Source organism: Arachis stenosperma, chromosome 9 (genome assembly GCF_014773155.1).
Source record: "Arachis stenosperma cultivar V10309 chromosome 9, arast.V10309.gnm1.PFL2, whole genome shotgun sequence".
NCBI classification, from domain to species: domain Eukaryota; kingdom Viridiplantae; phylum Streptophyta; class Magnoliopsida; order Fabales; family Fabaceae; genus Arachis; species Arachis stenosperma.
This window is the reverse complement of record NC_080385.1, coordinates 36,625,691-36,697,779: the sequence shown is the minus strand read 5'-3', so window position 1 is coordinate 36,697,779 and position 72,089 is coordinate 36,625,691. Positions and strand designations below refer to the sequence as shown.

General features: G+C 35.7%; 3 protein-coding genes and 2 pseudogenes across 3 annotated transcripts; 3 read left to right on the top strand and 2 right to left on the bottom strand.

Annotated features, from left to right (window-relative positions):
* Positions 1-3,780, top strand: part of LOC130949394 (alcohol dehydrogenase 1-like) — a 6,141-nt pseudogene extending 2,361 nt beyond the window's left edge.
* Positions 3,781-34,151: 30,371 nt separating this feature from the next.
* LOC130948077 (small ribosomal subunit protein S13, mitochondrial-like) lies at positions 34,152-35,408 on the top strand. The gene is made up of 3 exons (XM_057876782.1): positions 34,152-34,470; positions 34,602-34,835; positions 34,931-35,408. The coding sequence occupies exons 1-3, from the start codon at positions 34,414-34,416 to the stop codon at positions 35,081-35,083; spliced, it is 444 nt and encodes a 147-aa protein (XP_057732765.1). The 5' UTR covers positions 34,152-34,413; the 3' UTR covers positions 35,084-35,408.
* Positions 35,409-37,586: 2,178 nt separating this feature from the next.
* Positions 37,587-39,849, top strand: LOC130948070 (uncharacterized). Its single transcript, XM_057876774.1, has 5 exons — positions 37,587-38,000; positions 38,149-38,224; positions 38,337-38,381; positions 39,122-39,219; positions 39,420-39,849. The coding sequence occupies exons 2-5, from the start codon at positions 38,171-38,173 to the stop codon at positions 39,505-39,507; spliced, it is 285 nt and encodes a 94-aa protein (XP_057732757.1). The 5' UTR covers positions 37,587-38,000; positions 38,149-38,170; the 3' UTR covers positions 39,508-39,849.
* A 1,696-nt stretch (positions 39,850-41,545) lies between these two features.
* Positions 41,546-44,032, bottom strand: LOC130949393 (boron transporter 1-like; annotated as a pseudogene).
* A 603-nt stretch (positions 44,033-44,635) lies between these two features.
* LOC130949391 (uncharacterized) lies at positions 44,636-52,672 on the bottom strand. The gene is made up of 2 exons (XM_057878127.1): positions 51,850-52,672; positions 44,636-45,105 (listed from the first exon to the last, which is right to left on the bottom strand). The coding sequence occupies exons 1-2, from the start codon at positions 52,670-52,672 to the stop codon at positions 44,636-44,638; spliced, it is 1,293 nt and encodes a 430-aa protein (XP_057734110.1).
* Positions 52,673-72,089: the final 19,417 nt, after the last annotated feature.

Sequence of the window (72,089 nt, the reverse complement as noted above, 5' to 3'; positions counted from 1 at the left end):
AGCAGGTAGCATGGTCTTCCTACTACTCTTTGCAGTTTCATTACCAAAGAGGCCTCTAGCATAATGAAAGTCAGGAAGCTGTAGACCAACCTTTTTCCTTTCTTCCTGGTTAGGAACCAGTTTTTTCAAACAACTATATAGACCAATCTTAATGTCAGCATCATCAACCATGAAATTTGGTTCATAGTGATAATGAGGATTAAGATAATACGCAGCTGCATGCAATGGTCCCATGCAATTGACTTTCCCACCTTCCATCAATAATTTCCCATATAGGTTCATAACTAAAATAACAATGCAAATGAATAAAATAAGAAAATTAAATAATAACTGAATATAAGAAGAAAACATGGTAACATGATACATTGATAATCAAATATTAAAGCTTTCATTAGTCAAAACTCAGATTACCTCTTTTTAACACAACCGAAGTTAGTCTTGATTGTTTCTTTGGCGTTTCTCATGCCTTCAAGAGATGAAACCCATGGCTGGTTTTTCATCTGAATCAACCAAGCGAAGGACTGTAATGAGAGGAGCAGCAGCCTTGAGGCATATGACAATATTCTTCCATAGCCTACTATCCAAGGCCATGTTTTGAACTCTTATTGCTTTAGGCGTTGATGCAACCTTAGTTGTCTTCCAATCAGCAGAAGTAAACATAGTCATCAACGGTCCTTTATTATCATGAAGACAAGTGAGAGTCAAATATGCAGTGGCGAATCTTGTGGCACCTGGCCGAACCAAGTCCTTTCCCTTTGTAAAATTCCGCAACATGCTAATGAGCATACTCCGAGAGTAGATAAAAGTGGTGAGTTTTTTTCCCTTTTTTATGGTTGTTTCATGCACCTTTAGCTTCTTTTCAAAATCCTCCAATATCAAATCTATACAGTGTGCAGCACATGGTGTCCAAACAACTTTTTCTAGTCTCCATCATTCTTTCTCCAACAGCCTTAATTAGCAGCATTATCTGTAACAATTTGGACTACATTCTCTTCACCAACAAATTCTACGGCATCTTCTAGCATTTTGACAACTTTATCCGTTGTTTTCGAGATGTCAGAAGTGTCCAATGAATAAAGAAAAACTGTTCCTTTAGGGCTGTTCACCAAAAATTACATACTACGCCTTTTTTTATCAGTCCATCCATCCGACATGATTGAACAACCAGTTCTCTTCCACTCTGCTTTAAATTCAGTAAGTTCATCAACATTGTTCACTGCTTTCTTTAATTGGGTTTCTCTTAACTCATGGTAAGAAGGAGGTTTATAGCCAATTCCATATCTACCAACCATCTCACAAAACTTTAAAAATTCGGATTCTTAATAACATTGAAAGGAATAGCACTTGTATAGAAAAATATGGCACATTGTTGATCACATTGTTGTTCCTTTAGATCCTTCTTCATCATTTGATTTATTGTTGATTGAACTTGAGCCCCTTTTCCTTTTGTGACAAAGTTGCGAATATCTTTCCCCTTTTGTTGAGAATTGTCCTTTCCTTTCTGTTTGTTCAGGATAATCCTCATCATCACCAAATCTTCTCTTCTTCAATGATGCTTCTTTAGCCTCCACACAGACTTTCAACATCACAGCCTTCACTTCTCCAGGTACTGAAGCACAAGGCTCTGAATCCTCTTTAGTACCGGCAAGATGATGCTTGAATCTGTAAATCCCTCCGCTTATAGTCTTTGAGCAATAATTACACTTCACTTTTTTACCATTGCCTTGAACATCAATCCCATGTTTCCATCCTATATCTTCTATTTCCAGTTGCATTTTTTTCCTAGAAACAGCAGGTGTAGGTCTAGGAATACAGGAAGCGAAGACCCTGTCCCTGAACACATTCTCAGACATTTTGTATTATCCCTAAAAATCACAACCCAAACAACAAATTCAGATTCAGATTATCCACTAACTAAACTCAGATTCAGATTATCCACTAACTAAATTCATAACTAACACTAGTTTCAGCTACACTTACAACAATAATGTTTAAAAGATGAAAAATTTTTAGCATCATAAGACTTAATCAATAATCATCAGTTCATCACTCCAAATGCAATACAGCAAGCAATTTCATTTAAACAAATTTTTCATTGTCATATGAACCCCCTTTGAGGTCATCAATATGATCAAGCACAAACAAATTAAAACAATGGCAACCAGAGTTAACCACCAATACTCCAATACTCACTTTATCACACAAGACACAACAGATACATTTTCATTTAAACTAACAATTCAGACTTCAGACTTTCAATTAACTAACACAGTAGTCAGTACACTAACTAACAATTCAGACTTCAGAGTTTCAATTCAGTGAATTCACTAATTCAGACTTCAGATTTCAGTAAACTAAAGACTAAACATAACTACATAACAGAAGCAGAAAACAAAAGAAAAAATATATATAGCAGAAGTACTATCCACACATTTTAACCATGATTGAAGCATGAAGCATGAAGTACAGATTACAAAAGCAGGCAAGCAGCATCAGTTTTTTTTCACACATTAATTTTTTTTTCAACAGATCAAACGCAGATCAGGGCCTTAATAAATTTGCAGAATTGAATAATTGCAACCAAAATTGTTAGCATTTGAATTAGTTTAACAAAATTACCTTGGAGATGGGCAGACTTTATCACTTGAAGCAGATCGGCAGTGCTTCAGTGAAGAAAAACAGAACAAGGCTGACGAGGGCAGAACAGGGGAGGGGAGGCAAACGGCGTGGTGGACTGGTGGTGGGCTCTAGCGCTGTGCGACTCTGCCTGGTGGTGGCCTGGTGGGCTCTACGAGATTGCGACTCTGCGTGGTGGTCTTCACTGGGCTCTGCGACGCTGCGTGAGTGGGGAGTCACTAGGGTTTCGAACTTTAGTTCACTCCTTCATTAGTGGGTGTGGGTGGGTTTAGGTTGCGGGTTTGGGTTAGCACCGGTTCTGTAGGTTTTTTTTCTGGGCCAAAACGACGCCGTTTTGGCAAAAATGGGCAACGAAATTAAACTCGCTGACTCTCTAGCAAACTCGCGAGTTTGCACGATTTTATCCGAGTCTAGCCGAGTCAACCCGAGTCTACCCAGAAACGAGTTTATGTCTGAGTCAACTCGATTCCACTACCTAAACTCGTAAACTCGTACGAGTTTACGAGTTAATTCGCGAGTTTGACAACCATGGCGACTCTTGTTCTTTTTTCAATCCAAATTTTAGGCTGTTGAAGGGGCAAGGATTTCTGGTGCATCAAGAATCATTGGGGTTGATTTAGTTTTTAGCCAATTCGAATTAGGTATAATGTCATTCTCTCTGAATCAAATGTAGATGATTAATCATAGAATAAATTGAGTAAGTTTCCCAAATCTACAAATTGTATTCACTTACTAATGGTATTTTCTCATTTTACTATTGCTGGCAGCTAAGAAGTTTGGGGTTAATGAATTTGTGAACCCAAAAGATCATAACAAAGATGTACAAGATGTTAGTTCTTTCTAATTTTTTCTCCAAAATTATTTATACTTTCATGTAAGAAAGACTAAGATGTTAATATTGCTCAACAGGTAATTGCTGAAATGACCAATGGAGGCGTGGATCGTTCTATTGAATGTACTGGCAGCATCCAAGCTATGATATCAGCATTTGAATGTATCCATGATGTAATTGAATCAAAACTTGTTCTTTTTTTAGAACCTGTAGTATCATCACTAGGAAAGAGATCAACATTGGGGTCAGTAAAAAACAGTGACGGAATAGAAGGAATGGACTCAAAAGAGAAAAAACTAGAGAACATGTGATGCTCCCAGAAGACAACATGACGAGATATACAAATACATCGAGAGATAGAATCCCAACAATGATAACCCTTGTGTTCAGAGCCATAACCAAGAAAACAACACATACGAGCCCGAGGTTCAAGTTTATTATGTTCATGAGGCTGAAGAAAGACAAAACAGACACAACCAAAAACACGAAGAGAGCTGTAATTAGGAGAAGTATGATAAAGAAACTCAAGAGGTGTAGTGTTACCAAGGACAGAAGAAGGGAGTCTATTGATAACATGAACAGCAATGAGAACAGCTTCACCCCAAGTACGCTCAGGACAAGAAGAGGAAATAAGTATTGCACGAACAGAGTCAAGAATATGACGATGTTTATGCTCATTTCTGCCATTTTGTTGAGAGGTACCAGGACAAGAAAACTCAGACAAAATAACATGTTCAGCAAAAAAATTTAAAAGTTTGGAGACACGATATTCCATAGCATTATCACATCTGAAGATTTTAATGACATTTGAAAATTGAGTTCGAATCTTAGTGGCAAAGTTAATATAAATCTGAGGCAGCTCATGATAATTAGTCATCAAATAAACCCAAGTAAATCATGAATAATCATCAATAAAGACTACAAAGTATCGAGCCCCGCCCATAGAAGCAGTGGGAGCAGGGTCCAAAACATCAAAATGAATAAGATCAAAAGGAGAGCAAGTAAGAGAGGAACTACTATAAAAGGATAAGGCAGGTTGTTTTGCACTCTGACAAGAGATGAAATCAAAAGACTCATTTTGAACTTGACTTAAAACTCCCGTAGACATAAGAAGACACAATTTTTCTAAGGAGCTATGGGCAAGACGGCGGTGTTACAAGTGAAGAGTAGATGGAGAGAAAACAACACAGAGATTTGGTGTAGAGGGAACATAAAGGTTCTCAAGCTCAAACAATCTTCTGACCTTACAACCAGTCCCGACAATCTTTCCCGTCCGACAATCCTGCACACAATTAGAAATAGAAAAATTGATATCAAAACCGAGCTCAACAAGTTGACTGACAGAGATAAGATTACAATTTAATTTTGGAATAAAATAAACATCAGGAAGATGAATATTAGATTGTGAAATAAAGCCCTGATGTATGGCATGCAAAAGGGAACCATTAGCAGTGTTGACAAAACGTGCATTTGTAGTGGTAGACAACGACAAGAAAAGATGACACAAAGGAGACATATGATTAAAATAACCAGAATCAAAATACCATTTAAAATTACCTAGAGGGGTGGAAAGAGCAGCAAAGATATTACCAGAAAAGAGAGAGAAATTGCTTAAGGAAAGATTCAATGTCTGATGGAAAGATAGAAGGTAGGTTGAGAGAGGTAGAATTGGTGGATTCAGTAGCAGCAGCAGTAGTAGAAGCAGGCACATTTGGAAATTTGTTAGGGTGAGTTTGATACTTGTTCTGATCTGAACGTGGTAGTCTAATAGGACAGGTAGTAATCAAGTGACCCGAGAGCTTACAATAATGGCAGAACAGTTTCGGACAATTGGGGCCAATGTGACCTTTCTGTTTGCATTTACGACATTCAATAGAGGGACAGTCGAAGAAGGAGTGCCCAGGACGGTTATAGTTTCGACAGAATTTACCCTTTCTGTCGGTGGTAGCAAAGACAGTTTCACTCTTAGAGTGAGTCAATCCCAAGCGCATTTCTTCATACTTAAGATGAGGAAGAGCATCTTCAAGACTAGACAAGGGACTCTGCTGAAGAAGAGAAGCCCTAACCGGCTCATAGTCATTAGTAAGTGCCATAAGAAACTGTATAAGACATGTCTGGTTCCAATAATCCTGATATGCCTTAGCATCAGTGCAATCTTTAAGAACAGGTTCACAAGAGGTCAATTGATCCCAAATAACTTCCATTTGAGCAAGAAAATAAAAAACCACTTGGCCACGTTCTTGCTTAACGCTAAGAAGCTCCTTTAGCAGTTGGTACTGATGAGAGAGGTCAGAAATAATGTAACGCTTTGCCAAATGATCCCATACATCTTTAGTAGTTTTAAAACGCCCAAACTGTAAATGAATACCAGGAGTAGAAGTGTTGCAGAACCAAGTGATAATCTGGTGATTTTTACTATCCCAATCTTTCAATCTCTCTGCAAAGTCCTTTTCAACATCCTCCTTGGATTTGGGGGTCCCATCTTTGAATTTGTCAGTCACAGTTGGCTTAATAGGACAAACAATATCACCAGTCACATATCGCCATAATTTTTGTCCTTTAAGAAATTCTTGCATAGCTTCAACCCAATGAGCATAGTTGGAGCCATTAAGGATAACAGGAATAGGCTGAAAAATATATGGTTTCTCCATAATAACAGAAACAAAGGCAAAAAAGAAAAGAAACTGCAAATTTGGAGCAGAAAATAAGAAAATAGAGGACAGAATCGAAAAGAGCTCACCAAAAAACCTTAGGGAAGGTCCCACTGTCTGCCACATCAGCAAGAAATGACATGTGGCAACGTCTGATAGAAGGAAGAGAACGCGTCAACGCTGACAAAGCAAGGAGGTGGCACGCGGTTTGCGAAGCGGGTTAAGTCGGGTGCACGGATCGAGCTGTGGATTCGTGCAGCTTCTGGCGTGATGCAGAGCTGTTGATCTGGGGTGCTGATTCGACGACGCTGGAGGCATCTGGAAGGAGGAAACTTCAAATGGACAGGGGGACGTTAGGTGGCACGTCCAGCAGAGTCTGGCGGAGTTCAGCGGCGACTCTAGAGTCGTTGAAAACTTCATGACCAGACGAAGGTGATGGTAGAGGCAATAACAAACCAAGGCATCGGGAAAGGGTCGAAAAATAAAGACAAAGTACTGTTAGAGGAGACAAAACACAAGAGCTAGAAACTAATTGTCATTTGAAAAAAAAAATAACATATGCTCTTGATACCATGTTAGAAATAAGAGAGTAATATGAAGAAAGTCTTTTTTGTGTATTATTCAGTGTGAGAAAAAGTACAATGTACAAGGGGTATATATAGGTACTAGAAGAATCAATGTAATAAAAGTATAGAATCCTACAAAGGGCATGATCTATATATTCATAATAATAATAATAATAATTTAATACTGGATGTAATCATTACAAAGGTCATGATCTTCAACTTTTAATTATTAATGATGATTGAACCGGTGAACAAGCTGGGAACTAGTCGGTTGAACTGAATCGTGACCAGGCCGGTTTTTTGAATAGGGAACCAAACGTCGCCGTTTCAAGCTGCTGCACTTATTGTCACTCACTTACCCCTAACTCCATCGTCCCGTGCTAGATCCAGATTCCAGAATGTCTCTCTCACACTCAGTCCAAGGCTGGGCTCCTCTCAATCTCATCGAGCTCTTGGTCGTCCCTCACCTCCGTCCAGCCACCGCCTCGTGCCGCCGCCGTTGTTCCTTCGAACAGCCACCATCTGCTCACTCATTTCCCCTCCATCGTGCAGCAACCATCATAACCTTCCTTCCCTTCCATCGCGCAGCCACCGTATGAACGTCAAAGCCTCCGTCGCGCAGCCACGCTGCCGCTGACATAGCTCTGTTCCTCTGCAACCATTGTCCCGTTCGAAGGTGCTCCATTACTCCTTGTCTTGGTCACTCGATGTCTCTTTCTCCCTCTTACATGCTTTGTTGAAGGCTTCTTCTAGCATCTAGGTAATTTTTTTTATTAACTATGATTGAATAATTATTTAATTCTGTGAACGGTGAAGTCACTGAAGTGTGAACTCTGATATAATGATATGTGATTTTTCTATGAACTGTGAAGTGTAAACTGATTCAACTGATGTTACTAAACTAAACTATGAACTTTGTTGAATAATTGTGAATAATTATTGTTAGTTAGGTTGTGAAGTGTGAACTACTGAATTTTGTTGTTTGGATGTTGTTTGTTGACAACATAGTTGTAAAAATCAGACCAAATTAGTTGGTTCGATTGGAAAACTAGTAAACTAGTCACCTGGTCGGTCCGATTGGTCGTTTTAACCGGATAAGAAATAGAACTGGAGAAAACCAGTTTAAACCATCCGATTTTGAAAAAAAAAAACTAGAGAACCGGCGGTTTTGTGTAATCGGCCGGTTCGAAAAAAAATTTTCCCTTTTCCAAAACGAAGTCGTTTTGTTTTTTTTTTAAAGAAGAAAACACTCGAACTAGCCCCCTTCCCCCCTAACCCCAATCCCCTAAATGGTCAAACGGCAGTAACCCTCCTTTAAGTCTTTCTCACCTCATCTGCTCATCACACCGTATTTGAAGAAGGATTTGGATCCTCTAAATTTTGAATTTTACTTTAGAAGGTAAAGTGTGATCACTCACCTTTGAATAGTTTCTCTCTCATATATTTTTTTGGTCCCACTTATCAAATAAATGGTGAGAGATCACACTTTACCTTCTAATGTGAGAATTTAAAATTTAGAGAATCCAAATTCGTTGAAGAAAACCTCACCTCACATCAACTCACCGCCGGCCTGTCGTCTTCTTCATCTTGCCGGAGAGGGTGCGTCTCCAATGACGTCTCAACCTCACCTCACCGTCACGTTTTGGGTCGCAAGCCGCCCTCTTCGTCACGGCTCCTTGCTCCGCGTCATCGTCGCCGCGTCCTCTGTGTCCTCTCTCGGACTATCGGACAGGTTGGTGGTCTCCTCACTTCTTTGGGTTCTACATTATCTCTAATTTTTTTACTTTTCTGTTTATGATATATTTGTTCATTCTTGATTATGAAATTCTATTTATTTGTGTTATATTTGTGTTACATTTTTAGTTATTTCATTGTCTTGTTTCCCTGATATTTGTTTATGGTAACATTTTAAGTATTTCTGAATCTTCTGCCATTGCAGTTTCTACTTGTTTCATTGGCTGGGAGGGGCACATTCATCTATGGGACTTACAAGTTCTTCACTAGAGGCAAGGGTAACAAAGAAGAGGTACATAATTTTACCTTCTTTTGAAGTCCGAATTCAATTTTGTGACTACTTCTTACACTATGAATTTGTAGGGAAATTTATCTTCTTCTCATGATTTTACTTGATAAAGTTTTTATGGTTGGTTGATACATTTAAATCTATAAAAACTTAATGAGAAATTATTTATCCTTCTAATTTATAAACAAAGAAACTAATGAGTGCTTTTTATGTTCTCACTCTTTATTTAGAAATCAGGAGAATATTTAGGAAGATGTTCAGGAAGATATATCATTACTGAATTGTAATTGGCATTGTTTCTAATTTTGGGTTCTCTTTCTTAAATTCATAAAATTACCAACCTAGTTTATGATGTTCCGAATTTCAGTTAGATATGCTAAATGTGACTGGCATGATTAGGCTAAATGCATATTCTACCATTCATATATCATTCACAAATTTTATTTTCGAATTTTCTGTGTATCATATCAACTTGCGTAGGACTCATCTTGTCATGTCTTGCTGCAGAAAGTTGGAGAAGCGCCAAACAAGGCTTGAGGTTGTTACTCCATAGAAGCGATATACCAATTGCTTAATAAGTTGCCATACTTAGATTTAGTTATAGGTATTGTGTTATTTACTGTTATGGTATTTCTATTACCATACAGATTATCATAAAAGGTTTTAGCATTTTGTAGATTAGAAGCTTGGCTACTAGGTTTGAATTTTAACTTTGATTAAACTCTTTCATAACATGATATTCGTCAACCATATTGTATGCCCTTTGGTACATACTGGTACATATGAGACGAATTCTTGTAAGTTGAAATTGATCTACCTTTGATATTATTTGTGATACATAACTAAACATATGCATTATATGTTTAAATAAACATTTTATTATAATGAAAAAGGGAAGCTATTTTTATATTTTTTACGTAGAACCGGTTTTACCGGTTCAACCAGTAATTTATCGGTTGACCCAGTAAGCCAATAAACCAATAAAATGACCGGTTTGATTACTGATGAGCGGATAATTTATACGCTTTTTGGCATTGTTTTTAGTATGTTTTTAGTATGATTTAGTTAGTTTTTAGTATATTTTTTATTAGTTTTAGCTAAAATTCACTTTTCTGGACTTTACTATGAGTTTGTGTGTTTTTCTGTAATTTCAGGTATTTTCTGGCTGAAATTGAGGGATCTGAGCAAAAATCTGATTTAGAGGCTGAAAAGGACTGCAGATGCTGTTGGATTCTGACCTCCCTGCACTCGAAGTGGATTTTCTTGAGCTACAGAAGCCCAATTGGCGCGCTCTCAACGGCGTTGGAAAGTAGACATCCTGGGCTTTCCAGCAATGTATAATAGTTCATACTTTGCCCGAGATTTGATGGCCCAAATCGGCGTTGCAAATCAGCCTCAGAATTTCCAGCGTTTAACGCTGGAACTGGCATAAAAATTGGAGTTAAACGCCCAAACTGGCATGAAAGCTGGCGTTTAACTCCAAAAAAGGTCTCTACACATGAAAGCTTCAATGCTCAGCCCAAGCACACACTAAGTGGGCCCGGAAGTGGATTTTTACGTCATTTACTCATTTCTGTATACCCTAGGTTACTAGTTCACTATTAATAGGATCTTTTGACATTGTATCTGTACCTCATGACACTTTACACGTTTCTCATTGTATCTTCTACGGCATGAGTCTCTAAACCCCATGGTTGGGGGTGAGGAGCTCTGCTGTGTCTTGATGGATTAATGCAATTAAAACTGTTTCTTATTCAATCATGCTTGCTTCGTTCTAAGATATCACTTGTTCTTAACCCGGATGAATGTGATGATCCGTGACACTCATCATATTCTCAACTATGAACGCGTGCCTGACAACCACCTCTGTTCTACCTTAGATTGAGTACATATCTCTTGGATTCCTTAATCAGAATCTTCGTGGTATAAGCTAGAATTGATGGCGGCATTCAAGAGAATCCGGAAGGTCTAAACCTTGTCTGTGGTATTCTGAGTAGGATTCAATGATTGAATGACTGTGACGAGCTTCAAACTCGTGATTGTGGGGCGTTAGTGACAGACGCAAAAGAATCACTGGATTCTATTCCGACATGATCGAGAACCGACAGCTGGATAGCCGTGCCGTGACAGGGTGCGTTGAACATTTCCACTGAGAGGATGGGAGGTAGCCATTGACAACGGTGAAACCCTACATACAGCTTGCCATGGAAGGAGCCTTGCGTGTTTGAAGAAGAAGACAGTAGGAAAGCAGAGGTTCAGAAGACAGAGCATCTCCAAAACCTCAACATATTCTCCATCACTGCAATTCAAGTAATTATTTCATGTTCTTTTGCTTTTTACAATCAATCCTGATAATCTTTGATATCCTGACTAAGAGTTACAAGGTAACCATAGCTTGCTTCAAGCCGACAATCTCCGTGGGATCGACCCTTACTCACGTAAGGTATTACTTGGACGACCCAGTGCACTTGCTGGTTAGTTGTGCGGGATTGCAAAGTGTGATTGCAATTTCGTGCACCAAGTTTTTGGCGCCGTTGCCGGGGATTGTTCGAGTTTGGACAACTGACGGCTTATCTTGTTGCTTAGATTAGGACTGTTTTATTTTTGTTGGTTTAGAGTCTTTTATTTGAGTCTAGTTTCATATTTTAAGTTTGGTGTCAATTGCATGCCTTTGTTCTCTTTTAATTTTTCGAATTTGCATGTTTTTAGTCCTTTTTGATCCTTAAAAATTCTAAGTTTGGTGTCCTCTTTGTGTTTTTCCTTTAAAGTTTCGAAAAATTGTGTTTGATCTTCTAAAAATTTTAAGTTTGGTGTCATTTTGTTGTTTTTCTCTTTCTTCATTTCAAAAATCAAATCTTTTTCATAAAAATTTTTCAATCATATCTTTCTAATTGCTAATCTCAAAATCTTTTTAATTAACTAATTGATTCAGTTTTCAATTTGCTTTGATCTTATTTTCTTTTAATTTTCGAATTTTTATTTTATTTTCCTTTTGTTTTATTTTATTTTATTTTTTTCGGTTAATTCAAAAAAAAAATTTATCTACTTGCAATCCATATCATTCCCTTTATCCATCATGGACCTAAGTGGGATTGATCAGTCCAGAAGGACTCTGGGGTCATATGCTAACCCCATTACAGCTGCATATGGGAGTAGCATCTGTACACCTCCCATCAAAGCAAGCAGCTTTGAGCTAAACCCTCAACTCATTATCATAGTGCAGCAAAATTGCCAGTATTCTGGTCTTCCTCAGGAAGAGCCTACTGAGTTTCTGGCACAGTTCTTACAAATTGCTAACACAGTACATGATAAAGAGGTGGATCAGGATGTCTACAGACTATTACTGTTTCCATTTGCTGTAAAAGATCAAGCTAAGAGGTGGTTGAATAACCAACCTACAGCAAGCATAAAGACATGGAAATAGTTATCAGACAAATTCCTGAATCACTTTTACCCTCCAAAGAGGATGACACAGCTAAGGCTGGACATCCAAGGCTTTAAACAAGAGGATAATGAATCCCTTTACAATGCCTGGGAGAGCTATAGAGGTATGCTAAGAAAATGCCCCTCTGAAATGTTTTCAGAGTGGGTACAGTTAGACATCTTCTACTATGGGCTTACAGAAAAAGCTCAGATGTCTTTAGACCACTCAGCTGGTGGATCTATACACATGAGGAAGACAATTGAAGAGGCTCAAGAACTTATAGACACTGTTGCCAGAAACCAATATTTGTACTCTAGCAATGAGTTCTCTCCAAAAGAGGAAGTCATGGCAGTAGCCACTGACCCTAATCCTCAAGAACAGATGATTGAGCTTAATCAACAATTGCTCCTGATGACAGAACAGTTAGCAGAATTTAAAGAGATGCTCCATGAAACTAAAGTTGCTAACAAAAACCTGGCACTGCAGTTGAATCAAGCAAAACAGCAGATATCTAAACAGATAACAGAAGAATGTCAAGCAGTTCAACTGAGGAGTGGGAAGACATTGAATAACACTGCTCAAAGTAGCAAAAAGCCAAACAAGGAACAATTGACAGAGGATAACCAAACCACTGTTCAAAATCCCTCTGAGAACAGTAAGAGCCCAGAGAGGAATGCTATTGGCGTTCAAACGCCAGAAAAGGAGGGAAAGCTGGCGTTAAACGCCCATTCCCTGCCCAGTTCTGGCGTTCAAACGCCAGAAAAGGGGGAAAAGTTGGCGTTAAACGCCCATTTTCCACCCAATCCTGGCGTTCAGACGCCAAGGGAGGATCAGACACCTGAGAGTGCTGATAGTAATCCCTCTAAAAAGGCTTTGTCAACCACTTCTGTAAGGAATAAACCTGCAGCATCTAAGGTTGAAGAATATCAAGCCAAGATGCCTTATCCTCAGAAACTCCGCAAAGCGGAACAGGATAAGCAATTTGCCCGCTTTGCAGACTATCTAAGGACTCTTGAAATAAAGATTCCATTTGCAGAGGCACTTGAGCAAATACCTTCTTATGCTAAGTTCATGAAAGAGATCTTAAGTCATAAGAAGGATTGGAGAGAAACTGAAAAAGTATTTCTCACTGAAGAATGCAGTGCAGTCATTCAGAAAAGCTTACCAGAAAAGCTTCAAGATCCAGGAAGTTTTATGATACCATGCACATTAGAAGGTGCTTGCACCAAGACAGCCCTGTGTGACCTTGGAGCAAGCATCAATCTAATACCTGCATCCACTATCAGAAAGCTTGGGTTGACTGAAGAAGTCAAACCAACCCGGATATGCCTCCAACTTGCTGATGGCTCCATTAAATATCCATCAGGCATAATTGAGGACATGATTGTCAAGGTTGGGCCATTTGCCTTTCCAACTGACTTTGTAGTGCTGGAAATGGAGGAGCACAAGAGTGCAACTCTTATTCTAGGAAGACCTTTCCTAGCAACTGGACGAACTCTCATTGATGTACAAAAAGGGGAAATAACCCTGAGAGTCAATGAGGATGAGTTCAAGTTGAATGTTGTCAAAGCTATGCAGCATCCAGACACATCAAATGACTGTATGAGCACTGATATTATTGACTCTTTGGTGGAGGAGGTCAATATGACTGAAAGTCTTGAATCAGAGCTAGATGACATCTTTAAAGATGTTTAGCCTGATCTGGAGGAACTAAAGGAAATAAAAGAAATTCTGAAAATTCCTCAGGAAGAAGATAAGCCTCCTAAACCAGAGCTCAAACCACTACCACCATCCCTGAAATATGCATTTCTGGGAGAAGGTGACACTTTTCCAGTGATCATAAGCTCTGCTCTAAATCCACAAGAAGAGGAAGCACTAATTCAAGTGCTAAGGACACACAAGACAGCTCTTGGGTGGTCCATAAGTGATCTTAAGGGCATTAGCCCAACAAGATGCATGCACAAGATCCTATTGGAGGATGATGCTAAGCCAGTGGTTCAACCACAAAGGCGGCTAAATCCAGCCATGAAGGAGGTGGTGCAGAAAGAGGTCACTAAGTTACTAGATGCTGGGATTATTTATCCTATTTCTTATAGCCCCTGGGTGAGCCCTGTCCACGTTGTCCCTAAGAAGGGAGGCATGACAGTGGTTCATAATGAAAAGGAGGAACTAGTTCCTACAAGAACAGTTACAGGGTGGCGCATGTGTATTGACTACAGAAGGCTCAATACAGTCACCAGAAAGGATCATTTTCCTTTACCATTCATAGACCAGATGCTAGAGAGACTAGCAGGTCATAAATACTACTGCTTTTTGGACGGCTACTCAGGTTACAACCAAATTGCAGTAGATCCTCAGGACCAAGAGAAAACAGCATTTACATGTCCTTCTGGAGTATTTGCCTACAGAAGGATGCCTTTTGGTCTGTGCAATGCACCTGCAACCTTTCAGAGGTGCATGCTCTCTATCTTCTCAGATATGGTAGAGAAATTTCTGAAAGTCTTCATGGATGACTTTTCAGTATTTGGAGACTCATTCAGCTCCTGCCTTAACCATCTAGCACTTGTTCTGAAAAGATGCCAAGAGACCAACCTAGTTTTAAACTGGGAAAAATGTCACTTTATGGTGACTGAAGGAATTGTCCTTGGGCATAAAATTTCAAACAAAGGAATAGAGGTGGATCAAGCTAAAGTTGAAGTAATTGAAAAATTACCACCACCTACCAATGTTAAGGCAATCAGAAGCTTTCTGGGGCATGCAGGATTCTACAGAAGGTTTATAAAGGATTTTTCAAAAATTGCCAAACCTCTAAGTAATCTGCTAGCTGCTGACACTCCATTTATTATTGATAATGAGTGTCTGCAGGCGTTTGAAACTCTGAAAGCTAAGCTGGTCACAGCACCAGTCATCTCTGCACCAGACTGGACATTACCATTTGAACTAATGTGTGATGCCAGTGACCATGCCATTGGTGCAGTGCTGGGACAAAGGCATGGTAAGCTTCTGCACGTCATTTATTATGGCAGCCGTATTAAATAATGCAGAAGAACTACACAACCACAGAAAGGAGTTACTTGCAGTGGTTATGCCATTGACAAGTTCAGATCTTATTTAGTAGGATCAAAAGTGATTGTGTACACTGACCATGCTGCTCTTAAATATCTACTCACAAAGCAGGATTCAAAACCCAGGCTCATAAGATGGGTGTTGCTTCTGCAAGAGTTTGATATAGAAATAAGAGACAGAAAAGGAACAGAGAATCAAGTGGCTGATCACCTGTCCCGGATAGAACCAGTAGCAGGAGCAGCCCTCCCTCCTACTGAGATCTCTGAAACCTTTCCGGATGAGCAATTGTTTGCTATTCAGGAAGCTCCGTGGCTTGCAGACAGTGCAAACTATAAGACTCAAGGTTCTCCTTCTGTAACCATAGAGAGGAAGCATAAAGAGCTTCTCTCAAAACAGAGTCAAACAGAGCCCCCACAGTCAAACTCTAAGTTTGGTGTTGGGAGGCCACCACCAACTTCTAAGTTTGGTGTTGAACCCCCACATTCAAACTCTAAGTTTGGTGTTGGAAGGTTCCAACATTGCTCTGAACATCTGTGAGGCTCCATGAGAGCCCACTGTCAAGCTACTGACATTAAAGAAGCGCTTGTTGGGAGGCAACCCAATGTTATATTTATTATTTTCCTTTGATATTTTATGTTTTCTATAGGTTGATGATCATGGGAAGTCACAAATTCAATTGAAAAAGCAGAAACAGAATGAAAAATAGAAAGAAAAATAGCACACCCTGGAGGAAAACCTTGCTGGCGTTTAAACGCCAGTAAGGGCAGCAAATGGGCGTTTAACGCCCAGTCTGGCACCATTCTGGGCGTTTAACGCCAGAAAGGGGCACCAGACTGGCGTTAAACGCCAGGAATGGGCACCAAGCTGGCGTTAAACGCCGGGCTGGTAGTAGGAGCATTTTTGCTCGAGGACGAGCAAACCTTCTAAGTTTGGTGTGGTAAAAGCGTTGCTTTTTGTTTCTCCATAACCATTTTTAGCACCTAAGGCCGGAGAAACCTCTAGAAAGAGGAAAGGGAAGGCAAAAGCTTCCACCTCAGAGCCATGGGAGATGGAGAGATTCATCTCAAGGGATACACTTTCCTCCACAAAACTATTGGGAGCAAATCAACACCTCCCTAGGAGAATTGAGTTCCAACATGGGACAACTAAGGGTGGAGCACCAAGAACATTTCATCCTCCTCCATGAAATTAAAGAAGATCATAGAATCATGAGAGAGGAGCAACAAAGGCAAGGAAGAGACATTGAGGAGCTCAAGCACTCCATAAGATCTTCAAGAGGAAGAACAAGTCGCCATCACTAAGGTGGACCCGTTCTTTAATCTCCTTGTTCTTTATTTTCTATTTTTCGAATTTTTATGCTTATGTTTATCTATGTTTGTGTCTTATTACATGATCATTAGTATCTTAGTGTCTATGCCTTAAAGCTATGAATGTCCTATGAATCCATCACCTCTCTTAAATGAAAAATGCTTTAATCACAAAAGAACAAGAAGTACAGGATTTCGAATTCATCGCTGAAACTAGTTGAATTAGTTTGATGTGGTGACAATACTTTTTGTTTTCTGAATGAATGCTTGAACAGTGCATATGTCTTTTGAATTTGTTGTTTTAAGAATGTTAAAATTGTTGGCTCTTGAAAGAATGATGGAAAGGAGAACTGTTATTGAGGATCTGAAAAATCATCAAATTGATTCTTGAAGCAAGAAAAAGCAGTGAATAAAAAAAATGAAAAAAAAGAGAGAAATAGAAAAGAGAAAAAGAAAGAGCAAGCAGAAGAAGCCAATAGCCCTTTAAACCAAAAGACAAGGGTAATAAAAAGGATCCAAGGCTTTGAGCATCAGTGGATAGGAGGGCCTACAGGAATAACATCCTGGCCTAAGCGGCTAAACCAAGCTGTCCCTAACCATGTGCTTGTGGCGTGAAGGTGTCAAGTGAAAACTTGAGACTGAGCGGTTAAAGTCGTGATCCAAGGTAAAAAGAGTGTGCTTAAGAACCCTGGACACCTCTAATTGGGGACTCTAGCAAAGCTGAGTCACAATCTGAAAAGGTTCACCCAATTATGTGTCTGTGGCATGTATGTATCCGGTGAATACTGGAAGACAGAGTGCTTTGGGCCACGGCCAAGACTCATAAAGTAGCTGTGTTCAAGAATCATCATACCTAACTAGGAGAATCAATAACACTATCTGAATTCTGAGTTCCTATGGATGCCAATCATTCTGAGCCTCAAAGGATAAAGCGAGGTGCCAAAACTGTTCGGAAGCAAAAAGCTACTAGTCCCGCTCATCTAATTGGAACTATGTTTCTTTGATATTTTGGAGTCTATAGTATATTCTCTTCTTTTTATTCTATTTTGATTTTCAGTTGCTTGGGGACAAGCAACAATTTAATTTTGGTGTTGTGATGAGCGGATAATTTATACGCTTTTTGGCATTATTTTTAGTATGTTTTTAGTATGATTTAGTTAGTTTTTAGTATATTTTTTATTAGTTTTTAGATAAAATTCACTTTTCTGGACTTTACTATGAGTTTGTGTGTTTTTCTGTAATTTCAGGTATTTTCTGGCTGAAATTGAGGGATCTGAGCAAAAATCTGATTTAGAGGCTGAAAAGGACTGCAGATGCTGTTGGATTCTGACCTCCCTGCACTCGAAGTGGATTTTCTTGAGCTACAGAAGCCCAATTGGCGCGCTCTCAACGGCGTTGGAAAGTAGACATCCTGGGCTTTCCAGCAATGTATAATAGTCCATACTTTGCCCGAGATTTGATGGCCCAAACCGGCATTGCAAATCAGCCTCAGAATTTCCAGCGTTTAACGCTGGAACTGGCATAAAAATTGGAGTTAAACGCCCAAACTGGCATGAAAGCTGGTGTTTAACTCCAGAAAAGGTCTCTACACATGAAAGCTTCAATGCTCAGCCCAAGCACACACTAAGTGGGCCCGGAAGTGGATTTTTACGTCATTTACTCATTTCTGTATACCCTAGGTTACTAGTTCACTATTAATAGGATCTTTTGACATTGTATCTGTACCTCATGACACTTTACACGTTTCTCATTGTATCTTCTACGGCATGAGTCTCTAAACCCCATGGTTGGGGGTGAGGAGCTCTGCTGTGTCTTGATGGATTAATGCAATTACTACTGTTTCTTATTCAATCATGCTTGCTTCGTTCTAAGATATCACTTGTTCTTAACCTGGATGAATGTGATGATCCGTGACACTCATCATATTCTCAACTATGAACGCGTGCCTGACAACCACCTCCGTTCTACCTTAGATTGAGTAGATATCTCTTGGATTCCTTAATCAGAATCTTCGTGGTATAAGCTAGAATTGATGGCGGCATTCAAGAGAATCCGGAAGGTCTAAACCTTGTCTGTGGTATTCTGAGTAGGATTCAATGATTGAATGACTGTGACGAGCTTCAAACTCGCGATTGTGGGGCGTTAGTGACAGACGCAAAAGAATCACTGGATTCTATTCCGACATGATCGAGAACCGACAGCTGGATAGCCGTGCCGTGACAGGGTGCGTTGAACATTTCCACTGAGAGGATGGGAGGTAGCCATTGACAACGGTGAAACCCTACATACAGCTTGCCATGGAAGGAGCCTTGCGTGTTTGAAGAAAAAGACAGTAGGAAAGCAAAGGTTCAGAAGACAAAGCATCTCCAAAACCTCAACCTATTCTCCATCACTGCAATTCAAGTAATTATTTCATGTTCTATTGCTTTTTACAATCAATCCTGATAATCTTTGATATCCTGACTAAGAGTTACAAGGTAACCATAGCTTGCTTCAAGCCGACAATCTCCGTGGGATCGACCCTTACTCACGTAAGGTATTACTTGGACGACCCAGTGCACTTGCTGGTTAGTTGTGCGGGATTGCAAAGTGTGATTGCAATTTCGTGCACCAATTACCAGTTCAGTTCATACAACTATGGTTAAGAACTTGAGATTATTGGGTTGGAGTGGATTGTTGAGATATTGTAATTGGATTGTATTGTTATTGAGGACAAACTTATATGTTGGCAACATGGCATTTTATGTTTAATTGGTTGTTTTTATTATTTGACTTTTCAGTTTGTATTTGAATGAGATTATAATATTTTGGTTTATGTAGTACTTTTAATTTGGATGATATTTTAAAGTTTATATTAGACTATAATTATATTTTAGTGTGTTTATTTCTATTTTAGTTATTATTTTATTATAAAATGATTTTTTCGGTTCAACCACGGTCGAACCGATTGAACCTATAAACCAATGAACCAGTAGCTAGAGCCATAGTTCTAAAAACTGAATTGGACTGACCAGTTCAACTGGGTTAATTGGAAACTGGCCATTAGGCCGATTCGGTTAGGCTTAAACCGCTCAGCAAAAAACCAATCGAACCAGCAATTTACTGGTGAACCGTCGAAATCGGCTGGTTTTTAAAGGTTTTTCGGTTCATTGTAATCCTCCAAAATGATGTCGTTTTATAGTTTACAAAAAAAACCCTAAGTGGCTACCCAAGACCTGCAACCCACTCCCACTCCCTCTCCCTCGTCCCATCCTCTCTGAAACTGAAGAAAGTTTGAAATTGAAAGAAAAAATCCCTAGCCACCCACAGCCATCAACAGCCACCCAACCCGTAGACAACGCAACCCCCATAGCCCTGCATCGTTGTCATCGCTGAGCCCTTCTCTCTCTTCTCTCTCTTTGTCGCCCTCTTTGTCTCTCTGTCGTTGCTCCTCGCCGTGGTTCGTCATCGCCGCTTCTCTCCTCCTCGCTGTGGGTCGGCATCGCTGCTTCTTCGCTCCTCGTCATCGGTTGTCGCTACTTCTTCCTTCCTCCCCTGCGTTGTTTCTGCTTCTCCCGTCCTTGTCGTTTCTGCTTCTCCCTTCTTCGCCGGCGTCGTTTCTGCTTCTCTTCTCCACACCGTGTCTCGTTGTCATTGCTTCTCTTTTACGTGTGGTGTCTCGCAGTCCCAGTTTATCTCTAGCCAAAATTTTCAAATTCTCAACCCTCAGGTCTTAAGTCTCAGACTAACTCTCTTTGACTCTAGTGTTAAACCCGTGCGATTTACGGACTTATATTTAAATTTAATATGGTTGGTAAAATAACATTTTATAATTATAAATTTCTCGAGCTTAGTATAATACTATCATTGTCATTATATAACAAATTTAATGAATATGCTATTTTATCTTTATTCTAAGTAAAATGCAAATGGAACGGTTTTAAGTCCATAATATTCTTGAACTATAAAAAAAGAGACCTGAAAAAATAAGAACATATATAACTATATTAGTAGCATGTTAATTTTACACTAAATTTTATATCAAAAAGCTAATAAAAATTTATCAACAACTTATTAGTACTTTACTAATCTCATTAGAAAAAAATTGGCATATGATGTGTTTTCTGTTACACATTTCATCTCAAATTTGAAAACAGAATTATAAATAAATTAGTTATATCTACAGTAAATATTTGTACAACAGTGTAAATCATAATATGTTATTAAAATAAAAATTCTATTTTTCTTACTTAAATATTATTAAAAACTTCTTTGAACCCAACATTTGTTGTTGATGACTTCGGATTGCCGTATTCGTCCAGAATTAAAACCTTGAGGCCACTGCAACTTTTAACTCTTGACAAAGCAATATAAAATTAGGTTTTAACTTTAAGAAAACAAATAAATATAAAATTTATTTTTTTGAATAAATATCTTGGCACCTTCTACTTCCTTCTCTTTAAGGACTGAAGGTGTCTTTGAGATTGGAAGCAAACCACCGATGTAGTCAACATCTTGAGATTACAAATAATTATTAATTATTTTATATAAATTAGATACCACTAATGACCAAGGAATAAAAAAGTTAATTGATTTTAAATAGAAATTACAATTGTAACTACACCCACAATTTGAATAGGGTAGGTCTCTTTGAATTTATTCATGAGGTCTATATCATCAGTCATCTTTCTAACTTTTTAAGAAGGAGAAAAATGTGGATTATCAGATATTTAAACTTTAACAACAAAGAAGAAGGTATTGTCAATTAGGTTGAGTAAAAGTATAGGTGTATCTAATAGATCTCCTTTTTGTAGGGTATCATTTGACATATTAATAATAAAAAAGAATAAAGTATTGTTTTTGTCCCCAACATTTGGGATAAGTCCTATTTGTGTCCCTAACATTTAAATCATCCTATTTGTATTCCTAATGTTTGTAAAAGTGATTCAATGTTATCCTACCATCAATTGCACATCATGAGCTTTAGTTGGAGTTCTGAAAATCTATTCTTGAAGTTAGAATACAAATGTCTAGGATAGAACCGATGATCCACTCTAGATAACAGCTCATCAAAAGTTGAAACTAATCCCTACAATATTTACATAATTCACTTTTTTAGGGATATAATTGAACACAAATAGTGAGTATAATATTGAAATCGAACACATCTAAGTGAGACCTAATTGAGAATGAATACATTCAAGTGAGAATAATTGAAAAATATAATATGATCTGTTAGTATAATTGACGGCAGGATAATATTGAATCATTTTTATAACCGTTAGGAATACATATATGACGATTTAAACATTAGGAACACAAATAGGACTTACCACAAATGTTAGGGACAAAAACGATACTATACTCTAATAAAAAAATATAAAAATTATCATTAAAAATACCTTCACTAATATTTTTAGAAATAAATATTGGTTGAAACTTTAGGAGTGGATCAAGTATCTCTAGAGAGTTCTTTTTCAAAACTTATTTTACCTCCTTATTAAAGACTATGAAACATGCATTGTCATAGACATCAACAATACCAAACTTGATTCGGTACCTGCTTAATAAAAAAAGCATTAAAAAAAGTTAAATATAGACTTATTCAATAAAAAATAAATAAAAACATTAGAATTAGGGATAAAAGAAGATGACCATAACTTGAACATTTGAAAGTATTTGTAAAAGTATAGGTAGATCTGTTGCATTCACATTGGCCATACCACCAGTCTAGAATATTCATAATATGATTAATGGTAGCCAAGACAACACAAACAATATTCTGAAAAAAAAAACTTACTGATTTAAATTTCCTATGTGTGGTGAGTTTTTAAATCTAAAAGATACAATTAAATAAATAAGATGAATAAATAAGTATAATCTATGTGCAACGTATTAAAATTATGTTTTTTAATTTTTTTCCTAAGAAAATGACCTTATCTAATTCCTTTAACTGTTCAATGGTTTTGCCTTGATAAATTTTTAAGAATGCAGTCTCATTTGAAATTTTACCGATATTACTCCTAGGTCCTTTAGATTTTGCAAAGTTAAATAAAGGGTTAAGCATTTTTTTCGTCCCTAAGGTCTTGGGTCAAAATCAAAATTGTCCCTGATCTTTTTTCCATATTAAAATCATCCTCAACGTTACAAAACGTTATAAAATCATCCTTTTCTATCTCAATTTTAATTTTTTGACCAAATTACCCTTGATAATTAATAAAAATAATAAAAAAAACAAATAACCCTCCCCCAACCCCCACCCCCACCCCCGATGTCTCTTCCCTTTCCATCCCCTTCTTTCTACTCTTTTCGAACTCCCCTTTCCTCCCCTTCTCTCACCCAAAAGACTCCAATTCTTCTTCTCTCCTTCAACAACAGCAACAACCAAATTCAGCAACAATAATTCTTCTTTTCTTCTTCAGCAACAACAACAACAAATTTAGCAAATTCAACAGCAACAACAACTACAAAATAAATCACTAAAAATTTTAAATTTGACAACAGTTCAACAATCATCAATTGCACTTTAAATCCAAAATCAGCAACCATAGAAATTAAGAAGAATTAAAAAAAATGATGTTTATGTTCTTCAAAAAAAAAGGAAGAACAAAACAAGGAAGAACGAAGATGAACCCAAAACCTCCTAAAACAGCCAACACCACCACTTGAACAAGCGCCAAAGATAAGGATTTTCACCCACTCGTACACTCCCTCCACGTTTTGTGTGCCGTTTTAGAAGGGATTTACGGTTGAAGTAGGAGGAACGATTGGGGGTTTGGAGCATCCGATGAACTTAAACGGGTTAGGGGAACTGGTCCTTGCTGCAGGTCCTTCACCACTCGTACACTCCCTCCACGTTATGGCTTCTGAAGGAAGTAAGGGAGTATGGCGTGGAAAGGAAGATGGAGCAGATTCAGCGAAGCTCTGTACGCACTCTTCCCTGTGACTCTTGCTACGATTTTCCTGTTCTGTTCTACAAAATTTTCTGTTCTCTGTCTTCTGTACGCACTCTTCTCTTCCAACCGTACACGAGAGAGGTTCCCTTGAAAGATTCACTGCTTGCCCTTCCGTTTAGGAGCTTTTAACCATTCTAAGGTTTGAAGATATTGAAAAAAAGGCTCTGCTTTATGATGGTGGTGGTAGTGGTGATCGAGGAGGAGGGAAAAAGAATTCTGCTGATGACTTTATGGGGTGTTAATGAGAATGTTAATAAAGAAGGGAGAGTTAATGGAAAGTGATGATCATGGTGGGATGATGTTTAATTTTTTTTTTGTTAAGGGGATGGGGGTGATGATCACAGTGGGATGGGGTTTCATTTTTTTTGTTAAGGGGATGGGGATGAGGATAAGGATAGGGATGGGGGTGGGGGTTATGTTTTTATTTTTTAATATATTTTTTATTTTTTTTTATTAATAGCTAAGGTTAATTTGGTCAAAAAATAAAATTAAGATAAAAAAGAACGATTTTATAACGTTTTGTAACATTGGGGATGATTTTAATAAGAAAAAAAGGTTGGAGACGATTTTGATTTTGAGCTCAAACGTTAATGATGAAAAAAGTACTTAACCCTTAAATAAATAAAGCGAAAAAATTACATTAGATAACACACATAGTCTTTAATTCAAGAATTAAAAGAAAAAATATACACACCTATTTTTAAATTGGATGACATTTTCATCTTCAAGATTGAAGAACATTTTTGTGCCATAAATAAAATTTTGTAAAATAATATTTTTTAAAAAATTTAATTTAATACAAAATGAGTAAAAACTCACATTAAAAAAAATTCAAATTGTGGACCTCATTTACCTCGTGTGTATAGTTGTCAAAAAATACACATTCCATTATTTTTCTATGTCAAATAAAATATTTAATGTTAAATATTTTTTTAATTAACAATTAGATATATAAAACTTAAAATTATAATTAAAACAAAAATTAATTACAACTTAAAAATTAACCACCAATAAAATAGTACCAAACTACATACATATTTTATGTTTTTAAATTTAAAAAGTAACAATAAATTAAAATTTCAAATACAATTTAAAAATTAATTAATTAATTAATTAATCATTTTAAATTCATAAAAATCAAACGATGTAAAGAATGTTTTTTTTTTTGTAAACTATATTCAATTAGTGTTTGTTAGAAAAAAAACATTTTAAATTTTTTGAAATACTAAATTAATTCAATCTTGTCAAAACAATATTAAAAATAAAATTAAGTATAAAAGAATGTCAAATTATTTTTTTTAATCTTACATTTTAATAAAATTGGTAATTCTATTTAATTTAATATAATCTTTTGTAATTAGCATATTTGTTTATAAATTATATCAATTTTTAAAAAATATTTTTAAACACATTTGCTTATTTAAAAATTCAAAAAAATTATATTAAAATTTTAAACATAGTACTTTAATTAAAATTAGAATTAAATTTTTTTAAATAAGTACACATTAAAAATTAATAACTAATTTAATTGTATCAATAATAATTTATATGAGGAATTTATAATTTTATGACATTAAATACTAAATTAGAAGCTAATAAAATATCAACTGTGTAAATCAAATTGAAAAATGAAACCACAAGTAATAATCAAATAACTTCAACTTATATTAAAAAAAATTCTAAATTCGAAACATAAAAATAGAAATAAACAAAAAAAATAACTCAAGAAAAATAATGTTTCCACTAAAACAAACATATATTTGGCATTATTCTATTAGATATATTTTAAAAAGAGATTCCTAAACATGTGCATCCAAAATCTCAATTTTGATTCTCGATCTTGATCTTCTTGTAAGTTGAGGTATCTTCTTCTACCCCCGAATCTTCCTGACTCCGAGGATAGTCATTTGGTTGGTATAATAACATTTTTCAACAGTTCGAATTCACCATTGTTCGCAATCTTATTGAAAAATTCAAGCAATAAATTCTGTATAAAAATACTATGTTAAATTAAAGACATCCTTCTCACATTTAATTTTAACTCAATAATATTTTTTTGAATAAAATTAGGCTCTAACTTTAAGAAAATAAACAAACAAAAAATTCATTTTTTGAACAAAAACCTTGGCACCTTCTACTTCCTCGACTTCAATGACAAATGATGTCTTTGAGGTTGGAAGCAAACCACTGGTATAGTCAACATTTTGAAATTACAAATAGTTATTAATTATTATTTATAAATTAGATACTACTAATGACCAAAGAAGCAAAAAGTGAATTGATTTTTAATAGAAAGTGCACTTATAACCATAATTTGAATAGGACGAGCCTCTTTGAATTTATTTATGAGATTCATATCATCAGTCATCTTCCAAACTTTATAAGAAGGTAAAAAATGTGGATTATTAGATACTTGAACTTCAACGATAAAGAAAAAGATCTTATCAATTAGGTTGAACAAAAATGTAGGTGTATCCGATAAATCTCCTTTCTGCATGGTATCATCTAACATTTTAATAATAATAAAAAAAATCATCATTAAAAATACATCCACTAATATTTTTAGAAATAAATATTGGTTGGAACTTATCAATATGAGTGGATGAAATATTTCTACACAGCGCTTTTTTAAAACTTATTTTACCTCTTTGTCAAAGATTATGAAACATACACAGTCAGAGTCATCAATGACACCAAATTTGATTCAGTATCAAAATTAAAAATTAAGTTAAAATTTCAAACACAATTTTAAAAAATTAATAATTAATTAATTAATCATTTTAAATTCATAAAAATTAAACAACGTAAAGAATTTTTTTGTAAATTATGCTTATATTTATATTTTTAATATTAACATCACATTATAACTTTAAAACTAACCACCAATAAAATAGTATCAAATTATATATATTTTATATTTTTAAAATTTCAAACACAATTTGAAATAATTAATAATTAATTAATTAATCGTTTTAAATTAATAAAATCAAACGATATAAAGAATGCGCTTTTTTATTGTAAATTATACTTATTATTTATATTTTTAATACTAATATGCCATTACAACTTAAAAACTAACAACTAATAAAATAATATCAAATTATATACATATTTTATATTTTTAAAATTTAAAAATTAGCAATTAAATTAACATTTCAAACACAATTTTAAAAAATTAATAATTAGTTAATTAATTATTTTAAATTCATAAAAGTCAAACGACGTAAAAAATGTTGTTTTTGTAAATTATATTTATTATTTATATTTTTAATATTAACATGCCAATAACAACATTTTACATAAAAAGATAGAAAAATATATTTTTTTCGATAACAAAATTTTTTTCAATAAATTAAAATCTTTCAAGCAAAAAAATATTTAATATTACAAAATTATTCAATAAAAAAATAAGTTGAAATAACAATTTAAAAAGATGCGAATAAACTTTTGAAATAAATTCAAATACATAAATTTACAATAAAGTCAATATTAAAATTTTTAGATTTCGTTTTATTCATATATTATGTATAAGTGTTTATATTTATAAAAATAAATATATGATTATCCATCATCGATCTTTAATTTAACAACATTGTACTTTGTATTTTAGATTTGTCATCCTTTTTAAGAATTTTCTCACTCTTAATTTTAGCAAGATATCTAATAATATCTAAAATGGATTAAAATAAAATAAAAAAATTATTGTCAATAAGTTTGTAAAAAAAAATACAACCGAAATTATCAATGAAATAAATAAATTTATCAATGAATTATACTTTTTTTCTAAAAACAATAAGCTTATCAACTAAATAAGTGTAATAGAATCCAAGAGCATTGAGAGTGTTAAAATTCACAAAGTTAAATCCATATCGTGGGATACTTGGCGATTCTGGAAGTATGTGCACATCGGTACGTTACCCATGATGTGTAGTCTTGAAGTTATCCACATTGAGTCCAACACCCAAATATCTTATTTGATAAGATATTCTTTCTCTTAACAAATTCACAAATCGAGACACAAAAGTCTTTTTAAACTGAGGTGTGTATTTTTTTTCGAGAATTTTGATAAACAAAAATAAAAAAATAATTAAATAAGGATAAACAAACGCATTTAAAATATGAATAATATAAATTTAATATTATTTAAAAAATTGGTAGGAAACTCATGTCTTCATCGAGTCGAATATGGCAATGGATCGGAGAATTTCCGTAACTTGATAGTGTCCATAATTTTATCACTCGTATACGTACACACAAATTCTCAATTGTAGAATTGATTTTACTAATTTTATGAATATGAACTACCACTAAAAAAAGATAGAAAAAATTAAATAATTAATTGTATTGAGCAAAGAGTTGTTGTATTATGTATCTCTAATCTATATTTTTATAGTGAACTCATATTTAGGGTTTTTTAAAATCTAATTGACTTTGATTTCAATAACTAACTATTTAAAACGTTTTTGAAATTTAGTTTTCACGATAAAAACGATTTAAACCAATTAAGTTAGTTTTCAACTTTTCAAAAAATTATAACTACAATTCAAAAAAATGAAGTTAACAATTTGACATGTTGACGGTTTTGAAATATAAGCTATCTAAAATGCTTTGACATGCGAATAAATTTAAAATACAACTATTTAAGATTTTTAATTTGAATGATGAAAACTTTAAAAATATGAAGTTAGTTTTTAAATTTTGAAAAAATTATAACTACAATTTTCTTGTATACTATAATTTAAAATTTTAAAAATAACTATCTAAGTAAATAATTTATAAATAAATTTTTTAAATTAGTTTAACAATATTAAAAACTAAATATTAATAACTTAAGAAAATGTATTTAATTTAAAAATAAAAAAATAATAATCTAAACAAAATCACTTAAATAAATAATTTGACCTAAGTAAAATAATCTAAGTAAATAACTTAAAATTAAAAATAAAATTTAAAAAATTTATGATGATTAAATTTATAGATAAAATAAATATAAACTTATTATTATCAAATGTAACTACAAGTTAAAAATTTAAAAAATAACGATCTAAACAAATAATTTTTTATTTATAAATTATTTTTTAATTAATTCAGTAATATTAAAAACTAAATATCTAACAACTAAGGGTGGTAAAACAGATCGAATTCATCAGGCCGACCCGCCAAACTCGCTAAAAAGGCGGGTCGGGCTAGAATTTAGAATCCACCAAATAAAAAAATCTGCCAAATTTGCACCGCCAAATTTGCAGGTTTTAACGGGACGGGTAGACCCGTCAGGCCAAATGCTTTTATTTTATTTTATTTTATTATTAAATAAAAGAGTAATTACTACTATAAAATTAATAATTATATAATTTTAAATAATTTTTTTATTTTCTGTTTTTATTCTTCTTTTAGTAATTAACTTTATTTATTTTATTTTACAATTTTGTATATATGTTTAAATTATGTGACTTATTTTTTAAAATAAAAATAGTTTTATTGACAAATATTATTTTAAACAATTTTATTGAAGTTAAACATTAAAAAAAATAGTAAAAAATTATATTATAATTTGATTATTTTTTATTTGTATTTGATTTTTTAATTATTATTATTAATTTTAATGAATTTTATTTCTTAAATAAAAAAGAGTCAAGCGGGCTAACCCACTGGCCCGCTAATCCGCCATAAAACAAAGCGTGCTAACATTTTGAACCATTTTAGTTGGCAGGGCAGGTCGGCCCGCTTCTTTGTGGCGCGTGCCTAGACAGAGCGGCCCGCTTTGCCATCCCTACTAACAACCTAAGAAAAGATATTTTAAAATTTAAAAAGTAAGAACCTAACTTAATCATTTTATAATTTATAAATAAAATTTTAAAAATTTATAATTACGACACCTAAAAAATAAATTTCCAAACTCAATGTATAAGTTCTAGAACTCCCCATTTGTATTTGTATACATTTACATTTGTATTATTAAATGAGAAAGTATAAGGAGTCAATGTATGTATTATACAATATATACAATGAGAGTTAAATTGTAATTAAAATCAAATCATAGTCAATTAATTAATTTTAAATAGTTTCTAATTTTAAATTTGAAACAAATTAGGATTGCAATAAGTTACACCAACCCTCTCTCTATACGGTCTTCTCCTCCCTCTCCCTTTCTCCTCGGTTCTTCCCGCCGAGCGCAGAGGTCACCCTCCACTATTATCTTCCGGTCGTGAGCGTTGTTCTCACTGCACCGCACCATGGCAGATTGGCAACGACTCCAACCAGCACTTTTCTCACCGCCGTAAGCCCGCCGTGCGCAAAGGTCACCTCCTCCACGATTACCTTCTGACCGTGTGAGTTGTTCTCGCTGCACCGCACCATCGCAGCGACTCCAACCAACAACCAAATGTTCATTTCAGTATGTATCTGGATAGTTAATTTTTTTAAACAAAATGGATGGTCATTCTGTGCATATGATACCACTTATTAATTACATGATTATCTTAACGCACAAATGTCGGATGTTCTTGTCTACATATAACTGGATATTCACAATTATTGTATGCGTGGATGGTTGGTTTTTGGGCATGAGGAAGTTCGGTACTATAGTTCGCATCTGCCACAATGATTTAACCAGGTCACGGTCGGATGTCCAATCGCATTTGGTGCAAAGCAGTTCCTTCTCGCGAGGGGTAGGCATGCGGAGACTGGGCTGCAGTCACGGTGGGATGTGCAGTAGCGACGATGCGAAGGAGTTGCGGCCAATAAAGGAGGATGCTCGCGAAAAAGGGTGGGCAATGCGGGTCTGCCAGGCGTGGATGCAGGTTTTAGCGCACACTGCAAGCCAACGTGCGAGTTCTGCGAAGCGAACGGAAGGGGTTGAGGGGGAGGATAACCGTGAGAGCAAAAGGGTTAATGAGAAAAAATTGGAATTAGGGGGATAAATAACGGTTAATTTGTTTTTTTAATTTATATTGGACCAAATAAACAACCCGTTATAACTACTGTATAGATACCTCATTGTGTGCAGAATTCTAAATAAATTTTCCCATTTGTATTTGTATGCATATTTTGGTGACTGAACATAATACAAAGAAAAAAGATCTAAGAGAAAGAGTAGCACTCCTCTCTAATAATAATGTCTAAATTATTAGGGGGCAGTAACCACTCTAGATACACCTGCTTGTTTAAAGCAGCAGTCTTAGCCATTAAATCAGCTGCTCTGTTTGCTGTGCGCTGGATGAGAACTAAAGTAGCTGTCCAATTGTGCTGGAGTATCTCTTTGATTTTGTCAAGCAGATCAGAGTCATTCCTAATCATGCTGGTTGTGCCTCGCGAAACAAGAAGAAACGCATCAAGATTATCAGTTTCACAGATGACCTCTTTGCACTCGCAATCCCAAGCCATAACAAGCCCTCTCCAAATAGCATGAAGCTCACAACAGAGAATACTAGAAAGAGGTATACTGGCAGAACAACCTTTTATCCAAATTCCCATGCTGTCTCTAATAATACATCCAAAGCCAGCTAATTGCTCATTTTCAAAAATGCTTGCATCGCAGTTCACTTTACAAACATTCATTGGAGGTGGTTCCCAGTTATATTTCAAAGAAGAAGGAATAATATGTTTTTGGTTGGTAACAACATTAGAGAAATCTCGAACAGCATGTTTAACCAAGTGAACAATTTTCTCTTTACTCCATGGATCCTCTTGATGGAAGATGTCATTGTTCCTATCCCTCCAAATCCACCAAAAGGCCGCTGCAAAGAGAAACTCATTTTTGTTGAGGTTAGAACAAATCCAAGACATAAAATTCAAACTAGAGTCCTCAACGGTCATTCCCAAATTTAAGTTAATCCAAATCTGACGAGCTTTTTGGCAAGTCCTAAAGCAGTGATTAATATCCTCTTGAGCAAGATAATATCTCTGACAAAAATCAGAAGTAGCAAGACCTCTTTGAAAGCGGTAACTAGCTGTGGAAACTCCGTTGTTGAGGCAAAGCCAGAGCAGACACTTTATCTTCTCCGGTATTCTCAAGCGCCAAAGCCAAAGCCAATTTTCATTATCATTCCAGCCAAATTTCTTCTTCAATAGCCATTCATACCCGCTTTTAGTCGAGTAAGTGAGAGTATTTGAGTTTGTCTAAAACCAACCTGTTTTATCTCCTGCCTGCTTGATAGGATCAAAGAGTATCAAATCAAGTTTAACTTCTTCCAGAATAATTGTGCAAAGAATATCCCACCGCCAATGCCCATGGTGCCAGACATCTTCTAACTTCAAGTAAGAATGAGAAATGTGCACAAAAGGAACCAAAGGAGCTAGCGTTCCACATGGTCGCCAAGCATGATACCAAAAGGATTGAGACATCCTGCCTGTACACCAATCAAAACCATCACGAAGCTTTTCTATTGTCTTATAAATCGCCCGCCAAGTGCTTGAAATATTATTAGAAAAATTGGGTGAAAAGCAAGAACTCCCAGATAAATATTTTGCCAACATAATTCTTACCCAAAGCTTATCTTTATGATGCAGTAATTGCCAAACAAGCTTTCCGAGTAAAGCAAAATTTACACATTGGGTATCTCTAATTCCCAAGCCTCCATATTTTCTTGGAGTGACAACTTTGCTCCACTTGACCAAATTTAAGCAACGCTCCCCCACCTTTCCCTTCCACAAGAATTATCTAAGTACATAATCAATCTTTTGACAAATCGAAGTAGGAAAAAGAGTCACTTGCATCTGATAAATAGGAAGAGAAGAAGCAACATATTTAATTAAGCATAGCCTGCCTGCTCTGTTAAAGAGCCGACCTTTCCAACTAGCCAGCCTATTCTTGATCTTCTCTAAAGAGTCCGAAAAAATAGATCTAACAGCTCAAGGATGATTAAGGTTCACCCCCAAGTATTTGCCTAGGTCACTAGTAAAGGGAATATGAGAAACTCCAGACAACATTTCCTTTCTTCTATTAGAGATATTTCTAGACCAAATAGCTTTAGATTTTTCAATGTTAACCTTCATACCTGAAGCTTTACAGAACAACTCCAAGTTGTGCACAATATTCTGAACTTGACTTTTCTTCGCTTTACAAAAAAGGAGGAGATCATCTGCAAACATCAAATAAGAAACTCTAGGTCCCCCTCTAGAAACAGCCACACCATCCCAAATACCCTCGTCAACTTGTTTGGAAATGAAGCACGCCAATCTCTCCATGCACAAAACAAATAAATAAGAAGAAATTGGATCTCCTTGTCCGAGCCCTCTGCGAGGTTGGAAGCTGTCTAATCTATTTCCATTCCAAAGGATGGAAAGATTTGAGGCCTGAACACAATTCATTACAAGCCGAATAATTTGAGAAGGAAAGCCAAAAGATTCAAGAGTGTGCTCAAGAAAATTCCAATCAACTCTATCATAAGCTTTTTCTAAATCAATCTTAAAAGCCATAGCTCCTTTTCTAGACTTTGTCCGCTTAAGAAAGTGAAGAACTTCTTGGGCGACAATAATATTATCAGGCACAAGACCTGCTGCACCATGCTTCTCCATAATTGGAATTGATTTGGCATTAATTCCAAATTCAAAAGTTGAATTTTGATTTTTTACTGGAATTTGACTACCTTCCACCATTTTCTCGTTGTTATCCACAACGGCAAATTTTTCTCCTTCACCGTGCTTTCTTTCCCAAAGCCATTGTTGTTCTCTTTCGCACATTCTCTTGTTACATGTCCAAAACAGCTACATTTTTCACAAATTAAATTCAAGTGCTCATATTCTATGTCATACATATGACCATCAACTTGAATTCTTTTTATAACTGGAAGTCCCAAGTTAATTTGCACACATGCTCTTGCATACTTTCCCCTCTCTGCAGACTTGGTGGCTAAGTCGATGCGAATCGGTTTGCCTACAGCTAACACAATCATTTTCATGGCTCTATGTTGATAATAGTTAATAGTTAATTCATGGTAGACCCAAAAGTGTTTTCACAAGGTCTGAATGAAGAACTCCAAGGTTTAACCGCAACATAACTACCAGTAATCATCCATGGTCCTCCAAGGAGAACTTTCTCTCTATCCTCCAAGAGATCAAATTTGACTAAGAATAGCCAAAACCGACATCTAGTACCTCATATCCTCCTTTGGTTCTCCAGACGCCTTTAAGCCTGTGCGTGATCGTCGTACAGCTAAAATTGTTTCCAAGAACTTTGATCACGATGGCATCTTTGTAGGGCTCTGCCAATATCTCTTTTACTTCTTCAGTGAACGTCACAATTGGTATCTCCGAATCGCCTTGCTTACCAACTATTATAGCCAACTTATTCCCATCAAGAGAATCAGCAACCTCCAAATCTCTCCTTGCTGAGGCACCAACAACTTTATCTCTGAACGATATCCGCTGACTTTGAGTATTGTTACCGTCTCCTTTAATCTCCTCCTTTTCACCTGATACATGCCCCCCTCCGCTCTCTCCTTTATTGCTTCCACCAGCATAGCCGACTGCCTCGTTATGTGCCACCCTCGAATGCATGCCCCCTCCGCTCTCTCCTTTATTGCTTCCGCCAGTATAGCCGATTGCTTCGTTATGTGCCACCCTCGAAGACTCTCCCACGCTCTTCCCACTCTCCATTTCACGTACTGTACTCCCTCTGGTACTAGAGTTTTCTTTGCATTTGTATTACTAAATTACTAATATTAATATTAATTAATATTACTATTACTATTACTATTTAAAAAAAAAAAAAACCGAAGTGCTACCGAGACCCGCAACCCTCTCCGTCTCCCTCTCCCTCTCCCTCTCCATCGTCCCCTCCTATGTGAAACTGAAGAAAGTTTGAAATGGAAAGAAAAAAACCCTAGCCACCCACAGCAGCCCCCACAGCCTCGCATCGTTGTCATCGCCGAACCCTTCTTTGTAACCGCATCCTTCAGTCTCGTCAATTTCCATTGGAAAGAACCAACTGTGGAGTTGGAAACCCTCACTGGCGACCATCCCAATCCAAACCATGTTGGGTCTCCACAATGCCACGAATGTTGTTGTCCGCCTTCGTCAAAACCTTTCCGTAAGTTCGCAAGGCTCTTCCACGGAATCACATTCACCATCTTATGATTTTTCAAGGGTTTAGGGTTCTTGTGAGTCTACTTCTAAATTTCTCAATTGAAATACGATTTCGCCATTTTTGTGTTGGTGCAGGTTTGGGGCGTGCGTGCACAAAATATAAACATAGGAGGTGGTGTTGGAGGTGAAATCCCTGATCAGAAGCGCCTCCAGTATGCTCTTCAGCATATCCATGGCATTGGGCGTTCCAAGGCTCATCACATTGTCTGCGAGCTCGGTGTCGAAAACAAATACGTTAGAGATCTTAGCAAGAGAGAGCTGTACTCCCTTCGCGAATTGCTTTCCAAGTACTTGATTGGGAATGATTTGGTACCCAATAATCAATGATCTTTGTTATTACTTGTTAGTTATTTAAATGAATTCTTGTTAGTCAGATAGTGTTAACATTTTTTGTTTGGCAACAGAAAAAATGTGTTGAAAGAGATGTGGGGAGGTTAGTGGGCATTCAGTGCTACAGAGGCATCAGGCATGTCGATGGCTTACCCTGTCGAGGCCAGCGAACTCATACCAATGCCCGCACCAGGAAGAGCAGGCCTACTTGGAGGGGAACAAGATGAAGATGAATATTGCTGCTTGTGATCAATCAACAGATGAGTTGTGTTTTAGTCTTTTAGCTCGGCTATGAAAGCTAATTGAATAAGTTCTTGTTTTCATGGCAGTTGATTAGTAATAGTTTATTGTCTTTAAGTTGGTACTGTCAATCATTTGTGCTGATTGCATAGGTGTTTTTTCTCTATTTCCCTATTTGCCTGAAGAACTATGAATCATCTTGAAGTGGAATTTGAGTTCCTACCAATTTGTGAAGGTTCAACTTAGAACTTCTTTTGTGTCTGTGGTTCCGAATATTCCAGTTCATTGATTGAGTGCAATTCTTTTTTTTCATATTCTTCCTATATGCTGGTAATCCAAAGTAATCCTTTTTATTTTTTTACTTTTTGTGTTCTTATATCTTGTGTTGTAGAATTCAACGAAGTTATGGCAATTGAAATTGCTACTGAATACACCCCAATTGAGGTTGGTTAAACATAACCTTGGCTAATAGACTATCAAATGAGGTAGCGGATGGTGCTAATTTTGTTTTTAGGTGTTCTAGATATTGAAGAACTATATTGAGATCCATATATTCTTGAGCTGTATGGTCAGGGTATAATATTTTCTCTAGTGTCAATAAGTGCAGTTATATGATCGATCACATGGAGTAATAGTATGGATCAGTGTGACCATGAAGTAGTAGTGCCATGAAGAGCCATGTATCACCCAAGAAAAAGAATGCACTTTTTAATTTTCACCGTATTTTGTACTTTAAAGTTTAAACCATTTGATAAAACAGAAATGCTTATGCGGACACTCCCCATAGGGGATTCCGATATGAGACAACCGTACAAATGACGAGAGGTGTATATTTCAGTTTTCAATGAGGGTTACACTTCCTCAACTAATGAAATTTTGCATCAGAAATGGAATTTACATGAATTCTGGTTGACCCGAACTAACAAGTTTCCCATCTCTGGAAAAAGGCCTGCATTGAGGAAAGAAATATTTCAAGAAAAAGTTTGAGAAGGGTCTATTTCATCAAATGAACATGAACATACAGTCACATGGCATGTTCAGGTATAAAACAGTGGCTTAATTTAGGTGATAACTGATAAGCAACTTTGACTCTAAAAATTTGAATAATCCTGCATGAATAGACTACATGCAAAATAAAAATAAATAAATAAAAATAAGAAATAAAAATTCTATATATAGCCAGTGCAGAAAAAGGAATGAATAGAAAATTTAAACTTGTAACAGCACTATATTGGACCTAAAAAACCAACTTTTTTCAGTTATATATTTTCCTCTAGGATGAAGTAGATGCAGCAATATAATCCAAAAAGACATAGTCACATGAGCAAGAAATGAAGGATAAGAGTTCTGAAAAATTGATTTTAGCTACAAGTTTTCAGTTGTATTGTCTTTAGCTACAAGTTTTAACCAGGAAAATTGATTTTACAGAATAAGAGTTCTGAAAAAAGTTTACACATTCTTCATCATCTTAAAAATTGTAGGGCTAGCTTGTTACTAGTGATTATACGAATTTTTGGTACATCCTTAACTCAATGACCAATACCAATTTACTAATAGAAAATCATATAGGACAAAAGGAAAATCATGAAAAGGAATTCTGAGTAGTTAAAGAAGGAGGTATCTGGATCTCATTCTCCTGAGTTGTTAGAAAGTTACCTTGTTGACATAATGAATAAACTTGTCAAGCTGTCGGAACCATGTATGTGCATATTGATACTTAAAATCAGTTCCCATCGTCCACATTATATGATTTGTTCGAGTTATGAAAATGAAACAATATGGCGCAATAATTTAAATGAGATCCTGGATAGAGTTGTTAAAGTTCCACTTAGTACAACAATAGTATAATTACACTTCTTGCTCAAGTTTCAAGTTAAAAACATATGTCATTCAAATGGATTGCCATTCTGTGAGGTAAGAAACAGATTTCCAAAGTGCCTGATTTTAATAAAACTATAGGGTGATAACATGATAATAAATATTATTACCCAACATTGAACTAAACAAATAACTAGAATACAATAGGTAATCAGTATGCTCTCTGTAGTGTATAATATATACATCACTAGTCTTTCTGGTGCAAACATTACACTACAAAAATGATATACCGAAAAAGAACTACAATGTGCATCTTTTTTTTTTATTTCTTTGCCATAGATTTAAATCCAAATCCAGACTGATAAATAGTACCTCTCATTTCAAATAATTAGAAATGAGACAAGACACTAATATTTGAGTTCCCAGAGATATATAAATTAGGAGCAAGGAAGGGATAAATAACTAGCAAAGAATGTGACATGAAAAGATCTCCAAATGAGCTGGAAATGGATCCTCTCCAGTGAAAAAAATATTGGAGAGAATAAAATATGATCTTTCACCTTTAATTCTCTAAGTAAGACCAAAATTAAATAAGAGGGAGAAAACAATGAAATATTAGATTAAATATTGGACAACATCGAGTGTTTTTTTTGTCATTGGAGAGGATCCACTCCCCAGATGAGCTATACTAGCAGACAAACTTTATTCTGTTAGAAAGTGAAATGATTCATTGTGGGTGCTAAAGACACCACAGAAAGTTAACGGAGCCATATCATGAAGGGAAAATGAAATACCTATCTCTGTTGGGGAAAATCATTTTTCAAAACCTTAGCATTCCAAATCTCTGTTAGAGCGGTTTGATGACCGGGTTCTCAAAACCTTTTTTTTCTTCACCTTAGCATTCCAAATCTTTATTCCTTTGACGACAGCGCCGTCGCCAATCTCATCTCCACCTCCATCCGCTCCGCCCTAGACTGCCCATCAACTGGCCGTAACTACCTCGCAAACCTCCTCCTCCTCCTGCGTCCGCCACAAGTTGATTTTGTTTCCGAATTTTTCATCCATCGATATCAGATTTAGAATCAGGCAAGTACCAATGATCCCAATCCCTTGTTCTCACATTGGGTCTCGTTCAATTTCTTCGTTAGATCAAGCTTGCTCTCTGCCTTGAAACTGTTCGATGAATTGTCTATGTGACGTTGAAGGACTGAACTTGTTTGGTTTCGTTTCGCAGGGTTGGGTAGTTTTCGCCGAAGATGCCGTCTCTTCAAACAGCACTGCCTCCTGAGCTGGCCAACAATGCCATTAGGGTCACAGACTAAACTTTCTGATGCTTCCTTTTTAGTGGAATCTATGTGCTTGTGTTTGAAATTTGAGACCTTTTTCTTTGCTGATAAAAATATCTTTTTTTTTTTGGTTCAGCTTTACCGTGAATGCCTACGAAGAGCTAAGTATATTGGCCATCGGGTACTTAATCTTCGCGCTTTTAGAAATGATGGGTTTCTTGTGTAGCTATGGTGAATTTTATTGCAGAGGAAGATTAACATTAGTGTCTCAAGTTTGCGATCTATGTTTTCAAAAGACATTTTATTTGATGCTCACTACTATTGTATGTAAAGATTCAACATGTAGGATGACTGCCTGTTGATTCAGTATATAATCTTCGTGGTTATTCAAAGAAGAAAGTAGTATAGTGCTAGATATTATGTGGCTTCTAAACATATGAGATGCTTAACCTTTTTCATTAAGGGAACTCACATCACACAGTATTTACCCATGATGAGAGTAGTTGAGCAAAAGAAAATTATAACATCAACGGTGGATTGCATATTAGTTGGTTGAGTATTATACTTAATACATTCATATAACTGATCCGTCTTGTTAATACTTAATGCGTTAAGTAAATAGGATAATAGGAGTATGTGAAGAAATTTGGCTTATTTGAGTTTGAAGTGCGATTGTACTTTTAAAGGTGTACAATTTTAATTCTGATGAAAGCTTAATGAGCATCACACATGTATGTTTCATCCCTTTTTCTTTTTTTCATTCACATTACCTATGATCATGGTATTCTTGCTTATACTGGTTAACGTCCTTTCACGGCTAGTAGTGTACTCCCTCCAGATTTGTGCTAGATATCTAATATGCATGTTAGAAAGATAAGATGTATGAAACTGATTACATTGTGTATTTGCATGCAATTGCAGCAACATAACACACAGCTTCTTGTTGATATGGTGAGACAACAGTTTAAGCAAAACATGCACGAGACAGATCCTGAAAAGATTCAGCAGTTAAAGGATAAGTAAGGATGTGCTTTAATATAGTGTATCCATGTTGACTGTTGAGCAAGTATTCTAGATTCCTCGCTTTTTTCTTCTTTAATTCCAGCAGATAATACACGGTTGATATCAACATGAACATGAATGTGGGAGTTATTGCTGATATGCATACCACCAGTGATTCTGGGCGCAAAATGATATATTATTTCCCTTGGTTTTGCAGTGCAGCAAGGGGACTTATCAACCACATACTATATGAGTCAGAGCAACTGTCTGGTCGTAAATTTAGCAAGAGTCCTAAAGCAGTTTAGTTGGCTCTGTTCTTGATGATTCAACCCCTTCATCAATGCAAGGTTTGGGGATCATCCATTGGCCGAACCTTCCAAAGGGCTGGAGAGATTGTTATACTCGTGAAAAAAAAAATAAAATTGTAGAAAATAGCATGGTGGCTTTTCCTCTTTTACTAGTGCTATTCATGTCAAGAGTTCTAAAGTTTCTTAAAATTACATTTTACGTTCTGTCAAATGACCTTGTCTATTATACATTAAAAGATTCCCAAGGTGAAGTCTCCTTCAAGATATCTTGGCATTATGTTCCAATGTATGACATTGTTATTTCTGGATTTCTAATAGTTTAGGTGGTTAATTGATACTGGTCCTTATGGTTTAGATTTTAGAATGTTTTGTTGCATTCGTACTTTTTTTTTTTCATGTGAAACCAAGCATGGGGTATTGGGATTTTATTTTTTTTGGTCAAATAAATTGGAGAACCTCCAATTCTAGGCATTACAAACTCACTCACACCACACGCACACATACAATACTTAAGGATTCCATCTACTACTTAGCCTAGCCAAGTCTTGAACCGAGGTGCACTTATTACAAGGCATACATGATTGACTACTAGACCAAAGCCTTGCGTGCGGGTATTGGCTTATTGGGACTTGAGTGGCATTAGTTTGTGAAATAACGAAGGTTGTCTCAGCAGTCAGCCCATGCCTAAGTAACTATTTTAAGGCTTTGTTTGGATATAAGAAAGAAAATAAAAGGAAAGAAAATGAGAGTTGAGAAAATAGAAGAAAATGTAGAGTTATTTGTGTGTTAGTTAGATGAAGAGAAAATGGATAGAAAGAAAATTTTCTTTTATTTGGATAAAAAAAAAGTGAGAAGAAAGAAAAATCATAATGATATAAAATTATATTAATACTTTTATAATAAAATAAAGTATAAATATTTTTATTTGTTTATACTTTATTGTATTTTATAATTATTGCAAAATATTATAATTTTATATATTTGATTTAAATTATTTATCTAATACATATATAATGTTTAAATGTGAATCTCTATTATAATAATATATTAAAACTATTAAAACTAAATTTATATTGATAATTATTAATAATAATAGAATAGTGTGTAATATTATAAATACACAAAAGATAATATTTTCTTTGTTTTCTTGCTTATAATGGATGAAAAAAATTTTTTGGTGAGATTCATACCAAAATTTTTTTTCTTTTTTATTTTCTTTAGCATCCAAACAAAGGAAAATGAATCTATTTTTTTTCTTTCCTCTTATTTTTTCTTAAACCAAACATAATGTAAAAGAACAAGACTGAAGGACTAACAAAAAAAGACACTAACCATTCTTGCCTTACCATTGAAAAAACCCATAAAAAAAAGGGGAAAGACAAGAAAGAATGATTTTTACAATATCCCAACTAAATAATCTGAAACAACAATTGGCTTTGCCAAGAATGAGATGTTTACAGGGAACAAGGATCTTGCCACCTTTCCAGGCAATCCTTGCAATTGAATGTGTTATGTAGCATTCAACCAGCGTTACTCAGATCGGAGTCCCTTGCTTCAAGCCGGACTAAATAATGTGTTATGTAGCATTCAAACACCTTGAGGGCTGTGATTTCCTCTTAATTCTCTTATCTGGCAAGCTCGAACTTCTCTGAAAATTTGCCAACTCTCCAGTTGGTGGAGTGGAGCTCCTTGTCTTTGGGCTGCAAATGCACCTTATCTCACCCCGGTTTCGAGTAATTAGACCATCTAGAATCTCTCCATCATCTGTGAAGGAAGCTGTCTTGCCCAAGTCTCCCTCCTGCAGAATCCGAGCAAGCATTGAATACATGAGGTTATGTCACGGATTGGCCAAAAGCAACAACAAAGCCATTTCACACATATTGCTATGCAATTTTCGCCATTTCGATGCAAGAATCGTCGACTCTTTCAACTCTTTTAACCCCTGCCAAAACAATAAAATGAAGATCTATTGAATCCATCTTAGGGTAGGGAATTTTCAAACCACATGGCAGAACTTAAGAATCCAATGGCCAAGAACTTTTTATCAACTTCAATATGTCCAGAATTGAAGATTATTCATGCCATTCGTGAGACAGCAAGGGTAACTAACAAAAGACAACAATTCTGCATACTCGAGAAGGTTCCTGGTGAACTAGAGGGCTTTTGTATCTGCTGGTAAGCTTCTTGCATGCTTTCATATAGTTGTCCCAAGCTTGACTTCTTTGTTATACAACTTTGAGCCGTTGCGACAAGCTGGTTTCTATAAGTATCTGACAATCACCAAAATGATTATCATGACAAAGTAACAAACATGACGAAACGATATCAAGAAAACATTATATATTCTGCTTCTGATTTTGCTTTATCATTTTACTCCTAATCATGGTGAAGCTAAAGCTCTACGAAACAAGAAAACTGGAAAGCTGCATATCTACCTGGTGCTTTAGTGTAGCTAAGCTTTTGGTATGCATTGGAGATTGTGGAATCACACCATTTGATTGGGGAATTCCAATTAGACCACATAATATAACCTGTCATACATTAAAGAACTTCAAATGGAATCTAAATGAATCTGACTGCAAGGCGAAAGCGAAGAGCTTTAGGATAAATAGCAAAGAACTGAATGAATTTAAATACATGTAAGAGATGAAAAGAGCAAGGAGGATAATGTACCATGAATCCCAAAAGAAGTAAATCATAATGGAAAGAAAGTGGCTTTCTTAGATTGAATTCTTTCTGCTGAGCAAGATGAGATGCCACACTATGATCAAATAATAAAGCACAGCAATCATTGTTGCAGGAATAAATGCTCCAATGATATACATAATTGCCACATCCAGCATATCCTGTAGGTGATTTTTTGTGAGCAAATTTATATAGACATGTTAGGTAAATTTCTATGAACTGAGTTAAGTGTAGAAACTCTTTTAAGCTAACATCTAATTAGACAAAAGCAGTTAATTTCGACACCAAATGCTATCTAAAACAGACAACACGTAATTAGATGTCAATGCAAAACTCTAAAAGGGGCAGTCTAATGCATAAGCATCTCGCATAACTTGATAAATGCATTAGTGGCTAACTGAACCACATATTGTAGCAGCAAAAAAACTGGGATTTTCAAGTAATCATGCCTTTATGACAGTCCAGTCCTCATATGGGACACCATAATCTGCTATAAAGCTCCTTAACCATCCTGCAATTAGAGGGAAAATAAATCTTATAAGAACTATTGAAACATGATTAAAGAATATCCTAATTGAAGTGCTTACTATTTCTTGCAACTTTCTGTCAACAATCCACAAATTGAATATACAGAAAAGAAAATCGATACCTGAACCATACGGCCAAGACCTTGCTTTTCGGCTTCTCAATGCTGTAAGCAGTAGGCCAAAGGACAGAACCAAAGCAAACATGCCATTTCCAGATCTCCATGAGGGTTGAAACTCAGCTGATGCTGGATTTGCTCTTTCAGGTACATTAAACTCATTTATGAGTCCCTATTAAGCCAAATTAGACAGCATCTTGAATCAATTGCCATCCAAATACATATGTATCACATAGCATGTTATTTTCCATTACTATACTAAACAAGTACATAATCATTAGACCTCAAAAATTTTATTTGAGATACTGAGAAAGCAGAAAAGTTATGCCTCTTACCCTAATAGCCTCTTGCATGAAGAGCATTGCGATAAGAAGGCCGAACAGTTCCCCGGCTATGCGCGTAAACCTATTGATGATGGAGCAAGCTCCCAAGATAGCCAACAGGAACAAGAAAACTGCTGTCCACAAGCATACCCTGCACATACAATGAATTCACCAGGCAAATAAGCTTAAGAGTGTTTGCGGGAAAAGTTAAAACAAAGAGCATAAATGATTAAGGAGAACCTGAAAAGTTACAGCTCAAATCTTCTACATGATTGAAAAAGCCGAAAACTTATTTTTTCGTGCAAAAGAAGCTGAAAGATTTTTCTTTTCCTAGCTCAATATTTTTTGAAGAAAGAAAATCATCCAAACATGTGAAAACAAACTTCTTTTAGCTAAAGAAAGTGATTTTATGACAAAATGAGTTAAACAAACACTTTTGAATCACAAAGTAAGAAGTCTATACCATCCACTCCACTGCATTAATCTTTCTTAATTAATCCATTCAGCTATCATTAAACAAGACTCCACACTTGGATCAAATCCAACAAACATATGAGATCAGTAAGAAAACCAATAGAAACGTAACTAGGACTTTCATGTACCTGTATCTCTTTCCAGTTGTTCTCCAAATGAAATATCTGGAATTGCTGAAGCAAAAAATATGTATGTAGTACCAAGTTAACATTCCATTTTTGTCCCAGAAAAAATATCAAAGTATAATAAAATAAAATAAAAGCGAGAGTCTTTATACTACAAGAAAGAAGCACCTGAAACCAGCATTGAGACCACCAATCCAATCTTGCTTGTAACCCATGAATCTTCCTTGAAGATCATTCTTTATTCCACGAAATGGAACAAATGTCTCTTCCATGGCTTAATAATAACCAAAGAAGCTAAATTTCCTTTGATGCTTTAACAGTTTAACAAGAACAAATTATGGGGTCATTCAACATAACCAAAATGAAAACTGCGTTACCTCATCAAGTGCAATGAGATTAACACTGAACAATGAGTGGACAAGTAGAACACCAAACATTTCAACAGGAAAATGAACGCAGCAACAGAAAAGAAGAAAAAGAGAGAAACTTTGAGACAGAGACAAAGAGTTTGAGGGGGAAACTTCAAATATTAGTAAAGTATAGTATTGTGATTTAGATAACATGATTCAGTTAAATTTATTAATTATTATTATTTTATAATATTATCATTAATTTGTCACTTTATTTTTATTTTTATTGATGTTATTAATATTTAATTTTATTAATAATTTAATAATATTAGTAATTTATTATTACTGATTTAATTATTACTAGTGAAAGGACCCGTGCTACGCACGGAAAAAGTTACATACAAAAACTAAATAATTTTAAACCAAACATATGGAAGGAATTACATGAAATCAATTTAAAAACATTTAACATAGCTTGAAACACAACAGTATCACATAAAAAATGTAAAACTACTTGAAATGACATCAAAAAATATTGTTAAAAATTTCCCTGAATACTACATTTATTGTACTACCCTTAGGCATGGTACCATTATTCTGAATCAGCACTCCAAGGCATTTCTTTGATTTTACTCGAGATAGTGCAACATACAGTTGTCCATGTGTAAAAACGGGTTTCAATAAAAATAGCCCAACAATACCTAAAGTCTGTCCCTGCGCCTTATTTATAGTCATTGCAAATGAAACAATCAAAGAAAATTGCCTCCTTCTGAACCTAAAAGGGAGTGTGTCATTATTTGGTATCATGTCCATGCGTGGAATGAGCACAACTCGACCTGTTTGGTCCCCCGTCAATATAATGCACTCAATTACATGATTACCTAAACGACGAACCTGTATTCTCGTGCCATTGCACAACCCATTAGACTGATCAATGTTCCGAAGCAACATAACTGGTACACCTTCCTTCAAGCATATTTGGTGTGGAGGTAATCCTGAACAATTAATCGCATTCAAAACATCAGGTGAAAATGTGTCTAACTCAGACTCCATATTACCTTCTTCAACACATAGAGAATCAGAACTAAGATAATCTTTCTGTTCTCCAGGTAGTTGGTGCGGTATTTTACAACCCACACTACTAATCGGCAAGTGCACCGGGTCGTATCAAGTAATACCTTACGTGAGTAAGGGTCGATCCCACGAGGATTGATGGATTAAGCAACAGTTATTGAGTGATAAGCTTAGTTAGGCAAGCAGAAATTGGTTTTGAGATGTTTAAAAGGTTTAAGTTGAAAATATCATAAGGCAGGTACGCAAGTAATTAAGTTAAAAATAAAATATGGGAAACAGTTAAGGCTTCAGAGTTATCTATTTTTCCGGATTAACTTTTCTTACTAACTATTTTAATTATGTAGGATTTAATTTATGACAATCTATATGTGACTATTCCCTAATTCCTTAGACCTTCCTAGTCTCCTCTAAAATTCATTAACTGCCAATTCCTTGGTCAATTAATTCCAATTAAAGGGTGATCAAATTCCAGTTTGCATGCCACAAAAACTCTGATTACCCAAAGAATAAAAGGATTATATGTCACGTATCCCGTTAAATCCAGATAATTAGAATTTAGGAGAATATGTTTTCAAGCTGTTGTTCAAGTATAGAGCTTTTCCAAGTTATACAAGAACTCAAATAGAAAGAGGGTCATACTTCCGTTCCACCCAAATTCATAAGATAAAGAACGAAAACAATTCTTAAATATAAATTCAAAACATAAATTAAAATAGAAAAAGTAATAAAATCAATCCATACAAATACACAGAGCTCCTAACCTTAACAGTGGAGGATTAGTTGCTCATGGAATGTAGAATGTAAATTTGTATAGAATTCCCTAATGGAATCCTTCTAATGTCATATCATATCCCTAATAGAAGAGAAGTCTCCCTTTTTATAACTAATCCTAATTAATTTAAAATCTAATTATAAAAATAATATCTTTTTCTAAAAGATAAGATTTGAATTTAAATTCGAATTAATTAACAGATTTTCAGTTGATGGGTGGGGACCACTTGATTTGTCCATTCTGCAGCTTTTAATCTGCGTTTTCTGGGCTGGAAAGTGGGTTAAAACAGCCCAGAATTTGTCTCCAGCATCATTTGTATTTTTGCAGATCGTGCATGTGACGCGTCCGCGTCGTCCACGCGTTCGCGTCATTTGTGCATATTCCAGTCCACGCATTCGCGTCAGGCACGCGATCGCGTCATTGCGATTTCTCAATTCCACGCGGTCGCGTGAGCCATGCGTCCGCGTCGGTCTTCGCTGGTCATCTCTTTGCCTTCTTCTTTTTCTCTGCAGAAACTTCATCAAATCCCTCCGAATGCTACCTAAAATAAATAAAATTGCACAAAACTCAAAATAGCATCCATAGTGGCTAAAATATATTTAATTCTTAATTAAAACTCAACAAATTAGATGCAAATTCACTAGGAAAAGATAGACAAGATGCTCACGCATCACAACACCAAACTTAAACTGTTGCTTGTCCTCAAGCAACCAAAACTAATATAAGCTTATGATGTGAATTTGCATGAGAATGAGAGTTCGATTAAGCTCATGTCTCTTTTTATAGTGGGGTTTATAACTGTAATCCTTAATAGGTTTGGCATCTCACTCTTCTTTGGATCAAGAATGTTATTGTCATTCAGAATTAGAATCCGGATGATATTATGAATTCTCTGATCTTTACATTTCAGTTTAATCCTTGAATACAGCAACATTTACTTTAATTTATTTTTCTTTGGTGCTTTGCACCTTGAGCCTAGCCGTGACTTTAAATGTTTTGTCTCAAGCTTTACTTGACACAGAAACACCACAAGCACTTAACTGGAGAACTCTTTGAGTTCTGATTTTTCTTTCAATTACTCCCAGACAGTGGTGCTCAAAGCCTTTGGCATACTCTGTTAAACGCACTTGGTCTCGACTCTAAGTGTTCTGTCTCAAGGATTACTTGACACAGTCACACCACAAGCATATGACTAGGGAAACAACTCTTTAAACTTTTAATCATGTCCGACCTCCCTAGTAATTGATGCTCAGAGCCTTGGACATTGCTTTTATTTTATTTTATTTGTATTTTTTCACTGTTTCTTTTACTTCAAGGATTAAATTTTTATTTATTTCAGAGAAGGCATAATAATTCTCTAAATTCCTGTTCCTTATACATCAACATCCCTTGATTCAAATTCAAATATACAATGTTCATATCATGTATTCAAAAATCATGAAAATACCACCACATTTAAGTAAATAAGACTATTCTTAAAATTAAACTCAATTTCTCATGCAATACATCACTTCTTTTTCTTTTCTTTTTAGATTCAAGTTCAGTGAGTGGTACATGAAACATCTTTTCAGCATTAAAGCAAAAAGAAAACTAATCCTATGATTCTAACTAATAAAAGATCATGCAACAAACAAAACAAAATAGCAGAAAATCGGAACATAACATAGAAAAAGAAGAGAGGAATAAAAATATGAAAGGAACTCAACCACCTTAGTTATCCTAGCGGTCGCTTTATTCTTCAGGTTGTGCTCCTCCGTGAAGATGATTCGCCTCCCTTTTGGTGCCAGAAAACCAATAAGCGCAGTGTCCAACAACACCAAACTTAAAGGTTTGCTTGTCCTCAAGCAAATAAGAACTGAAAATAGAAAGAGATAAATATTATGAGGAAAGAAGAAAAAAAGGATAAAAGAATAAGAGAGAAATAGGATTGGGAGAGAGAGAGAAAGAAAACTGGGCGGAGAACTTAGTGTGGCGCGAGCGACGCGAACGCGTGCAGCACGCGTTCGCGTGATTGCGTTTTAGTTAGTTGACGCGGTCGCGTCGGTCACGCGGTCGCGTGACCCATGTTATGCTTCGGGCGCGAGTGCAGCCTCGCGCCTGCACAACTCTCTGTTCAAATTTAAATATTTGCCAAATTTGGGGTGACGCGATCGCGTGGGGCATGCGATCGTGTGAGTGGCTTCAGAAGGGAATGACGCGGACGCGTCGGCGACGCGTTCGCGTGATAGGGATTATGCGTCTAGCACCAAGCCAGCATCACTCCAGCACAATATTTGGTTGTGCACCCTTTTTACGTCGAAAATCAGGGCACGCGGCCGCGTGGGTCACGCGGTCGCGTGGGTCACGCGGTCGCGTAGGAGGCTAATATTCCCACATGACGCGGACGCGTCGACGATGCGGTCGCGTGGGGTGATTTGTGCCACTAGCACGCCTCCAGCCACGCTCCAGCGTGACTCTCTGTTCGTTTTTATTTTCTCACCTCTCCTTGCAACGCGGACGCGTCGCTGATGCAATCGCATCGCGTGGCAAATTTTTTTTAATTTAATTTTATTTTTTTTAGCTTGAGGTGTTCGGTTCCTGAGATAAAATAGCTACATGATCAGAAAATTAGTAAGAACTCAATAAAAATAAAATAAATGCGAAAACTACTACTACGAAAAACAATTAAGAATGAAAAGAAACGATTATACCACGGTGGGTTGTCTCCCACCAAGCACTTTTAGTTAAAGTCCTTAAGTTGGACATGTGGTGAGCTCCTTGTCATGGTGGCTTGTGCTTGTACTGATCTAGGAATCCCCACCAATGTTTGTAATTCCAATGGCTACCGGGATCCCAAACCAGGCGTATAACGCCTTTGAGCGAATTGAAGTAAGTGACAAGGCCCCAAGAGAGTTGATTGTGGGAATGAATTCCAGGGTCCCAAATCTTGCTTTTACATCCGTCTTCTTGTGGATCACCATTATTTCCACCTGGTGGCAAGCAATCTGAATCCTCACAGAGACATCCAAACAACCTTCTAGACCCAGTCAAGTGAGTTCTACACCAATCCTTGCACTTTGATTTGGAGTATGCAACTATATTAAACCTTGCTTGATAACTCTTACCTTTAACCATCTTCCTCTTACTCTTAATGCCACAAAGAGCTCTAAGTTGACCATCCGTTTCCAGTAGCCCATATTCAAGTGGGAAGGTAAGGATTAAGGATAAAAATTTTACCCACTTAAATGTTGTATTGGATGGTGATGGCTTTGGAAGAGGTCTTGCAAGCTCCACTCCCTTGTGTTCTTCTTTGAATTCTTCTACCTCTTTGCAAGCTTCCTCAATTTCAACCTCTTCCTCTTGGTAGCTTTCTTCTAATGCAATCTCTTCTTCATTATTTACCAAGGGCATTGGAGGTTGTGCATCTTCCTCTTCTTCTAATTGCTTGCTCATTTGGCTCATTTGCACTTCCAAGTTTCTTATTAAGGCTCTGGTTTCCTGCATACAACTTTTCAAGATTGCTTCCAAATCATTATTCTGTTGGGACTGAGAAGACTGAAACTGGTGGTTATTAGAATTATTCTGTTGAAAAACACCCTGAGAACTATGATTAAAATTTTGTGGCCTCTGAGGTTGCTCTCCCCACTCAAAATTTGGGTGTTGGGTGTTGATATTTGGGACTTGCATGCCAATCATCTGTTGAGTAAGTAGACTTAATTGCTGAGTCATAAGCTTGTTCTGGGTAAGAATAGCATTAAGAGTTTCTACTTCCATAACACTCTTCTTCTGAGAAGTCTCAATATTTGATGGTGGCTCTTGACATGGGTAGAAAGATGATGGTTCTTGATAGTTGGAACATGGAGCACTGAAGTTTCTTTAGTTTTGGCTTTGCCAACCAAAATTTTGATAGTTCCTCCATCCACCATAGTATGAATCACTACTTGGATGTAGGTAGTAACCCATGTGATCTCTTTCCATTATTTTTTCTTAGCACAAAACACCAAAAAGGATTAAACGCACCATGTAGTAAACAGGAAAGCAAAGAAGACAAAACAGAAATATATATATATATATATAGAGAGAGAGAGAGAGAGAGAGAGAGAGAGAGAGAAATTACTACGGGGACACCAAACTTAATTTCAAAAATTAAGAAAAATATTGGTGCTAAAAAAATTATTATTATTTTTTCGAAATTAATTTTTTTATTATTATTTTTAAATAATAAAAGAAAAAATAGAAAAAATTTAAAGAAAACGAAACAGGGGAGGGGGATTGCTAACGTGAAACAAGAAGAAAAAACAATTTTTTTTAAAGAAAGGAAAAAAAATTAAAAGGGAGTGAAATAAAAAAAGAAACAGGAAACGAAAGAGAAAAAAAACGGAAGAAAGGAATTTTTTTTGAAAAATAATAAAACAATTTTTTTTAATTAAAATTAAAACGCCTAATCTAAACAATCAAACAACTAATAGTTGTTAATCACTATCAATCCCCGGCAACGGCGCCAAAAACTTGGTGCAGTATTTTACAACCCACACTACTAACCGGCAAGTGCACCGGGTCGTATCAAGTAATACCTTACGTGAGTAAGGGTCGATTCCACGAGGATTGATGGATTAAGCAATAGTTATTGAGTGATAAGCTTAGTTAGGCAAGCAGAAATTGGTTTTGAGATGTTCAAAAGGTTTAAGTTGAAAATATCATAAGGCAGGTACGCAAGTAATTAAGTTAAAAATAAAATATGGGAAAACAGTTAAGGCTGCAGAGTTATCTATTTTTCTGGATTAACTTTTCTTACTAACTATTTTAATTATGTAGGATTTAATTTATGGCAAACTATATGTGACTAGACCCTAATTCCTTAGACCTTCCTAGTCTCCTCTAAAATTCATTAACTGTCAATTCCTTGGTCAATTAATTCCAATTAAAGGGTACATGATCAAATTCCAGTTTGCATGCCACAAAAACTCTAATTAACCAAAGAATAAAAGGATTATATGTCACGTATCCCGTTAAATCCAGATAATTAGAATTGAGGAGAATATGTTTTCAAGCTGTTGTTCAAGTATAGAGATTTTCCAAGTTATACAAGAACTCAAATAGAAAGAGGGTCATACTTCCGTTCCACCCAAATTCATAAGATAAAGAACGAAAACAATTCTTAAATATAAATCCAAAACATAAATTAAAATAGAAAAAGTAATAAAATCAATCCATACAAATAGACAGAGCTCCTAACCTTAACAGTGGAGGATTAGTTGCTCATGGAATATAGAATGTAAATTTGTATAGAATTCCCTAATGGAATCCTTCTAATGTCATATCATATCCCTAATAGAAGAGAAATCTCCCCTTTTTATAACTAATCCTAATTAATTTAAAATCTAATTATAAAAATAATATCTTTTCCTAAAAGATAAGATTTGAATTTAAATTCGAATTAATTAACAGATTTTCAGTTGATGGGTGTGGACCACTTGATTTGTCCATTCTGCAGCTTTTAATCTGTGTTTTCTGGGCTGGAAAGTGGGTTAAAACAGCCCAGAATTTGCCTCCAGCGTCATTTCTATTTTTGCAGATCGTGCATGTGACGCATCCGCGTTGTCCACGCGTTCGCGTCATTTGTGCATATTCTAGTCCACGCGTTCGCGTCAGGCACGCGATCGCGTCATTGCGATTTCTCCATTCCGTGCGGTCGCGTGAGCCATGCGTCCACGTCGGTCTTCGCTGGTCATCTCTTTGCCTTCTTCTTTTTCTCTACAGAAACTTCATCAAATCCCTTCGAATGCTACCTAAAATAAATAAAATTGCACAAAACTCAAAATAGCATCCATAGTGGCTAAAATGTATTTAATTCTTAATTAAACTCAACAAATTAGATGAAAATTCACTAGGAAAAGATAGACAAGATGCTCACGCATCAGTAGTCGACTCATAATACTGTTGTTCACCTCATTCACAACTTCTAATGTGGGAGCAAGAATCGAACGTTCCTTGAAGTAATTAGTGTGGCTCAAGTTAGAAACAATATTTGGATAGACAAAATGTACCAACTCTCCAAAACCAACTTCAGTATCATTTATGAGCATGTCATCTGGAATCAAAACTTCTGACTCACCATCTGTAGAATCATCGGCGAATCCATCACCAATCTGGATAAGCCACTTGGCAAATTTGTTAACTTCACTATTGTATTCGGAAATATCAGAAGATGCTAAACACATATTCCTTGTTAAATTCAAGACTGAGCAGTGATCCCAGAGGTAAGATGAATTAATGGAAGCTTGAACAATATCTTGACGTGATCCCATCGGTATGATTGGAAGAATCTGTCGAAAGTCACCACCTAGTACAACAACCTTACCAGCAAAAGCCATGTTCGGCTTGTAAGATCGTTCATATCTTAGGATATCCTTCAGTGACTTGTCCAATGCCTCATAACAGTGTTTGTTCAACATTGGAGCTTCGTCCCATGTAATCAAACTGGCTCTGGAAACCAACTTAGCAAGAGATGAACCTTGTTTAAGGTTGCAAACTGAATCCTCATTAATGTTTAGAGGTATCTTAAATTTTGAATGAGCAGTGCGTCCATTGGGGAGAAATAGTGAAGCAATACCACTTGATGCAACATTTAGAACAATCTTTCCCTCACACCTTAATGAAGCAGAAAGCGTACGCCAAAGGAATGTCTTGCCAGTACCACCATACCCATAAACAAAGTAAAATCTGCCACAATCCATGTTCACAGCATCAAGTATTATATGATATGCATAGCTCTGTTCATTATTCATAGATTGCAAAGCATCATTCAACTCTTGACGGAGTAAAATTCTATCAAATTCAACTCATCCATTATCAACCGATCCTCAATACCATCAATTGCTTGCATATCGGGATAAGGCAATATAGAAAATTCTTTCAAAGATCTACCATTAGCTTGTAATCCTTCCTCAAGTTTCATCAATGTTAAGTTCAAAATTTGATCATCAGCTAATACTAAATCTATAAAATTTATAACAAAATGGTAATCACCGAAGAAGAAAACCAAGAAAAGTTAACACAACTGCATAATTATATGAGATAGTGATAAATAATAGTATAAAAAAAACACGAACCATCAGAATGGTGAATCCTTCTCTACAAGTATAGTATGTCTTCGGATAATTACTGATAGCATGATTTCCAAACTACTTCAGGGCGAGATATGTCATTAGATATAAGAAGAACAACAAAGAGATCACAAACATACGAACCAAATGCCCATGAACTTGCTTCCAAAATAGCATCAATAAACTCCTTGCCATCTTGAAGAAGACCTAATGCATAACATGCTTCCTTGAATGTGTCATAAATAACACCTTCAACGGTCCTAATATCAATGAAACTTCTGCATCCTTTTTGTATGTTAAGTAAAACTCTCAAATAATCATCTTCACCATTCCCCCTAGGGACATGAGTTAACCGGCCAATAGAAAAACCCTGTTTTCGTGGGACCCAGATGGAAACATCATCTTTCCATACAAACTTGTTTGGGAACTCACTATAGGTCAAGGACTTGACAAAGGGATACACATTATTAGCAAGGAACCATGCCAATAATTTGGTCAACTTGCCTTCTACACGATTCAGAACAGCTTGAATATTATCATGATCTCTGAAAATTACAGGATGATCTTCAGGGAGGTGAAAAGGCAACCTAATAACAGCAGGTTCTTTAATTTGAATGTCATAACCAAATAATCTCCAAGCCGCCTCGCATGAGGATATATAACGACAGTCATAATAGTTTTTTTTATTTCATCCACTACACGTCCAGACATTGAGTCCTCGGCAGATTGATAAAAAGAAGCAGTTACACGATCATTACCCTTGTGCACATATTTAAATAGATACTTGATAGCAGAAGTTTGGCATGTATGCTCCACATTTATATGATAGCCATACCTCAGCAACAATAAGGATTGTATGGTACAATGAATGAATTATCAATGATAACATTCCTCTTTGTTAACGTTCGACCATTGTCTGGTCTCTTATACTTGGGGAACCCGGCTTCATCAATAACAGTACGTGACCTAAATGGCTTAGGAAAAAATTTTGAACAGTGGCCCTCTACCATGCACGGACTCTTTTTGTTATGTCGACCGCAAGGACCATGTACCATGAATCTCTCAACAGCAGCATACAACTTTGGTCTACGACGCTTATCAGGTATCTCAGCAGAAATAAACTTATCAATATCTGATGGAGACTTTGGCTTGTCTAGAGGATGAATGAATAACAATATGTGTGCATGGGGTAAACCCCTCTTCTGAAATTCAACAGTGCATACATCTGAAACAATTAGAAAAAAATAAAGTTAGAACAAATATGACAATTTGTACGTATAACATGTAATAATAATGAACTGTTAAAATATATCTTACATCCAACAATTTTTCCAAAAGGAACACCGCTTTTAAACTCGCTGATTAAATGATTAAGCTTAATCTTGAATATCCTTGATACAATATCTGGATGATCCTGAGGTGATAAACCAGAACCGTGAAGCAATCTCTTAACCTCATCCTAGTCAGGATTGGAAGTAATTGTAATAAAGAAGCTAGGATATCCAGCATATTTGCAAATAGCAAAAGCATCCTTGCAGTTGTTAACCATGTACCGGTAAATGTGCTAGGAAGAATAATACGCTGCCCAGTGGCAACGGCGTCAGCTTCGCCTCTTACGAATGACTCATGTAAGGCCTTGTATCTTTCAACCCTTAACTTTGGCTGGTTAAATCTAATAAAGCTCAATCCTTCAGCCTCAACCATTTTATATGCATCAACCAAGAATTGTTGGAAAAGTCTAGCAGAATGTAACAAAATAGGAGAATCTTGAGACCTCATCTGTAAGCGATAGGCAAAGAACTCCCTCATGCCGATAGTTTTCCTCTTCTTTGAACCATCAATATTGTAATGAAAGGAAGTTTCAATTCCAACCCTATATCCATCCTCCACATATGGAAACAATAAAGGATACTGCAAAGCAATGTATTGTGGGTGAAGAACATCAATCCTTTTTAACTGGCTAGAATGTGACTCAACTATTATATCCCTTTCCAAAGAAGACTCATCAATATCACCCAGTATGATAATTGCAACCTCAGATACTGTTGGCAAATTATAACGCCTTCCATTAGTATTCCTTCTTCTAATCAATTTAATTCTTATGTCAGGAGGATTCAAATCTTTAAACCGGTCTCGAGCATATCGAAATGTCCTTGCTAATGGGTTGTGAATATCAATCATAGTTTTAAGTTGAGCTACAATAACCTTTTCCATATCGGTGATATCATCAGATTGCCTATTTAATATTTATAACTGAATTAGACATATTTGGCTGCACAAAAAAAATACTTATAGTATAAAATTATTAAAAAAGGTTAATAAAATTTAGAAAACTAAACTTACCGAACAGCCTTAATTCGATTCTCGACTTCATTATCAGTATCATATATATATATAGCTGAGCAAACTTTGGGGTATTATTCACTGACGGAAGTAAGCTACCAATAGAATGGTAATTCTGACCGCTAAGTAAAAATGTCGGTGGGGTAGATCCATTGTTTATGTTGTTGTTCATTCTACCAGCCATAGATGTGAATGAAAATATAGAATTGAATAGTCAAATTTTCTTCTTAAAGAACCTCGATGTCTCATCATGCTTAAAGTGAAGATTTTGTAAAATATCAGGAGCTGATTTAAGAATAGGCAATTCAACATTTCCATTCATACAACAAAGACCAAAATGTGGTGTAGCATGCCCATTAGTTCTGGTTAATCTCTCTTTATCCCACATGTTGACATTGCAAAATAGACAGCAAAAAATAGGATCATCCGCATCCTAATAATCTATAGAAGAATAACATGCAGAAATTTTATGCAGAAAATAGAAAAAAAAGTTAAGAAACATATATATAAATTAATAAAAATAATCCTAAACATTTGTAAAGGGTAAGGCTATAAACCTTCCTCGTTTTCTTCAAACTGATCATGATCAGAATGTTGAAAAACATGTCCTGTATATTATGAAAGAGATAAACAAATAAATAAAACCTCTAAAATATTTAAGGATTTTGTTATCATATACCTTTAAGAAACACTATAATAAATATTAATTGTATCTGCTAATTTTTATAAACTTTTGTTCAAAATTATCCTCTAAAATTATTAGTGCTAAATATGAAAACTAAAAATAATCAGAATGTTAATTGACCTTTTATATTATTTTTCTTTATTTCTTCTTCATATTTTCTTATACATACAAATAAGAAAATTAAGAATGCAGTGGAGTACATCGTTTCTAGCATTTCCTATTTGCATTGTAATTCCTCAACCTATCTAATTTACTCTCTTTGTTATATGCTCCTCTGTTTTAAAAAAAATTTAATTAATCTGTCTTGTTATTTGATAAAGCAAATCAAAGATACACCGAAATACTATTTAAAAGCTAATGATTCTTATCCATTTTTACTTGTTAAAAAATAGAGTTTTATAATTTTTTGTTTAATTTGTTGAATGTACTCTCTCAATTTATCTACTCACACCTACCTTATCTGTTATAGATGTTACATTGTAGTAGTAAAAGAAGGGTAAAAAAATGAAAAAAAATATGCTTGAGTGAAAAAATAATTTTACAAATAATATATAGATATTATATTGTAACGGTGAAAGCGGAAAAAAAATTAAATATGCTTAAGTAAAAAATTAAATTGACTAAATATTTTTAGAGAAAAATTTGAATAATGTAATTAAAGTTTTAAAGCTTAATTTAGGAATGAAAATATGAGAGATGATGATATTAATTCAGTAGGCCAACTAATCCTTAAATGACATATGAATTGATAATTATCAAATACAATCAATATTTCTAAGCTATTTTCTAAGGAAATAGAACAGCAAAATCAAATATTTAATTAGGACATAATATATAAAAGCTATATAATAGAAAATAAAATCATTACCAACTGCATCCACTCTATCTGATTCAGGTATGAAGGCATCATCTACAGCAATGTCGTTATATCCATCAATGACTGCTTACATAGATATATCATTACATAATAATTGTACCTTGTATATAAGTAAATAGCATTACTCTAAATAATTGAAAAAAATACAAAAGGTGTAAAATACCTTTGCAGTCATCTTGAACTTCTTGGGAAGAAATTTCAGCTGAATAAGCTGCTGAATGATCGATGTCTAATTGGAATTCGTTAAACAAGTTATGGGTAGTCCCAGCAAGATGAATCAACGTCTTTGAAGATGGAATCAAAGGACGTTTGCTCCTAAATTCATACGGAATGAACAACTGAATCAATATTGAAAAGAAACTCTACAGAACAAAAATAAATATAATAATAACACATAAGTGATGTGGGATAACAGCTTCAAAATAACTACATGAATAATTTAATGTCTGCTGAATATATCTGTAACTTGTTTTAGCATCTAAATTGGCAGATGGAACCAAAATAGTCTCCGCATTGGCTCCGGGGTTAGAAGAAATATTCTACTTCAGAGAATGATTCTCCTTACCATGAGTTTGACCTCCACATATATTAATGGATACATGGTGGACGAAATTGTGATCCATGTTCTAACTATTTTGAGATGAAAGCTTCTTATGGCACTGGTTGAATTCACAACTCCGTTCAACTAACCAGCAAGTGTACTGGGTCGTCCAAGTAATAAACCTTACGCGAGTAAGGGTCGATCCCACAGAGATTGTTGGTATAAAGCAAGTTATGCAGCCTCATTGGTGGGAATTTCAGATAAGCGCATGGAGATGCTGTATGGCTCAAGGACGCCTGCTCTCCTATTGCTTCAACTCAATCCTTCTTACTCCTTTCCATGGCAAGCTGTGTATAGGGGTTCACCATCAGCGGTGGCTACTTTCAATCCTCTCGGGAAAATGGTCCTCTGCGGCTGTCACTCGCATGGCTAATCGTCTGGAGGCATCACCCATGGTTGATGGCTACATCCCATCCTCGCAGTGAAAACTACGCTCACGCACTCTGTCACAGCACGGCTAATCACTGGTTGGTTCCCGCGCCTACTGGAATAGAATCCCTTGATTCTTTTGCGTTTGTCATCACGCCCAGCACTTGCAAGTCTGAAGCACGTCACAGTCATTCATTACCGGAATCCTACTCGGAATACCACAGACAAGGTGAGACTTTCCGGATTCCCAGGATCCTACTCGGAATACCACAGACAAGGTGAGACTTTCCGGATCCTCATAAATGCCGCCATCTATCTAGCTTATACCATGAAGATTCTGTTGGGGAATCTAAGAGATACACATTCAAGCTCGGTTACATGTAGAACGGAAGTGGTTGTCAATCACGTGCGTTCATAAGTGAGAATGATAATGAGGGTTATCTAATCATCACATTCATCATGTTCTTAGGTGCGAATGAATATCTTGGAATAAGAATAAGAGAGATTTGAATAAAAGAAAATAGAACTGCATTAATACTTGAGGTACAGCAGAGCTCCACACCCTTAATCTATGGTGTGCAGAAACTCCACCGTTGAAAATACATAAGCAAAAGGTTCAGGCATGGCCGAATGGCCAGCCCCCTAAAACGTGATCAATAGCCTCTTAGGATGAAGAATAAAACAAAACTGAGACCAAAGATGTCTAATACATTAGTAAATCATCCTATTTATAATAAACTAGCTCCTAGGGTTTACATGAGTAAGTAATTGATGCATAAATCCACTTTCGGGGCCCACTTGGTGTATGCTTGGGCTGAGCTTGATCAATCCACGAATCTGAGGCTTCTCTTGGAGTTGAACTCCGAGTTATGACGTGTTTTGGGCGTTCAACTCCGGATCATGACGTTTTTCTGGCGTTTAACTCCAGACAGCAGCATGTACTTGGCGTTCAACGCCAAGTTACGTCGTCAATATCCGAATAAAGTATGGACTATTATATATTGCTGGAAAGCCCTGAATGTCTACTTTCCAACGCCGTTGAGAGCGCGCCAATTGGAGTTCTGTAGCTCCAGAAAATCCATTTCGAGTGCAGGGAGGTCAGATTCCAACAGCATCAGCAGTCCTTTTGTCAGCCTTTTTCAGAGTTTTGCTCAAATCCCTCAATTTCAGTCAGAATTTACCTGAAATCACAGAAAAACACACAAACTCATAGTAAAGTCCAGAAATGTGAATTTAACATAAAAACTAATGAAAACATCCCTAAAAGTAGCTTGAACTTGCTAAAAACTGCCTAAAAACAATGCCAAAAAGCGTATAAATTATCCGCTCATCAATACAGCAGAATATTGAGCTAATATGATATTTTAGTTAATAATTAAATAGAAAAAAATCACATATAGACGTAATTTAAATAAACATCAGTAAAAAAAATCAAACGAGATGAAATTTAAAAATTCGGACCATTAGTCTTGTCAGATAGAGGTGTTCTATTTTGTCCATCACAAAGACGAACATCATAACGATGTATTGAAGTAGAGGCACCGTCATAATTTTGAGTGGATTGAAATATATTTTCCTTCTCGCACAATATAGGTGAATGATTTGTTGTAGAATGCCTCTTCATAGGTAATATTTGGCTATCTGCAACTTTTATAAATTCAAAATATCTTATTAAATCGAAAGGCTAAATCGTAAGAAAATAACAAAGAGCACGAAATGACTGTTTGTGATAAATTCAAAAAAGAGCATACTATCTAATCTTCAAAGGCCACGTTTTTAACCCTTTTCTGCCTTCTAATGAGACTCCTATTGAGCCTTGCAAGCTTAGGAGAAATATGATAATCTGTGTCTTCCATTTCTAACGAATATAAGTTTGCTGGATATATGATGAATACAGTGGATGAAAGAAATTTTAGAGAATGGTTAATGAATTCAATGAATATAGAAAATGATAGCTAATGAGGGGAAAAAAAAAAGAACTGAGACATACCAAACTAATAAGAAATTGAAATTACAATGAGAACATATGACATAAAACTGAGATACACAACTGGAAATAGACTATAGAATGAAAGAAAGTGACAATAATATACACATATAATATGTTTGTATAACCTCTCTAAATGGACCTCTATGGTTACGTTCTATGTGATAGCAATAATCAAGAAATACACGCCCAATGGATGGTGAATGGAGGAAAACACACAACCTAGCATGTAGGCTACAATTTTTTGGTTATATTTAAATTGCTTGAGTACAGTTGAATAAATTGAAAAAAATATTGAAGGGCATAATAATATATAAAAGGCAAGAAATTAGTGTAAGCCATAATTATATAACAGAAGAAAAAATGATACCGCATAAGGGTGAATATGTCAGTGATAGAATTGAAAATAACAATTAAATCTATAAAAATGATCAAATAATTTATTAAAACTATAATGTAGCTAATGATAGTCAAAATGTTAAAAATTTTATATAACCAATGCACCAACTATATATGGAACAACAACCAGTAAATACATTGAATGTATCAGCTTAAAAGTTATATCACGGGCTGGTCATTAAAAACTTGTAAAGCTTAATTGTAACATAAATAATCCCAAAAATAAAAACAAAATCAAAAAATTAAATAGAATTAATAAGCACAGGCAGAATAATATAAATAAATGAACAATGTATCTTACTCCAAGCACTTAACATTATAATTAATCATTACATTGATAGATGCATAATTTTTTTTAGATAGCTAGAGAAGCTTACAAAAAAAAAAGCATGTCTAGATACTTAGGTACCATGAAGATCATAACATAGTACTTACATATCTAACTATACAACCAAAATATTATGGGATTAAATCAATGACATGATATATCCATCAACTAAACAAAAATACCTAACATGGACAATAAGGAAAAAAAACTATCAAGGTTTAGAAATAGATAATGCTAAACAATACTTAGTTTTTAATAATCTCTGCATACATGACTCTCTCATCTTCTGCTGAAACCATGAACTTAAGCTTGCTACCTACACTTAATAAATTATTCCTAACAAATGCACGCCAGGCACTGGTCATTAAAACTTCATAATATGACTTCTCTTTGTTAGTCCATCTGAGCACCATGTTGTAAGCATAGCCACCCTTCTGACGCAATTTTGCATAATCAAATTGAGAAGGAAATGCCTTCTTTGCAAACTTAGGAGGCAAAACCTGATGGAGAATTAATGATGATTAAAAAAAATTAGTCACAAAAAAGAGATAATTTAAAATGCTTAAATGAACGCTTACCAAAGAACCAGACCGGATATCATTGACATCAAGAACACACAAATGGGTAACAAAGGAAGGCTGGTATGGCTGGGGTTTAGGGAGAAACTCAAAAAAAGTTGGCCGGTTGAGAGCAGTATCACATAGTGGATGGTTAGGGAGAAATACAACCTGTTCATTGAAATTCTTTGAAAAAAAGTCATGGAATTTGATTGGTATAACAGAACCAATAAACTGGTCTGATTCCATGGTGCACAATGGAATTTCCTAAACAACCTGATTGCCATTGTTAACAACATTACATTGACTACTCTGGGCATGTTGATGAGATTGTTCTGTCTCCATCAAATTGCAATCAGGGGAAGGAGGCAGATTAGAAAGATTATAGATCTTCTTAGATTTTTTCTTTTTAAATGCAGCTATCACATTTCTCCTAAAAATTTGGTCTTCATCGTCAGACAATTTATCCTTACCCTTGTCAGTAACAGTAGCATACAAATAGCCCTTGTAACTACGTTTCAAGGCAACCATCCTTAACATCAAGTCATCCCTCACACTAAGAATATAAAAGAACTTTCTGCAAACATATGTTATCTTCAAAGAACCTCCGCATCCAATACCATATATCTCAATGATATTTTGCATTCCGTCTATAATGTAAGCACTGGATTTACCCCTAAGGATATGCAGCTCAACTTGATTGTCATGTTCATCAAATAGAATAATGGTATCATCAAAAAAATTCTTGTACTCTCTATAAAAAAGGCTTGGAATTCCATGTAGTGACTACAAACATAAAATTAAAAAATAATCACTAAAGAACTGAAAAATAACTTTTAATACAAAAGTCTAAATAAATCATAAATGCAACTGAATCAAGTAAAGATCTCATTAAAGGGGATTCAAATACTGAAAAGGGGTCGATGTTCAAGTAGAATCCTCTAGCATGCAATTTTTGGATAGGTGCCACATTGGTGTTAGCCATTGACACAATGCTTACTACTGGAAGAATTGGAAATGAGTAAAATAATGAAAAAAAAACTTGGTGCAGAACAATAAATGAAGTAAAAAAATAGTAATGCAGATCAGTAATAAATAGGATTATTTCAAAGAAAACTTTACTGCTTATGCCAAAGTAACATGGATAATAATGTTACATATCTTGAAGTGTAGAAAACTTATATGGATTTATATTGTGAAGGAAACCGACTGAATTCACGTTAAGTTGTAAGGGACACCAAAGGTTTTTAAATAAACTCATAAAATTAAAGAAAAGTATTTGTATACAGAAAGTGTAAATTTTACCAAGCAAAATAGTTGAGTAAATAACACTGCAAATAAAACATGATTATATCTATTTGATATCATGAACATACATAATACTTAGACCTAAGACAACTACTTGATTCTGAAAAATGTGAACTGTAATAATAAAAAAAAGGCAAGACTTCATTATCCTTTATTGCACTCAATGTAAAACTACTGGTGGATTATCTGTTACAGCAGATAAGCATTATGTTAAGTTTAGAAATTGCTACTGGTCAGAACTCCAATTGGTTAGAAGCACATCAGAAAAGGTAATGATTAGCATAGAGCAGTGCAAAAATCAATTGAAGTTGAAAAGGCTGGGAAGTTCAACAAAAGAGCAAGATAAGATTTATGAATAAATAAATGTTAAAAAAAGATAAGAGTACTTAATAAAAAGGATTTAAAAACATTGACGCATAAATATAATGAACTCCAACATGTCATCTAAAAATGTTGTATTAAACCTTTACTCATGTAATACTAATAGTTAGAGTTATTTGTGTTGTGAAAAATATATTAACTATAATAACTGGTATGTAAAAATAAATATACCTTATTAAGAAAATTAAAACTAGAGAGTGAACTCATTAGAGTTCCAACTTGAACGTGTAACCAAAACTATTTTATACAAAAAAACTATATTTTGGATAAAATCAAGATGAGTTTCTCTTAAATATAAAGATTAGGTAATGTGGTAAAGCTACCTATATAGCAAGAGATGTAAAAAAAATGTATTTCATTTTAACTGTGCATTATAAACACATGTTAATGCGATAAACTATATATAATGAAATTTAATGCAAAATCATAGACTGCAACAAAAACATTGATATGAAAAGGTATATAAGAATATAAGAATAAAACAAAAAAAATACTTATAGAGCTAAGAATAAACTAATAAAACTACAGAAAGATGTGACATGTGCGAATAAATGGGTAAGTTCAAAGGAATACACAAAATGGAGTAAGTTCAAAGGAATATACAAAATGGAGTTTTATTATCTACATAAAGTAAAAACTAATATCACTCCTCTAATCAAGGTAACGTGCAAAAATGAAAAAAAAGACAAAAGTAGAATATTTGTCAAACATCATAATAATCATGTAAGTGGATAAAGCATATAATTATTAATTTTGTGGTCTAAATATGATAAGAGTAAAAGTTATTAATATATTAAAGCACTGAGAGGTTTAACTACTATAAAGTATTTGCATAAGAAAAATTAATAACAGTTATTTAGGATTGATAGAAAATCAAATCAATGCTATAGAAATGAGAGATAAACATGTATAATTTTTTAACCATTAAACATAGATATACTTAATAATTCCATTTCAAGAAAGTACTCATAAATAAGACCTCCATTAAAATGAATACCTTTAAAAAAAATAATTATACCTCAGAAAGAACCCATTAACTGTTTTACATTTATAAGGACATAAATTACACTTCAAAAAAAAATACATAAATGGTTGTCACTGCTAAACCTTTCAATGTCAAAGAATCTTTTATTCATGTGTAAATTATAAAGTCATAAAACACAATGGTAAACATATATGGCTCAGAAAGAGCATGAAGAATTTTACATATGAGATTAAGGTATTGCAATATAGTGATAGAACAATTTATATCATTAGCTGCTAACTTAATTTTAATTATAAGGAAAATCGGGACAACTTGTATCCAAAATACATGATAGAATTATATATATATATATATATATATATATATAGAGAGAGAGAGAGAGAGAGAATTTAAACAAAAAATAAATAACAACATATATATCAAAATTCGGTAAAAAACATGGTCTAATATGCAAAACATGATAAAAAAAATCACAATAAATAAACACTGAAAAGAAAATTACAACTACATAAGTAGACTATTACAAATTAAGTAAACTGGTAGATCTAAAAGCATTGTAAGTTATGTCTCGCCGATCTTCACATACATTATAGACTCGTCCAAATTACTAACAGAAAATTTGAGTAGAGTACCACTCTTGAAACCATATATGGTGGCAAAATTCTTCCAACCCCTAGTCAAGTACAGCTGAAACTTCTTGATTTTACCCCACCTTAAACCCATTCGGTAGGAATGCCCATTCTGAAAAACAACTAAAACAGAACTACGCCTGCTAGGGAATTGGTGGACGAAATTGTGATTCCTTTGTTATTGCATTTTGTAAAATTCATTGCTTTTTCAACTATGTGTGGACACAACTCCGTTCAACTTAACCAGCAAGTGTACTGGGTCATCCAAGTAATACCTTACGTGAGTAAGGGTCGATCCCACAGAGATTGTTGGTATGAAGCAAGCTATGGTCACCTTATAAATCTCAGTTAGGCAGATTAAATAGTTATGGGTTTCGAAAATCAATAATAAATAGAAAATAAAAAGGGATAGAAATACTTATGTAAATTAATAGTGGAAATTTCAGATAGGCGTGTGGAGATGCTAGAATCATTTCGAAACTCTACTTTCTTATTGCTTTCATCCAATCATTCTTACTCTTTTCCATGGCAAGCTGTATGTAGGGCATCACCATCATCAATGGCTACTTTTAATCCTCTCGGGAAAATGGTCCTATGCGCTGTCACTGCACGGCTAATCGTCTGGAAGCATCACCCTTGTTGATGGCTACATCCCATCCTCTCAGTGAAAATGGTCCAAATGCTCTGTCACAGCACGGCTAATCATCTGTCGGTTCTCAATCAGGTTGGAGTAGAATCCCTTGATTCTTTTGCGTTTGTCATCACGCCCAGCCTTCAGGAGTTTGAAGCTCTTCACAGTTATTCAATACCGGAATCCTACTCGGAATACCACAGACAAGGTTAGAATTTCCAGATCCCCATGAATGCCACCATCTATCTAGCTTATACCACGAAGATTCTGTTGGGGAATCTAAGAGATATGCACCCGGCCTAAGGTAGAACGGAAGTGGTTGTCAGTCACGTACGTTCATAGGTGAGAATGATGATGAGTGTCACAGATCATCACATTCATCAAAGTGTTGTGCAACGTATATCTTGGAATAAGAATAAAAGAGAATTGAATAGAAAGTAATAGTAATTGCATTGAAACTTGAGGTACAGCAGAGCTCCACACCCTTAATCTATGGTGTGCAGAAACTCCACCGTTGAAAATACATAAGTGAAAGGTTCAGGCATGGCCGAATGGCCAGCCCCCTCAATGATCAAAAGACCGAATGATCAAAGACTAAACAGTCAAAAGATTAAACTAATACATTAGTAAAAAGTCTTATTTATACTAAACTAGCTACTAGGGTTTACATGAGTAAGTAATTGATGCATAAATCCACTTCCGGGGCCCACTTGGTGTATGCTTGGGCTGAGCTTGATCTATCCACGAGCTGAGGCTTTTCTTGGAGTTGAACTCCAAGTTATAACGTGTTTTGGGCATTCAACTCCGGATCATGACGTGTTTCTGGCGTTTAACTCCAGACAACAGCATGTACTTGCCGTTCAACGCCAATTTACGTCATCAATTGCCGAATAAAGTATGGACTATTATATATTGCTGGAAAGCTCTGGATGTCTACTTTCCAACGTCGTTGAGAGCGCGCCATATGAAGTTCTATAGCTCTAGAAAATCCATTTTGAGTGCAAGGAGGTCAGATTCCAACAGCATCAGCAGTCCTTTTGTGAGCCTTTTTCAGAGTTTTGCTCAAGTCCCTCAATTTCAGCCAGAAATTACCTAAAATCACAGAAAAACACACAAACTCATAGTAAAGTCAAGAAATGTGAATTTAACATAAAAACTAATGAAAACATCCCTAAAAGTAGCTTGAACTTACTAAAAACTACCTAAAAACAATGCCGAAAAGCGTATAAATTATCCGCTCATCACAACACCAAACATAAATTGTTGCTTGTCCCCAAGAAACTGAAAATCAGATAGGATAAAAAGAAATGAATATACTATAAATTCCAAAATATCAATGAATATTAATTATAATTAGATGAGCGGGACTTGTAGCTTTTTGCTTCTGAACAGTTTTGGCATCTCACTTTTTCCTTTGAAGTTTAGAATGATTGGCTTCTCTAGGAACTTAGATTTTCGGATAGTGTTATTGACTTTCCTAGTTAAGCATGTTGATTCTTGAACACAGCTACTTGTGAGTCTTGGCCGGGCCCTAAGCATTTTGTTTTCCAGTATTACCACCGGATACATAAATGCCACAGACACATAACTGGGTGAACCTTTTCAGATTGTGACTCAGCTTTGCTAGAGTCCTCAGTAGAGGTGTCCAGAGCTCTTAAGCACACCCTTTTGCCTTGGATCACGACTTTAACCACTCAGTCTCAAGCTTTTCACTTGGACCTTCATGACACAAGCACATGGTTAGGGACAGCTTGATTTAGCCGCTTAGGCCTGGATTTTATTTCTTTGGGCCCTCCTATCCATTGATGCTCAAAGCCTTGGATCCTTTTTACCCTTGTCTTTTGGTTTTAAGGGCTATTGGCTTTTTCTGCTTGCTTTTTCTTTTTCTTTCTATTTTTTTTTGCCTTTTTTTTTTCGCAAGCTTTTGTTTTTCACTGCTTTTTCTTGCTTCAAGAATCAAATTTATGATTTTTTCAGATTGTCAATAACATTTCTCTTTGTTCATCATTCTTTCAAGAGCCAACAATTTTAACATTCATAAACAACAAGATCAAAATTTATGCACTGTTCAAGCATTCATTCAGAAAACAAAAAGTATTGTCACCACATCAATATAATTAAATTAAATTTAAGGATAAATTCGAAATTTATGTACTTCTTGTTCTTTTGAATTAAAACATTTTTCATTTAAGAGAGGTGAAGGATTAATGGATTTTATTCATAACTTTAAGACATTGTTACTACATACTAATGATCATGAAGTAGAGACACAAAACATAGATAAACATAACATAGAAACCGAAAAACAGAAAGAAATAAGAACAAGGAATGAATCCACCTTTAGTGGCATCTTCTTCTTGAAGGACCAACAATGTTCTTAAGCTCTTCTATGTCCCTTCCTTGCCTTTGTTGCTCCTCCCTCATTGCTCTTTGATCTTCTCTTATTTCTTGGAGAATGATGGAGTGCTCATGATGTTTCACCCTTAATTGTTCCACATTGTGGCTCAAATCTTCTAAGGAGGAGTTGAGTTGTTCCCAATAGTTGTTGGGAGGAAAGTGCATCCCTTGAGGCATCTCAGGGATTTCTTGATGATGAGCTTCCTCATGCATCTCTTGAGAACCGTGGAGGGTCTCTCTTGCTTACTCCATCCTCTTCTTGGTGATGGGCTTATCCTCTTCAATGGAGATGTCTCCTTCTATGATAACTCCAGCTGAGTAACATAGATGGCAAATAAGGTGAGGAAAAGCTAGCCTTGCCATGGTGGAGGGCTTGTCGGCTATTTTGTAGATTTCATTGGAGATGACCTCATGAACTTCTACTTCCTCTCCAATCATGATGCTATGAATCATGATGGCCCGATCCACAGTAACTTCAGATCGGTTGCTAGTGGGAATGATGGAGCGTTGAATGAACTCCAACCATCCTCTAGCTACAGGCTTGAGGTCCAGTCTTCTTAGTTGGACTGGCTTGCCTTTGGAGTCTCTCTTCCATTGAGCTCCTTCCACACATATGTCCATAAGGACTTGGTCCAACCTTTGATTAAAGTTGACCCTTCTAGTGTAGGGGCGTACATCTCCTTGCATCATTGGCAAGTGGAACGCCAACCTCACATTCTCCGGACTAAAATCTAAGTATTTCCCCCGAACCATTGTGAGATAATTCTTTGGACTCGGGTTCATACTTTGATCATGGTTCCTAGTGATCCATGCATTGGCATAGAACTCTTGAACCATTAAGATTCCGACTTGTTGCATGGGGTTGGTTAGGACTTCCCAACCTCTTCTTCGGATTTCATGTCGGATCTCCGGATACTCATTTTTCTTGAGCTTGAAAGGGACCTCAGGGATCACCTTCTTCTTTGCTACAACATCATAGAAGTGGCCTTGATGGCTCTTGGAGATGAATCTTTCCATCTCCCATGACTCGGAGGTGGAAGCTTTTGTCTTCCCTTTTCCTTTTCTAGAGGATTCTCCGGCCTTAGGTGCCATTGATGGTAATGGAAAACAAAAAGCTTATGCTTTTACCACACCAAACTTAAAATATTGCTCGCCCTCAAGAAAGAGAAGAAAGAAGAGAAGAAGAAGAAGAAGAAAATAGAGGAGAGTGAGGGGAGATGGATTCGGCCAAGGTATAGTAGAGGGTGTAGTGTTGTGTGAAAAATGAAGTATAATGGAAGGGTATATATAGGGAGAGGGGAGAGGGTAGGTTCGGCTATTTAGGGTGGGATTGGGTGGGAAAATGTTTTTGAATTTTGAAGGTAGGTGGGGTTTATGGGGAAGAGTGGATGGATGTGAGTGGTGAATAAGTGATTGGGAAGAGAGATTGAGGTGATTGGTGAAGGGTTTTTGGGAAGTGTGACATGGGGAAGAGTAAAATAGGATTAGGAGGTAAGGTGGGAATATAGTAGGTGGGGATCCTGTGGGGTCCACAGATCCTGAGGTGATCTTGTGGGGTCCACAGATCCTGAGGTGTCAAGGAATTCCATCACTGCACCAAATAGGCATGTAAAATGTCTTTGCACACCATTCTGGCGTTTAAACGCCGAGTGGTGCACATTCTGGGCGTTCAACGCCCATATGTAACATGTTTCTGGCGTTGAACGCCAGTTTCATGCTTGTTACTGGCGTTCAGCGCCAGCTTTTCCTCTAGGCACATTCCTGGCGTTCAAACGCCAGAATGTTGCTTGTTTCTAGCGTTCAGCGCCAAATTCATGCTCTGTGCTGGCGTTGAATGCCAGCCAGATGCTCCTTACTGGCGTTGAACGCCAGCCTGTGCTTATTCCAGGGTGTGATTTTTCTTCTGCTATTTTTGATTCTGTTTTTAATTTTTATATTTTTTCGTGACTCCACATGATCATGTACCTAACAAAACACAAAATAATAATAAAATAGAATAAAATAAAAATTAGATAAAATTGGGTTGCCTCCCAACAAGCGCTTCTTTAATGTCAATAGCTTGACAGTGGCTCTCATGGAGCCACAAGGTGATCAGGTCAATATTGTATAGTCCCAACACCAAACTTAGAGTTTGGATATGGGGTCTTAACACCAAACTTAGAGTTTGGTTGTGGCCTCCCAACACCAAACTTAGAGTTTGATTGTGGGGACTCTTCTTGACTCTGAACTGAGAGAAGCTCTTCATGCTTGCTCTCTTTTGTCACAGAGGGATGGCCATGTGCCTTAAACACAAGGTAGTCCCCATTCAATTGAAGGACTAATTCACCTCTGTTGACATCTATCACAGCTCATGCTGTGGCTAGGAAAGGTCTTCCAAGGATGACGCAATCATCCTCTTCCTTCCTAGTGTCTAAGATTATGAAATCAGCAGGGATGTAAAGGCCTTCAACCTTTACTAGCACGTCCTCTACTAATCCATAAGCTTGTCTCAATGATTCGTCTGCCAGTTGTAATGAGAACAAGGCAGGTTGTACCTCAATGATCCCCAGCTTCTCCATTACAGAGAGTGGCATAAGATTTATCCCTGACCCCAGATCACACAAAGCTTTTGCAAAGGTCATGGTGCCTATGGTACAAGGTATCAAAAACTTGCCAGGATCTTGTTTCTTTTGAGGTAGAATTTGCTGAATCCAGGTATCCAGTTCACTAATGAGCAAGGGAGGTTCACTTTCCCAAGTCTCATTACCAAACAATTTGGCATTCAGCTTCATGATAGCTCCTAAATATTGAGCAACTTGCTCTCCAATCACATCTTCATCCTCTTTAGAGGAAGAATAATATTCAGAGCTCATGAATGGCAGAAGGAGATTTAATGGAATCTCTATGGTCTCTATATGAGCCTCAGATTCCTTTGGATCCTTAATAGGAAACTCCTTCTGGCTTGAGGGACGTCCCAGGAGGTCTTCCTCACTAGGATTTTTGTCCTCCTCCTCCCTTGTGCATTCGGCCATATTGATTATATCAATGGCTTTGCACTCTCCTTTTGGATTCTCTTCTGTATTGCTTGGGAGAATACTGGGAGGAGTTTCAATGACTTTCTTACTCAGCTGGCCCACTTGTACCTCCAGATTTCTAATGGAGGATCTTGTTTCACTCATGAAACTAAAAGTGGCCTTTGACATATCAGAGATTAGATTGGCTAAATTAGAAGTTTTTTGTTTAGAATTCTCTGTCTGTTGCTGAGAAGATGATGGAAAAGGCTTGCTATTGCTCAGCCTATTGCGTCCACCATTGTTAAAGCCTTGTTGAGGCTTTTGTTGATCATTCCATGAGAAATTTGGATGATTTCTCCATGATGAGTTATAGGTGTTTCCATAAGGTTCACCCATGTAATTAACCTCTGCCATGGCAGGGTTTTCAGGATCATAAGCTTCTTCAGAAGCTGCCTCCTTAGTACTGTTGGATGCATGTTGCCATCCATTCAGATTTTGAGAGATCATGTTGATCTGTTGAGTCAACACTTTGTTCTGAGCCAATATGGCATTCAGAGCATCAATTTCAAGAACTCATTTCTTCTGAGGTATCCCATTATTCACGGAATTCCTCTCAGAAGTGTACATGAATTGGTTGTTTGCAACCATATCAATGAGTTCTTGAGCCTCTTCAGGCATTTTCTTTAGGTGAATAGATCCACCTGCAGAATGGTCCAATGACATTTTCGAAAATTCAGATAGACCATAATAGAATATATCTAATATGGTCCATTCTGAAAACATGTCAGATGGACATCTTTTGGTCAGCTGCTTGTATCTTTTCCAAGCTTCATAGAGGGATTCACCATCTTTTTGTTTGAAGGTTTGTACATCCACTCTCAGCTTGCTCAGCTTTTGAGGAGGAAAGAATTTATCCAAGAAGGCAGTGACCAGCTTATCCCAGGAGTCCAGGCTATCCTTGGGTTGTGAATCCAACCATATTCTAGTTCTGTCTCTTAAAGCAAAAGGGAAAAGCATGAGTCTGTAGATTTCAGGATCAACTCCATTCGTCTTTACAATCTCACAGATCTGCAAGAACTCAGTTAAAAACTGATAAGGATCTTCAGATGGAAGTCCATAAAACTTGCAGTTTTGTTGCATTAAGGCAACTAGCTGAGGTTTCAACTCAAAGTTGTTGGCTCCAATGGCAGGAATGGAGATGCTTCTTCCATCAAATTTGGATGTTGGCTTTGTAAAGTCACCAAGCATTCTCCTTGCATTATTATTATTTTCGGCTGCCATCTCCTTCTCTTGTTCGAAAATTTCTGAAAGGTTGTTTCTGGATTGTTGTAATTTAGTTTCTCTTAGTTTCCTTTTCAGAGTCCTTTCAGGTTCAGGATCAATTTCAACAAGAGTGCCTTTTTCCATGTTCCTGCTCATATGAAAGAGAAGAAAACAAGAAAAGAAGAGGAATCCTCTATGTCACAGTATAGAGATTCCTTTATGTTAGTAGGAAAAGAAAGGGGAGAAGAATGTAGAAGAGTGGATTCGGATATTTAGATGGAGAGAGGTGAAGAGAAGTGTTAGTAATTAAATAAT

Excerpts from the sequence above, each read along its gene's own strand:
- LOC130949391 (XM_057878127.1), bottom strand. The coding sequence starts at position 52,672 with ATGGATTGTGGCAGATTTTACTTTGTTTATGGGTATGGTGGTACTGGC. Across the intron at positions 45,106-51,849 it reads TATGAGTCGACTACTGATGC|GATTACCTCCACACCAAATA; the intron begins GTGAGCATCTTG and ends TTAATTGTTCAG.
- LOC130948070 (XM_057876774.1), top strand. The coding sequence starts at position 38,171 with ATGCCGTCTCTTCAAACAGCACTGCCTCCTGAGCTGGCCAACAATGCC. Across the intron at positions 38,382-39,121 it reads CTAAGTATATTGGCCATCGG|CAACATAACACACAGCTTCT; the intron begins GTACTTAATCTT and ends ATGCAATTGCAG. Across the intron at positions 39,220-39,419 it reads ATTCAGCAGTTAAAGGATAA|TGCAGCAAGGGGACTTATCA; the intron begins GTAAGGATGTGC and ends TTGGTTTTGCAG.
- LOC130948077 (XM_057876782.1), top strand. The coding sequence starts at position 34,414 with ATGTTGGGTCTCCACAATGCCACGAATGTTGTTGTCCGCCTTCGTCAA. Across the intron at positions 34,471-34,601 it reads GCCTTCGTCAAAACCTTTCC|GTTTGGGGCGTGCGTGCACA; the intron begins GTAAGTTCGCAA and ends GTGTTGGTGCAG. Across the intron at positions 34,836-34,930 it reads ACTTGATTGGGAATGATTTG|AAAAAATGTGTTGAAAGAGA; the intron begins GTACCCAATAAT and ends GTTTGGCAACAG.